This window comes from Eulemur rufifrons, chromosome 27, assembly GCF_041146395.1.
Source record: "Eulemur rufifrons isolate Redbay chromosome 27, OSU_ERuf_1, whole genome shotgun sequence".
In the NCBI taxonomy this organism is placed as follows: domain Eukaryota; kingdom Metazoa; phylum Chordata; class Mammalia; order Primates; family Lemuridae; genus Eulemur; species Eulemur rufifrons.
In genome coordinates, this window is record NC_091009.1 from 22,260,968 (window position 1) to 22,332,859 (window position 71,892).

General features: G+C 42.2%; 2 protein-coding genes across 3 annotated transcripts; one reads left to right on the forward strand and one right to left on the reverse strand.

Annotated features, from left to right (window-relative positions):
- Nucleotides 1-1,585: 1,585 nt before the first annotated feature.
- Nucleotides 1,586-53,510, reverse strand: PROX1 (prospero homeobox 1). Of its 2 annotated transcripts, XM_069459440.1 has the most exons (6): nt 53,444-53,510; nt 53,201-53,312; nt 43,655-45,446; nt 36,627-36,734; nt 30,557-30,751; nt 1,841-7,414 (listed from the first exon to the last, which is right to left on the reverse strand). In XM_069459440.1, exons 3-6 carry the CDS (start codon nt 45,377-45,379, stop codon nt 7,229-7,231), a joined length of 2,214 nt encoding a protein of 737 aa, XP_069315541.1. In that variant the 5' UTR covers nt 45,380-45,446; nt 53,201-53,312; nt 53,444-53,510; the 3' UTR covers nt 1,841-7,228. The 2 variants fall into 2 exon arrangements, with proteins under 2 accessions (XP_069315543.1, XP_069315541.1); XM_069459442.1 differs by lacking the exon at nt 53,444-53,510 and having other exon boundaries at nt 1,586-7,414; nt 53,201-53,432.
- LOC138375664 (uncharacterized) lies at nt 52,985-57,219 on the forward strand. Its single transcript, XM_069459443.1, has 4 exons — nt 52,985-53,089; nt 53,504-53,580; nt 53,918-54,282; nt 57,003-57,219. The coding sequence occupies exons 2-4, from the start codon at nt 53,554-53,556 to the stop codon at nt 57,217-57,219; spliced, it is 609 nt and encodes a 202-aa protein (XP_069315544.1). The 5' UTR covers nt 52,985-53,089; nt 53,504-53,553.
- Nucleotides 57,220-71,892: the final 14,673 nt, after the last annotated feature.

Consider the following 71,892-nt stretch of genomic DNA (forward strand, 5'->3'; position numbering starts at 1 on the left):
ATGTCCTGGGAAGCCAGGATGGGGCTGGGTGTAGTGCTTATATCACAACTGTGAACAACGTGGCAAGGTGACAAAAACTGCTGACTGGGGGAGAAGAAAGAGAACTAATAGTGATTAGGTACAAACCATGTGCTAGGCTCTGTGCTGTTTCCATGGTATAAAAATAATCTCTTTGTTAAAGGCTTGATAGAATTCACATGTATTACTATTTTAATTTGCATATTCATCCTTAATGATCTCTTACCCTACCGAATAAAAGTATTGAGTTGTGTTTAGCAGAGAATTCCTCTCTTTAAATGAAGGTTCTTCTAAATCCCCCCAGAATCGATCCTAAGAACTCACAGAAGGAGGTACACTTCTCCACTGGAGACTGGTCTCACTCTGTCACCTGGGCTGGGGTGCAAGGACATCATAATAGCTCACTGCAACCTCAAACTTCTGGGCTCAAGCGATGCTTCTTCCTCAGCCTCCCGAGTAGCTGGGACTACAGGCACATGTCACCATACCCTGCTGGTTTTTAATAAATTTTTTTTTGTAGAGATGGGGTCTTGCTACCTTCCCCAGGCTGGTCTCAAACTCCTCAGCCTCCCGAAATGCTGGGGTTGTACCCAAGAGCCACCACTTTTTTTAATGCATATATGTGTCAAGAGAAACATGTCAAGTCAGTGATGTCTTAATGTTAGCTTGAATCGATGGCTCCTCACTGGGAACAGAGGGAGGGCTGGGGCAACCCAAGAGCACTAGGTGCTCGGCAAGGAGCAGAGACACTTACTGAAGGCAAAGCAAATCAGGAACAGAGAGAGAAGGATCCAGAGTCACACTTGGCCAATTTCAGAATTTTGCCCTTGACTTGCCCTGCAATTTAAATTGGCTTTCTGATGAGAAGCACCATTTTTTTGGCATGGAGGAATCCTTTGGTGAAAGTCAACATGGTGACTAAACTGACTCTAGCAATCCCTTAGCCTTTATAATTCTTTTAATTCTCCTGGGACACTCAAAGGTTAAGTGACTTGTTTAGGTTTCTCTGGGTAGGCCTGGTAAAGACTTTTAGAATTGAATTGATTGGAGGCAGTTCTTCTGACACCCAAAGCCATGCTCTCTTAATGGCTTTTCCTATAGTTTCCAAAGCTACCCTTCATGTTTTTACCCCAGGGTAAAGCCTCCCTCCAAAAGGTTATGTTGTTGGCGAGGGGTTACAGCACCATTTATTTCTTTAATAATCTTTCATAATTTTGCTTAGTTATTGTATCAGTTTTCTAAAATTGGATCAGCTGTTTTCCTTTATGTACTCTTCTCTTGTATTTTATACTTTTTAAAAAGCAGAAGTGATCCCCAGAATTTGGCAACACATGGCAAACATTCGACGTGTTTCCATGACTTTTATCCAGGGGCATCTATATCTCACCTCAGCATGTGTTAATAAATTGTGAATAGGTGCTGATTTTTAGCTGTTAGTTTTTAAGAAAAACTTGTTAACCGTTTATGATTACTTTAATGGAGATAAAAATGAATAAAACCAGTCCTTTCTGTATTATTAGCTTGTGAAGATTATATGTTCAGCTGTAAAATGGGCACTCATACTCATCTGAGAGAAGAAGTTTCAGAGAGAAATGTAGGCAATTACTACAAGCGTCTGAAGTGTAGAGGTCATTTCTAGGAGTGCATGCATTGATGTGAGGCGCACAGAGTTAAGAACTATAATGAAAGGAAAACTCCATACTTGATAGCACATGTACAACTAGCCTACTGTCTACAACTGGACACAGGTCCAAAAATCAAATGTCACATGTTAAAAAAAATCAAGCGGCACTGAGCTTGTAATGTATATTTTATTTTGCACAAGCTTGCATATATACTGCACATACATTCAGTTTAAGAGGAGATGGAAGGCACACAAGGCAATTGGACTACTGTATCCTTTAAGTGGTACAAAGCAAAAGGTAAAAGTTTGGAGAGTATACAAAAGCTTAAAACACACAAAGTAAAACCCCTTTCCCACCCTCCCCACAACTTTTTTTTTTTCCTGTTTTGAAATTTAGTAGCTGCCAAACTAAATTTTTTACTTTTACTTTAAAATCAATTGTCTACTGCACCTTTTTATTTTCTTTTTAATATGGACAGGGAGTCTCATTGTGTTTATCATATCAATTAATATTACAGTACATCCTTGGTAATACAAAATTGTACACCTTCATCAAATAAATTAGGATAAATTAAACCAATAAATTATGCAAAGTCTTCAGAACAATAGACAACAACAAAAATCCACAATTGAAATTGCCTCTAGCTAAAAAAAAAAAAAAAAAAAATCAAAAATTGACTTTATCAGTTCAGTTATTGTCCTATATTCAAATCAAAGGGTCTTTATTACAAAAAAAAAAGAGCTTAATAATGCTATTTACAACATATTGCTAAATAATATAAAGGCAGTGTTTTGTCACGGTTTATACTATATACACATGAGAAATGGCTGGGACAGTATCGAGGGAAGCCACGACCTTTGATTCTTCTAGGTAGTGCTGAGACCAACCCCAAATACATTTTCTTCTACTTCTAAATTTGAAGTGGTAATATACAATTTTAAAATGCTTTATCCCCCTACGTGGAGGAATTAGATATTTAAAAAATACAGAATGAATACATTTTCACAAAAGAAGGCCAGCTCGTTTGCCTTTTCTGTTTCTGTGTGTGCATTTTGCGGGAGGGGGGTGTTGGATTTGAGAGAGGGCTCAGTTGAAAAGACTCAAAGTCCAGATGCTTCCAGATTCTGTTATATTCTTAGAAGGATAATTATAAGAAGATGCAAAGGTTAAATACCAGTTTTGATCCCAGCTCTGAATATGAGCATTTTAGCTTTAGTTTTATAGATGGTTTACAACTGACAGATCTACAGAAAACAAAACTGCATTTCCTTCAACATAACATTTAAGTGCAATACAGTAACTGCTTACTCATATAAACCAGTTACATTTTTAAGGGGAGCTTTTTGAAAACAATGCTTCTTGTAATTTGCAAACACAGAGTTTGTACCAGAAGGGAAACATTTGTACTATTCACACCAATGAATACGCTATTAATATACATGGCAAAGAGATTCTGCACTCTCTTCACATATACACGGTTTCTTTCAGGGGAGTCTGTAAACCACTTTTTCTTTCATGAATTTATGATTGTTTCTGGGTGACATCCTATTTTGAATGCCCCCAAATCTTTAGCTTTATGACTTACTATTAACCTGTATGATGTGTGTGCGTGTGTGTGTGTGTGTGTGTGTGTATGTGTAGTGGTGGGGGGGTATTTACTAAATGTCTTCATGTACATAGAAAAGAAATTTCATAAATGTACAGAAACTGCATTACCCTTGCCCTTGACATCTGATAAAAGAGACTGTTATCTTTTAAAAGTAGAGAGCAGGATTTCCAAGAATGCTTTCAACTGTCTATACAGTCACTGTAGTGTTCCTAATAAATTCAACAGATGTTGTGAGAATGTAGTTATTTATTAAAATCTCATGTCTTACGTAACAACAGCCATGAGGTTAAATATTTACATTGCTTTATAAAAGTTCCCCTCTTGCTTTAGTGTTTCTGTTTTGCTTTTTTTTGTTGTTTTAAATTTTTTTAAATGATATTCACCCACATCCCTAGTACAGTAACAAAGATTCTGCAAACATAAAACACTTTAATTAAATAATACTCGCGGAGGCACAAAGCAAACTTCAGGAATATGTGGGTGAACATTTACTTAAATAATTACTACATTCTAACATCTTCCACGTGTTTTACCATTTAATGTGAAACATCCTCATTAAACAGCCAGAGATACAGTAAGAATTAAATGTTTTGTTGCAAATAGAACATTCTTTTCACAAAACATAACAAATGTCTAAAATAGGTTCTTAAATCTAGATAGGAAAAGGTAAGCTTTCCACTTCACACGTATATATATATGTATATTTTTACATGTGTGTATATGTGTGTATGTGTTTTTATGTTCACACACCTGCGCACACATATATAGCACATGGTATGAAATATTGCTTCTATACTACTTTTCATTAGGCTAAGAAAACACAAGATTTGCACCACAGTTACAAAAAATTGGCTTCTACAAGAATTTTCAAAACTCGAATGCTGCTCAAACAATTGAGGAAAAAATAATTTGCGGTATCAAACTGTTCTAAAAATTCTCTTCTTCAAAAACGTATTCTCCCGCTTTGTTTTAAAAAGACACAAAATATGCATAGCTATCAACGTTATGTCAAACAGCCAGAAAAAAAATCTAGTGTTTATTGCAGCTGTAGTAATTGGAAATAAAGTCAAAAAGATGAAATCGAAAGCCACAGAAGGCACAAGAACAATTGTACTTGTGGGAAAAAACTGGTATTTTGAAGGATTTTTAAAAATCCCCCCCGCTGGTGCATTTTAGGTCTAGGCACAGACTATAACCTCAAGTGTATACGCAAAAATAATTTAGGGTTAGCAGAAGAGAAGGGGTGTGTGGTATTTCAACATGGACTTTAGACTTGTTTTTTCATATGTAAACTGTCCCTCATTCTTCACTCTCCCACCACAGAAAGTTAACTTTCTCCCAACTAGCCAATTTTCACTTGGTGAGAGTTGAGCTAAGATTTGAAAGGTGGTCATTAGAAAACAAACAAACAAACAAAAACTGTTCTATAGGAGTTTTGAGAGACAGGCTTTTGCCATTTTCCAATGCACTGGGAGGCACAAGATTTTATGATTGTAAAAGGGGAAAAAAACCTCCTGAAAGTAAAGTGATAGAGTTTTATTTTCAGAACAAAGAGGTGAGTGTATTCTCACGCTGCAATTTCTACTCTGAAATAATTTCTATGCCTCAGTGCACATTGAGAGAATATTATCAGTAGATAAACGCATCAACATTTGGTGGTGAACACATACTTTTGCTTAATTTGTCTATTTAAATTAGAAAGGCAGGAGAAAATAAGATTAAAATCCAAATAAGTCTGGAATCAGTACTGAACTTGCCCCAGATCAAAAAGATACCTAGCAATCTGTCTACGTAGGTGAATACACTACAGCTTTGCCTTTTACCTTGCAAATGGCAACACGATGTTGATAAAAATTACATGGAACAGCAAAGACCCAGTTGTGTACTGACATGAGCAACAAAAGTCATACTCTTTCCAACGCAGCAAGTCAAAAGAGTGTGACTACACGTTGAGATTGCTTCCTTACTCTGTGCTGATTGGATTTTTTCCCCACTTTATTCCAATGTAATGATTACCTGAACTTTTTTTTTAAGCAAGCCAGAAAAACAACAAATTGGATCTAATGACTGTGCATTGTGTAGGAGAGTGTGAGCTGGGAGATGTGTTTGCCCCTGGTGCAGAGAGAAGCTGTCAGTGCCCAGCCCAGGCCACTGCACACTCTGTCCACACTGAGAGGGCCTGTTAGTCTCCTGAATGATGCAGAGCATCATAGGACTGCACCATTTCATTTAAAGTCAGCAGGTTTTAAGGCTTTGTGCTGACAATAATTGCGTTCATACATTCCTGTCCATCAGCAGAATTTATAAATGACGTTAAATTACAGCAATCAGGTCAGCTAGTCAGTCACATGGGTCAAAACCTGCGCTTTCCAAAGTCAAATGTAATTTTTATAAAAATTAAGGGAAAATGGCATTTATGTTCTATATGTACTAAATACCAGATTTGTTACTGTGTCATTTTAGGAAGTGTATATCAAATTACCTAAGAGGAAGGAGGGGTCTGGAAAACACTATTAGAATGAACAATGAATTCTTACTGCATCTGCACACAAAAACCCATCTAAGAAAAGAATAAGTGTGAATGCCATATGATTTCTAAATGCAAGTATGGGACGTTGTACATCATTGAAAAACTGGAAAAAAAAAGGGAGAAAGAGGAGAACCATTGAAGAAAGCATAAAATAGCAGCTAGCTTTCTTATGTGTGCTGAAATTGTGTCTTTTGGGTTAACCCCAAACTTTCTTATGCTATACACTCTTCTCACATTTTGGTCAATACTAGCTTCTGAATTAGAAGAGGCATTATCAATTGCTTTAAAATGCTATATCTAAAATGAAGAAACGCTTAATTAGACTGTCATCACTTAGAACACCCATGAGGGTAGTGTGGAATTGTATATGAGAATAGGTTATTCTCATACGCGAAGATCAAGTCAGCCAACAGTTGTCAACAAACTTCTAGTGTAGGTAAGAATCTTATAGTCAAGTTGGGATTTCCTTTATTCCTTACTGTAGAAAGATATTCAGAAAACAGTGTTTTAGGAAAAAAAGGTGTTAATTAAACAGAAATAATAATCCTGTTAAGCATATAAACAACGTTGAGCAGAGTAGATTTGAAACTTATGTGCCTTTTACTATCTGAAGCAAAATAAACTGAAAATGAAAACAAGTTATAGGGTTTTTTTTCTATGAAGAATGATATCAGCTCCCTTATTCGGAAGAAGAACCTACTGTAAAGTTTAGAGAGGTGGCTAGATCAGGTATGAATTTCCAGTCTCATCTCGAAAGAGTCAGTTTTGTGCAAAATTGCTTTGCCTTCCATAAGAAACTGGTACTAGTGTGGGGGGTGCTTGTCATTTCTCTTAGGAAAGGCTTGATAGTTAGTGATTGTTTTTCTTTTAGGCCTTTTGGGGAACTTTTGCAAAGTGAGCTGCTCATCTGTCATCGGCATTATTTTCAAACATGTAAGAAAAAGCTACTCATCGCGTTCAAACCAAACAAGATGTTTCAGTGTATGAAGTGGTTTCATTGAGTTTTCAGACCTTAGCAGTAAAAACTAGAGACACATCACTGTCTGCAGAGTTGTGCTGTGTCATGGATTTTCCTCGGCCAACCGCCATTTGCAATAAGCCATCAATTAAGCGGACGCATCGTTTGCAAATGCCCTTCCTTGCTAATACAGACTTTACACACGCCAACATTCTTTTTCCCTGAAAATTAACCCTATTTTAAGTCTCCAAATGTTAAGGGCCTTGGGCAAAAGTAAACTAAAAGCGGAAGGAAAAATAACCATCCCCTTTCAATGGAAAACAAAAGGAAACGAAGGAAAGATGATGAGGAGGAATTACCAGCTGATTTCATAACATATCCATGCCTCCCATACACATATATAGGAAATCAAAACCTAGACACATAGAACTTGGACATCCAAAGGGGACTGCTACTATTCATACATTCAAAAAGAGTTGTTGAAATTTCTACTCATGAAGCAGCTCTTGTAGGCAGTTCGGGGATTTGAAAATCTCAGGGACTTCACTATCCAGCTTGCAGATAACCTTGTATATGGCCTTCTTCCAGGAAGGATCAACATCTTTGCCTGCGATAATGGCATTGAAAAACTCCCGTAATGTGATCTGTGCAACTTCCAGGAATCTCTCTGGAACCTGCTGGTACAAGGAGACAATGGTATTAATAAAGTTTTCAGTTTCAGGTCTACGCTTCTTCCAAGGAAACTGAGCTAAGAAAGTGGCTTACACGGCACCTGCATTTTCTAAAAATGGCCAGCCCTTATTCTCTTATGTAAAGTCGTTATATATAGCAGCATTGTGACGTGGGGTTGACAGCTTTGTAGAGTCTTAGAAACAGCCCTGTGCAAAGGCTCCATGCAGACCTGCCAAAAAACTAAGATTTCACTGTGAATATTAGGGTAGAAAAAGAGGGTGTGATTGTTCGAATTTCTCACTTCGTTAAATAGGTACATTCCAGAAGAAAGTCTCCAATTAATTTTTCAGAATTCAAATTATATTTTCTTTTGATTTTCCTTATGAAAACAAAATGTGTTCTCAAAAGAAGATAATAAATAACTGGGTTTCCATATGAACATTTACTCACACTTGACATGAAGAAAATCATCTAAAATCTCAGTTTCCTGTTTGTCTCAGAGGATTGTTGACTCAAATACTAAATTGTATATTGAAGTGACCTGAAGTATAAAGTACCCTGCATACTCTGCACACGTAAAGGAGTGAGATGATGACATTAACATGAAGTCACTAAATATAACATTTAAACTGAATCCTAAAATACCACATCAGAAACTACCTCGAGACTAGAACTGCTCCATAAGACAGTGATTTATGCAGCTGATAATGATAATAAAAACTGACATCTATTGAGTGTTTACTATGTGACAGACATTGTGTTATGTGCTGAATGTGAGTGATATTATTAATTCTCCCAATCTCTCTATGAGTGGTTATCCCAATTATACTATGAGAAACTGAGGCTCAGAGAGATCAAGGGAATTGCTCAAGATCATTATATTCCAAGAAAAACATTTCCCAAATATTCTTTTTAGAATCACTATTTGTTAAGCCTTTTCTTTCACAGAAATTAATATGTATGTGTGTTATGTGTATGTGTATGTGCACGTGTGTATATGTGTGTATTCTATTAATTGTCCATTTAATAGTCTGATCTCTTGAGGAGGGAAAACAGTAGCTATGATGTACTTATTTAGCATTCTTTGTAAATTACTCATAGCAAAGCACAGCCTATCTTTTCCCACACCAACATAACAGATTCACAGAATAATTCCATGAACTCATAATTTTCCAAGCACACACTGACACTTAGTAGATTTCTTTTAGTGGGGTACTAATGCATTAGTAATGTTTTATTTTTACATTAAGTGCAGACATATGAAGACATAAATGTATCGTAGTTGTACGTGTAGACAGATCTGTCTACACTTATATAAGAGATGAAAGATTTTCATCTCAGTTCAGACATGCCACTGCGGTAAATAAAAGGGAGGTATTATGTTAAACATGTTCCATCCTTTTCTCCTTACCTTTTCTCAACGGGTGCAATGGGCCTTTTTATGATAGTAACTGGTAAAGAAAACTAGAATAGTCACCAGACATCCCTGTTTTTCACATTTAAAACTGGACAAAGAAGTGCATTGCTCCCAAAGGGAAGTCAATCATCTTTTATAAAGAAATCTAATAGCTCCCCAGAAAAAAATAAAAGGGCTCCCCTTTGGGGGACAATCAGAGTCTTAAAAAAGTAAGAATTTTGAGCAGCTCTTCCCAAAACTTTCACTCTGGCCCATTTCTAAGGACATAGTTCCCAATGCTGCCTGGAAATTCACCCAAACGGGCTCCTCATCCCCTATGGATATGCAAACCCAGACACCCAACTGCCATTTCCTGCTGAGAATTCATGTGGATTTTCCATAGACCTTTGGTGATTTCCCCCCAAATCTCCTGGATGCATGAGTATTTGTTGGGGGAGAGCTTAGCCCTCCAACTCACCTTCTACCCATAGACAGTTACTCAGCAGTCTTTTTGACTGCTCTCCCCACCTCCCCCCTAAAATAATCCTTCACGTTCTATCAAAGGGGCACGACTGAGAGATGACCCTGGCTGCAGCGCAGCTGGGCAGGGCAACCACCCACTCTAACTACTTGGTCTGGGAGCTGGTAGCCAAATGCTACAGAAACATAATTATAGGCATTTATTAAAATAAACATTTCAAGAAGGGTGGTTTCACTGGCCATTGGCAACAGAGCCTCGACTTTCGCCTGTGTTCCCTGAACACTCAGGGAGGCAGCATGGCGTAGCAGAGGGCTCGGAGGGATGAAGGGGAGGGATGAAGGGCGTGGGCAGCTGCTCCCAGGAAGCCGGAGAAGGCCGGAAGCCCCACCCACCCCAGGAGCTGCACCGGAGGCCAAGGGAAGGGGGGCAGTGATGGAAACTGTCAGAGGAGGGAGATGCATCTAGAACAACATCAGCACCAGAGGAGGGAGGGAAGTGTAGGTGTAGAATTTTCCTGAGAACAAATCAAGGTAGCATCTTTGGGGGTTGGGTGCAGCCTCCGCCTCATTATTTTTATAGTTCATGTTTGTTAATGGTTTCTCATGGGTTCTACCCTGTTTTAAACCTTCATTTCTTGTGGTAGTAATCATAGGCTGTCCTGTATCATTTGTTTTTTCTGTTTGTGTCTTGATATTATCTTTCACCTGCTTACATCTAGTCTCAATTACCTTGTCACAAGGTGTCTTCAGATAAGGAGGCATGGTTCCCCTTCTGTGTGTCCCCCAAAATGCTCGGCGGAGTATCTTGGGCAAAGTCATTTGATAAATAGTTCATAACGAGATTTTGCCTCTGCTTCACTCCATATTGCTCTAGAGGAGCAGTTATATTCTTCCTCAATACTTAAATAAAGGAAGCTTAAAATAATGATACAATAAGATAGAATTTAAAGAGTTGGAACAGATCTCAGAAATCATCACTTTATAGATGAAGAAACGGTCAGAAATTATGAGATTCTGTGAGGCAAAGAAATTATGAAATAAAGAGACTCATGTGAAATATGGTATCTTCCCATTAAACCAGGCTGGCTCACTTTTAATGTTTTTATGTTTTTTTTTAATTTGTTTTTTAGCAATTTCAACTATTTATATAAGGCATCAAAACCTTGACAAGTTGTGGATCTGCAATCTAGAAAAACCACAGAGGAGCTAGTAACTTCAACATAAATGGGAATAGTATAAAAGATTCCCAGGAGGAGACTTTGGTTATTGGTTTATGTTGGGGAAGGGATGAATTCTTCGTAAACAAATGAAATGGCTTTCTAATTTAGTGCTTACTTGGAGGCAATGCTCATGCAATGGACTGGGGTGGATAAAAGAAAGTTATAATGAGATCCTGTAATACTGGAGCAACTAATCTTTTTTGGTGGCTCCAGAGGTCCACTGTTGGGTAGCAACTGATCTTCTGAGAGGGTGCCAGTGAATTCCATCCCCAGGTAGAAATGTCGTGCATGGAAAAAGGGACTCTCACTTCTCTGCTTGAAAACTTCCCCCAGCTCCATTTAACCGAGCAAGGGGGGGTGCTTTCTGATGTTTTTGTGGGGGCACCTTAGAATTCTGGCTTCTGAGAATGATGTTGCCCATATTTTTCTGTACTTCTTAACACCTAATGGCTTTCCAATCACCAATAAACATCTGCAGAAAATCCCTTAGTGACAAGTAATCCCTTATCTAGGTTTCTTTTAATAGAACCCAACAATCTGCAGAATGAACCCTAGAGTATCTCCTCAGCATCAGGTGGCAACAGTCAATCAAGTCACTGGAATGCAAGACAATGCAGGCTGCTGTGGGGGGGGGGGGAGGCGCGGGGTGGGGGAAGGCCAAGCCTTTGGACATGCCACAGGGAAAAAACAAAAGGCTTCCAAAGTCTTTGGCTGGAACGCTGAGGCTATTGTGGGAGCTGCTTTGCCCAGCGTTCCTTAGGAGAGGAGAGTGGAAACTTTGTTTTGATAAAAAGGCATCCCAATATAGGTGCCTCACCTCAGATGGTCTTGCCTTGATATTTGGAGGAGGCTGTAATTGTGAGGAGGCACTCGAATGCACTCACAAATTTGAAGGAGGCTGGTTATCAACATCCACCGATTTCATCGTAGTTTGTACTTGAGTCTCCTTAGAGCAAACGAGGGCCCTGTGGGCTTCAGGGAAATGGGAGGAGGTTCCCCAGTCTGCTCCGTCCACAGCTGGGGTGCACACGGACACGGTGTATTGGGTGGATGGGTGCTTTGCTGTTCTTATTTATTTATTTTTTTAAATCAGAATGAGTGGCAAAGACACATTTTCCCCCGTCTTCCTCCTCCTCTTCCCAGTTGCTTTACCTTCAAGGATGATTTGTTTTATTAAACTGACTGTCCCTAGCCTCTGCAGTACATAATAAAAGCCTGACAGAGCAGGCTGCCTGCCTTCTGTGTCCTGCAGATACTCATCATAAGTGTCAGGACATACCAAGGTTAGCGGTCACTGGAAGTGTGCTCGCTGGCCCAAACCTTGCCAAACGCTCTTGGCAGCTGAATGAATGTCACAGAGAATAGAAGGGGAATTACAAAGGTTAAAAAGAAGACAGCCTCTCCTATTTTCTGGAGACAGAGAAGCTGATTTTTCACACCTCTGAACCCTCGCAAGCTCATTCATCAGCCTCTTGTGAGGGACCTAAACCTTGCCCCTTGCAAGCTCTCCATGGACGCTTCTCCATCCTCGATCCCCTTTAAAAACTGGCCCACTGGCCTCATTTCATCAGTGAAATGATCTTTACTAAAATGGACAGAAAACAAACCGGGCATCAACCTCTCTCCCTAGCCCCTTCCCAATAACCGAAGGCTCAAATGGCCAACCGAGCTCATCAATAGATTACAAACTTATCAAGGGAGATCATCTTTACAGCTCATCTTTTAAGCTTTTTTTTTTTTTTTTAACTTGCTTCAGTGGAGAAATGGAAAAGGACCCATACGTATGGGCAGGCGTGGCTAAGGAATGGAAAAGTAAAACGCTGCTAGTATTTTGGTGAATTAGTTTGTGTGTGGGTTTTCTTTCTCCTTCCTCCTCCATTTTCTTTACTACTATAAAAGGGCAATAAAATGCTGACTGTAAGAAGACAATGTCAAGGAGAAAAGGGTACTGGTATTTTGGATACTCTTCACTGCTCGCCTTGGAGAGAGAGTTATTCTTGTCACAAACCCCTTTGTCTGCATCTGCTGACTGCTTGCCTGTAGCCAGCAGCATACTTTAACTGTTTTGTCACCTCCTAACATCACATGCATCAGCTGTTGGGCTTTTGTTACGGGTATTGTAGAACTAATCCGCTGTGGCTGTTCTACTGTGCAGTAAATAAAACAGAAACGGGCTTCTCAGACTATTCTGCATGAATATTTCAGATGGCTTTTACAACTCCGATTCACAAAATCAAATAAATAAATAACTCCCCCAGCGCCCCCAGCCTCTCCCCACGCACAGAAACAAAACCCCTCCAACTAGCCCCAGATGCCTCCAACTCAACCGCATTGAAGGCGCTGACTCGAGCCTTCAAGCAATTGTTTCGGTGAAGTTGAAAGAACAGTGCTCGCTCACTTTACCACCGTGGAATTCGTGTTTATGATGAGAGTTAAATACGTCTAATGCTGAAAACTGGGTGAGCAGCCCTGAAAATCTGGAGAGAGCTACTTTTCTTCCCTTGGGCTTTTCAAAAAATATATATCTGTAATGCCATCAAAAATATATAGTTACAGTTGCCTTGTCAAACTGTGTTTATGGTTTCCATCTGCATTTTCTTCCCTTCCACTCATCGGAAAGGGGTCAAAGGAAGATGCTTGTATATTTAGTTCATCCCAAGAGTTATTCCAAAATGTTTAACCTGTATAGGAGCACAAGAGGAAAACCAAACTTTGCTGGCTTTTCAAAACTGAACTTGCATCATCAGCTCTCGTTCGGTGTAAACAATGTACTGATCATCTATAGCGAGGGATTTTTCTAGATGACTTCTAAGTGTCTTTGGAGAAGTTAAAAAGAGAAAGGGCGTCTGCACGCGTGCGCGCACACACACACATGCACACAAAGATCTCAGGGAAGGAAACAAACAGTTGAAGTACTTTCCCAAGCATTCATTCACCCTAGTGTGCACACGATTCCTCTAAACAAACTCTCCCATCCCGGCTGTTTGTTAAGTAAATATTGATCAAGGAGAGACCTATCTCCTGACAGCAGTGGCACAAGCTGGGGACTTATACTGCAGACAGAGTGGACTTAAATGGATAAACTCAGATGCTTTAGTAACTCCTCATAGAGATTATCAGATGAAAAGGCAAGAACAGATACGTTGTTGCTGCTCCACTGTCTCACTCACGCTGAACTCTCCTGCCAGAGGCAGAAAAGAAGAATCATGGAGCTATGAAATATGGTCACAAGATGCTGTTACTAAGGGTCTCGCTTTGCAGTCATGCATGCATTTAGGCTGTGTGTACAGCCGAGGACTAAGTGGCCCTTCAGAAGGGACGAGATGGTCCAGGATGCTACACACAGTGAATCGTGGAATTGTATTCCAATGCCCTCTTATTATAGGGAAGGATTAAATGGGAAAGGAAAAATGAATGTGCTTTGGAAAGCATAAAATACCATCCAAATGTAAAGTGGTGGTTTGAACCTTTAAAAAGGAGCCCTAATTCCTGGGAAGCATTTTACTGTGATTAATAAATGTGTGCAACATATCGTTTTGAGAGATGCTTTGAGGAGGTTCGCTTGGGTGGTTTAATATTGGCTGCATGAACCAGTGCAGAAAAGTTGCTTAGTGTTTCCTAAGTTTTGTTTTTGTCATTTCTTAACTGCAACTCAAATCCCTGTTTTCTGCACTGTCAGTAGCTGAATGGACATGTGTACTTCCCTGGGAAGGCCAGTTTCAAAATCATCTTTAGAGATTAGGTTTTGTGTATTAAACACTGAGCACCATGGTCAAAGAACAAGGTGTTATATTTAGAGTTCCCCGCAAATGGCTAAATGGCGCTTGAATTTTTATTAGGATGCTCATGCTTGGAGCAACTAGCATGAGCCAGGAGCAATGGCTGCGAAGCTGCTTTCAGATGTCTGCCGATTACACCAAATGAGGCAGAGAAAGATTCTTCAGCATCTACTGGGTTTAGGACTAAAGTCTGTCTCCCTCTGATGCTCCAGGTGGCATTCACCTTTCAGGGACGTTAAAGGATTCGATTAGTCTATTGCACATGCACGCTAGGTCTCTAAGGGTGGGCCCACTTTCTAGTTACATGTTTTCCTACTTAAATATGTGAAGAGTAAATGCTTGCAGGAAGTGGCTATAGTTCAAGGTTTTCCTTAAACAAAAAACAAAACAAAAAAAACTATGTTTCCTTCGTCTAAGCAAAGGAACACATGGCAATAACAGTCTGTATCATTTTTTTTTTTTTTACAAAGCTTCGAAAGAACAATGTTCTGTTGAGCAAAATTCAGTAGCATTCTGTAAACATTAATTTAAGGAAATCAATAGACTCAGTGAGCTAAAGCCATATTGCAAGATAAACTGGCCAGAGTGCCACTTTGTCAAATAGATTTTCGTTTTCTCGGCGAGATAAAGACAGTTTCAAAACTGGGCAAACGTGTTGCAACCAAGGTTTGCAAAGTATGTGGCCTTCAGACAGTCTGCTTGTTCCTACTACAAAGCTGGATAAACAGACTTTAAAAATGATAAGATTGGTTTAGGATTGATTTGGCTTTCAAATTTTACATATCGTAGATGTCTTAGTTGTCTCATAGGAAAAGAATAAAACAACATTACCAGGCCTTCAGAACAGAAAACGTACTTAGGAGAAAGGGGTTAAATTGTCTTGAGAGACAGAGCATTGGGAGCAGTTTCAACTGATGCTCGACTTTAAAAAAGAAAGGAAGAAAGAAATCTTTATTCATGCTGACCTGATGGGCAACAGGCCTTCTTGCCAAAATCCCGAAGCCAAACTCTCTAGTGAGTTTGGGATCAGAGGTTTCAGCTGGTGGAAGCTGCTCACGTTCTGTGCTCACCAGGCAATGTCATGTTAATTTGGGGGGTGGGGGAGAGCTTGGGGGAAGCAAACCCCAGGGAAAGGCCAAGGAAGGAACAGGAGCGATGACCCACCCAACAGCACCAAGGTTTTTCTCAGCCAGACGGAAAGAGCTGCAGGAATAGTTAGAAAAAGTGGCAAAAGGAAAGCATCCCTCCCTTCCTGTGACCTTGGCAGGGACCTCCATGGAGCCTGTCACAGGACGCTTCCAAGTTAGACTGCTTGACACCCTCCAGTGCCATACTGGCCCTTTTAAATGCCGGCAGAGTAGCAACCGGCTAGGGCATGGTGGAAACAGCCCCCTGGGGGCACGTAATAAAAGGAAGAACAGTCACATGGAAACCAGCAAGGAGGGAGGTTAAGGATCTACCTTGAATGGACAGGGGAAATCCATGGAAAAGGATCACAGGAGTTGGACTTTGGTCTGCAGTGTGGAGAGTGGGGCGGTGTGGAGAATGGGGCCTGCTGTTGGCCAAACTCCTCACATGAACTTCTCTGACACCATGAACAAAGGGCAGAGACACACCCTGCGTATCTTCTTTATTTCTTCACCTGAATTTGAGTCTTTGTCTTTTAAGGGTGGATATTTAGAAAATACAGAACTGACAATAACATGTCTATACCTTTAAGATGTTGATAACGTCTACGACCTTAAAAACATCATAAAATTATCAACAGTGTGCTAGAGTTGAGCCTTTTGAGTCATTGTGACTTTTAGGTAACAGAAAAGAGTCTTAACATCTTCTATTCTACCTGTTACTAAATTGTGTATACATTTGAAATTAGGAAAGAATTCCACTGGCAACTCTGCCCATGGAAATTAAGATACATAAAACCATCTCTTACATAGCTCCAGTGAAAGATGGTACTAGTTTGCCAGGAACAGAATGACAAATGTCTAGGAGACACTGTCAGAATTAGTTAGTGGGGCTGAAATTTGCTTCACTGAATATGCTTAAAGTGGATAGTTTATTTTCTCAGTCATGGAAGTCTTGGTGTTATAAGTGTTAGGAAACACAATGATTATCAGATTATTTGTTGTAACGGAGTAAATTTTCCTTCCCTCCCAAACTTTGCATGTGTCTCAAAGAATGGTTCCAAGTTTAAAGAAACAAACATGTAAACAAGATAAAAACAAAATTAAAGAAAATGCATCAAAAACTAAAACCTAATATCTCTTCCCCTCACTTCAAGATAATACACAGATACTCTTAAGGTCTTGGAAACAGCTGGAAGCACACCGTTGGAACTGCACATCTGCTAGGCTGGTCAGGTGAGAGCTGGACCAAGACTATTCCATCATAGAATCATAGAATTTTGGAACTTCAGAACTAGAAGGAATCTCAGAGAGTTCATGTTCCACCAAAGAGAGAAACAACCTCTAGCCAGGGGTCAGCAAAGTGTCTGCAAAGGGCTGAATAAAAAATACATAGGCTTTGTGGGCCACATTTAATCTAGGTTGCATATTCTTCTTTTTTACAACTGTTTAAAAATACAAAAGCCATTCTTAGTGTGGAACCATGAAAAACAAACTAAGGGTCAGATCTGGCCCATAGGTCATAGTTTGCCAACCTCTGCTCTCAGCCAGACTTGGGGCCAACAACTTTTCTAAAGGCCTAATGTTCTTTCATTCTGCACTAATCCTGTGTGCCTCACTGATGGGGCACACCAGGTCCTCCCGCAGGGTAGCTGGGATCGACTCACCCAGATTTAACCAGAAATGTCACGAGATTCCTCATACACAGTTAAGGCTGCCCATGTCTATGGGATAGAGTTAATAAACCACACACAGAGAAGCTCAAGGACCAGGAGGACGTCAGTCTTGCCCTGCTTTGATTAAGAACTTTTTCATTAGGAGTTTTCCTGCCAATACTTATTTAAATGTGCTAACTGGAGCAATCTAGCCGTGCTTCATGACACCTCTAACCAACCAGCTAGATACGTAGATGGAAAAAATAAGCACATCGATCAGTGACCCCGTTGCTCTGCGGTGCTACCCAACATCCCTTTGAGGCAGCCCCGTGAATTATGCATCATTTGTTCCTGAGTTCAAGACAGGCTTGACAAAGTCCTTGAAGTTTAACTTTGCTGAGGTGGTGAAATGAACAGGGCCAAACTTGGTACCATTCTTGGAGGGGAGATTATCCAAAAACAACACGGCATAAACACTCCAATATTGCATGAAGGGACACTGGGGCACAGATAATCCACAGTTACTCCTGTTTCGCTGGAGAATGCATTACGTGATTGTTTTCTGCGGCAGCTTTACCTTCGTAATTAAGCTGCGCTTAGGCTAATATTAAAACTAGTCCGCGTGCCCTGCGTCCCTGTGGATGGAGCGATGTGAGTAAGGAGCCTGGGGAGGAGCTGCTAGGAAGTGGAGTTCGGGCAGGATGAGATGAGAACAGCATGGCCCATACGGATAGTGATCAACAGAGCTTCTCGTGGGGGATCCTGGCACTCTGCTAGCAGTAGCTTATGATACCCCAAATACTATCCAGGTTGTTTTGAGAAAGGATGGAAATTATTAATCTCAATCCCGTCCCTTGGTTTTGGCTGCAAGATCTTTGTTCTGCCAGAGAAATTTCAAGGGAATACTATTGGTCTCTTCTCCACAATCACCCTTTGCAAAACTAAAGATGGATGAGCTGTATTTCAAAAGCTACTTAAGAACTTGTGAAGGGCTTTAAAATCCTCTTTTCCAGACAGGTAAATAATTTGGAAAGTCACAGAAACATTCCAGAAGGAACTCAGGGGCTTCTGGAAGTCTGCTAAACCCCTGCCTACCAACACCTAAAATGGGACTTGCGGTCACGCTTGGTGGGGAGAGTCTTAGGATGCTTTCAGTACCTAGGACTGGCCCTGATGAAAGGCAATTTCAGGAGTCTATACCCAGATTATCTGACACACCTTCAGGTCACTGAAAATGCTAAACCTTTGAAAATAGGGCTGTATATTAAAATTAGCCTTGAAACCATAGATTTTACCTTCTTCTGTCTACTTCAGCTTCTGATAATTTCTTTGCCTTCACCCTGTTCAATTCCGCCCCCACCCTTGTTCTCAGTGAATATATTACCTTTTAATAAAAGTTACTTTTAGTACCAGATCTTAATTTAAAATGTTAAAGTAGCCTTAAAAACAAAATAAAACAAAACAAACAAACAAACAAAAAACCAGAAGTCGGGTGCAATAACCATAACGAATAATGAAAAATATATATCCAAATGACTTGTGTGACGATTTGATTTCTACCAACCACAAACTCTCACACATACCAAAAAAAAAAAAAAAAAAAAAAAAAAATTCCCAATGGAGAAGACTTTTATGGTCTCAATTACTATCATTTTGGGAATATTTAAAGGAAAAGATGGTGCTTCTTTTGCAAAAATTACCAAACAAGCCTAGTAGGGAAGATAGTTATATCTTCTAAAATAGCTAATTCTGTTTGAAAGAGGGAAGATGTAGATCACCTAGAGGTTAATACAGATTACAAATGCTGATTGTCTTTGTTGGGGTGTGGCCTATGTGGAACGTGTGTCAGGACAGGTGTACAGACTCTCTGTTAGTTTGTTCAGGTCTGTGCCACCTCTTAGAAAACCCAAAGGCATCAGGGCGTCACTGACAAATGTCATTGCTTGGCCACCCCACCCAAGGCAACAAATAAAGTGAGCAGCAAGTATAATGACTAGTGCTAATTCAGCCAATAAATTGTTTATGAATTTGAAAAATTAGTCCCTCTAATCCCAGTAAGGGAGTTGCCATGTCTCCTAGGGCACTGTTGAGATTTAGATCTGCAAAGAGGACCTTGGGAGAAAACGACAATGGGTACTCTGGAGATTTTGACTGAGATAATTAAGCTGCAGCAGAGTCACCAGGGTAGAAGTGGCCCCACATGGAAGCCATCTGGACTCCCAGGGCCTCCGTACTCACTGGTTAAAGCTTTGTGTCGTGACCAGGACTCAAGAGATTTTATTTAGAGAATGCAGAATGCCCTGTATTCTAGAATCACAGAATGTCAGAGCTAGAACAGAGCTCTGAGTTTCAGCTGATCACTTTGCAGGTGAACACAGTAGAGCCCAGTGAGGCAGGTATAGCCAAAGCCAGACCCTCCAGGCTGTGCTCCTTCCACCGCCCTCTGGCCTCTCATCACTGCCCTTCTCATCTGGAACAGATGATTCCAGGAGCCCGGAGCTGTTCCAGGCTAGGGTCGCCTTTACAGCCACACTTGGGGCAGGAGGAATCACTTTGCTCTTATTAAAACCAGTTTTGGATTGAGTATTTGTCCCAATTCTTACTAGAGCTCCTTGTTTACTTGTTTATTTATTTGCCTGTTTAGGGTGTGCAGAAAATGACGCAATAGTTGGGCTACCAATGTAGCCGCGATAAGGTAACATTTACTTGGCTCTGCAAAGGAATAAAAGTGAATGCTTATACAGCACTCACTTTGTGCTAATACACTCATGCAGATTCATTTAATTCTCACAACCACTCTGTGAGGTAGGCACTATTATTTCCCATATTTTACAGGTAAGGAAACTGAGGCACAAAGTGGGTAAGACACTTGCCAAGGTTTCACTGCTAGAAAGTGGCAGGGCTGGCATTTGATTCCAGGGACTATCTCTAAGCCCATGCTCTTAAATTCTATATTAGTATTGATCCAGGGCCACTGACATGGAAAGACGCCTCCCCCCCCCCCATTTTTTTTTTAAGATTTCAAGATGATGCTTGTATATAAAATAATGACAACTTGTAGGTGAACACTTTGTTTCCTGCCTGAAACCAGAGCTTTCTTGCCATAGTTGTCATTTTTATAGACTCAAGTCCAAGACTAAGGCTGGCTCCTCATGATGTCAAATACCCCAGTATTTTAGCTACAAAAACTCTGAAAACATCTAGACAGCAGAGTGGATCTGCCCATTTTTTTTTTTTTTTGCTGGGGCGGGGGCGCTGGGTATGTCCTGCAGACACAATCAGATTTGCCAGAATACTTGCCAAGAGTCTGACAAATTGGTCTCACTGGATCATTTTAACCAGTAAGTGCTACTGAGATGCTACTCAAGAAATCCAACTTCGGAGGATAAACTTTTGGGGCAATCAAAAAAAAAAAAAAAAAAAGAGTCCTATTGGGTGTGCGTGAGGCACAATTGCCAAACTGTGGCATGGCTGCCCACACCTGGAATTCTGCCCTGTGGTTTAGTGATTGTAACTGTCCCTCAGAAAAACAGTCAGGCCGGAAGCGCATTACAGAAGGGCAGCTAAAATGATCGGGGGCAGCCCACTTACTGTATGAGATTAGGCTTTTAAAAAGGATTAGAGCTCCTTAATCTGTGGAGATGAAGATTAAGAGGGAGTAATGATCAAAGTCTATAAAATCAGAAAGGAAATGGAGAATATGGCCACAGCCCTGTTCACAAATCCCAGGATATTATAACACGGGATATCCCTGCGGAGTTCTAGGGGAATCACTTTAAGAGCCATAAAAAGAAGATACCATTTTCCCAGTAGGTAATAAATTTAGAGAATGATTATCTTGAGGAATGGTATAGTCTGAGAATGGGGTTAAGTTTTTTAAAAAGTTTAAACAAACCCATGGGTGACAAAACCAGAATGATCTAACACTGGGAGGTTAGGAATATTTGAGGTACATCCTCAGTCTTTTGAAAATGATTCAATCAGTGGCAGGTTCCAGCCTCTCCCAATGTGCTCCCTGCCCAGGGCTGACAACGGGCTGGGCACCAGTGAGCTGACCCCTCTCTGCTCACCCTGTCATCCAGGTTGTTCCTAATATTCAGAACAGGACTCATGCATATTCTTGTGCCCATCTTTGGTGGGTATTTGGAAACCTCAGGAGCCTGGTACAATATGGCAACTCGTTCCTTGGAGGAAGTTTTCTTTAATCCTTAGGAGGGTCTTTGTTTTAGGATTTTGCATTAGAATTCAGGGCAATGATCTGACCATGATTCCTATAAAATACAAACTTACTCCTTTAACCCTACTTCAAAACTAAAATCTTAAGTTTTACTCAAAGTAGAGACATTTAAATCATCTTATGTTGTAGTGGTCAGGGGATAAAAACTGGTTAAACTCCACGACTCGTAATACACTAACATGGATCAGTTCATTCAACTTTAAGGGGAAATGAAACATACCGATTACGTAGTACCCATCACAGCCTAAGATATTAAGCTCTAAAATTTACCGCAGTGAATGCAGAAACCAGCGCACCTTCACAAAAGAAGTGGCTCTGTTAAGTATACAGAATCAAACTTTAGAGAGAGAAATGTTTTAGCTGTTTCCAAAACAGCCAAGTGTTAATCACTTTAAGGATCTAATAATAGGTCATTGTTGAGGGCTGGGGAGGTTGGGACAGCAGAAGGAGGGGGCAGTGGGTTTTGGGAGAGGGCAGAGTGGAGATGAAGATTCCATGTAGAGAAAAGGAACCTTCAGACAGCTACACCATGCACAGCGAGGCATGAAGAATATTTTCTGTACTCGCATTTTAAAGTGCTTTCTGAAAATTGGTAAAATGTGGCAATGTGCAGAAGCAAATAAAGGAGCCCAGGAAAGAGGGAGGGGGGCAGAGGTAGGGGACAGAGGAGAAAAGCACGCAGACAATAAGCAATATTTAATAACCCCTAATTCTAACTCTGTCTACCATCGTACACTGGAAGCAACCGCTTGGTATCTTTTCAAATTGCAAGTTTGAAAACGTTAGTCCTCACGGTGGGAAGCTATTCAAAGTCACTATTCATTTGGGGAATAAAAAAGTATACGAGGTGGTCAGGGGTGGGGAAGGGTTCAAGGGTAAAGAGTCACCTTGCTTCTCACTGTGGACTTTGGAGTGATTTGGGCAAAGAAAACGGGGACATCTGGAGTTCAGAAGTCGAGGAAAATGGGGAAGAACCAGGAAGATGAATGCATGATCATCAGCGACACAAAAGAATGGAGCAAAAAGAAGCCTGGATTTGGGCACTGGCGTCTGGCAAGGAGGCCGGCAGCAGGGCTAATGAAGCATTTGCGGCGTGGGACATTTGCCAACGCAACAAAGAAGATGTGCTTGGGCTCTGCAGATGTGCCAGGGCCCCCAGAGCAAAATAATGACATAATCACCATCAGTGTCACAGACCAGACTGTACACAAGGTGACAGGGGAGGGGAGGCCTGTAAGGCGCACACAGGGAGGCCTCGCGGCTGCCCTGAGGCCTGGGAGGCGGGCAGGGCGACCCACCTGACTATTTATATCTGTATCTTAAACCCAAAGGGGAGGCTCGTGCACATCTTTGGTGGGTGTTTTCCATCCGATCCTAGCCACTCCTGACGAGGCAACAGAAATCTGAAAATCTTCCGAGAGATTTGGACTGAATGGAAGGGACAGAATAAAGAGGAGCAAAGAAGTGGAGACAGAGAGTTCTGTAAATCAAACCCTCCCTGTCTTCTGCTCTAAGTGCTCAGACTCCCATGAACCTGACCCCAGCCGCACAGCCTAAGGCATAAATACTATCATGGATGTCAATCTTTCATACTGCCAAGAAAATGCAAGATATATTTTGGGGAAGCCGTTTTGGAGGGGGGACACAAACGAGCAACGACTGGGCCATCTCAAAGTGAGTGCGAGGCACGGGAGAGTCGCCCCTGCTCATTTTCAACACAGTCTCTCAGCAGGCCTCGTCACCTGCCCGTGGCTCTTGCTCAGTAAGGTGGGTGTGTTAGTACAGCTGTCTGGCTTTTAAGTGACTTTTGTCAGTTTGAAAGTGAAAGTCTGTTTGAGGAGCTGAAAGAACAATAGCTCAGAGCCCGGAAGAAGAGCTTGTAGCACAAAGGACTTGGCTACACTAGTGTCCTTTTCATTGCTTCTCATGAAAGATTCATAAGACTAACTTTAATTTTTTATGACCCTCTTTTGGGTATGACTATATTAGTTGTGTCAACTTCCATACACAGGTTCCCTTTAAATACCAAAAGGTCTGTTGTGAAATTGTTTTCAAAGACCAAAGAGGGCAGAATCGATTCTGGCTATCCTGTTGGTCACTTCCTCCAAAGGAAACTGCTATAGGGACACAGAGGTTTCCTTTAAATAGGGTCCCCTTCAGCCTTGAAGTCACCATGAACGCTATAATGTAGTTATTTTAAATCTTTCTAATTTGCTAGTTCAACTGCTCCTCGGAAGAACGATTATATTTGTTTTTCTTGGCTTCACCCTATTTAACAGAACAGTAGTATAATGATCATTAATAGATGGTTCCCCTTTTCCTATACTTTTCAAATAGCCATCTCCCCATTGCATCTTTACTTTGTGTCTCAGCCAAAAATTGGGGTTGGGGAGGGAGACAGATTGTTATTTGTTTTATGTCATCTTACAGAACAACACTGGAGATTGGCTTAAGGCAATCACTGAAGGTGAAACCATATTGTTGAACTAGCATAATCTACTTTCAAGCATTAAACTCCTACGTTTCACCAAAAAGAACGCTTGTAAAGAAAAAAAAATTATTGTCGGACATTTATATTGATGTCTTTAAGAGAAATGAGTGAAATGATCATTAAAATTTCTGCCCTATGACTGACAAAGAACCAAACTGTTAAAAAGTGAAATAACATCCTGGGGGGGAAAATGAGGAAATTTGATTCAAAAATGGGCTCTGCCATGTGAAAAGGGATCTCCAACTTCGAGCCAGCGTTGGTTTCCTAAATGAGTTTGTTTCATCTAGACAAAATAAACAGGCTGGCGTTCAAAAGGTTGTTAGAACTTCTTCAGACATTTAATCCAGGATGGGCTGAACACAATGATAACATCCCACTTAAAGCTCCAGCCACCACCAGCGGCTCTCAGAAGAGAACTTGCTCTCTTTCTCCTATTGATAACCCTTTGTGGGACGAAGAAAAAAAGCCAAAGCAAGGAGAACTGAATGTCGGACAATAGGCATCATTCCACACACTGTTCCTGAACTTTCCTCATCTCTGAAGGACAATTAATTATGAAGGCCTTAGGGGTAGGTCGAAGCAAAGGAAAACCCACCACTGTCCCAGCGCCACAGCCGCTACCTCTGTGTTTGCTAAATGGCTTCGCCTGTTGGGGTACAGTCACCGAGAGAGCCAATAGATCATTTGGGGGAGGGGTGGCGGGAGGTGAGGGAGGAAAAGCAAAAGATTTTTTTGTGTGTGCGCCTGCCTGCCCTTGTATAATTCTATTCTCACTGTGAACTCATCCATACACAAAACACAAGGACAATTTTTTTTTTTTTTTTTTAAAGAGAGAAAAGCCACAGGGTAGGTTACAGTCAGAAACGGCCTCTCAGTGGTGTGTTAAAAAGGATGGTCTTTTCACCAAATCATTTCACAGAGGCAAAACAGACAAACACAAAGAGTTGAGACTTTTTCTCCTACATTAAATGGAGTAACTGATAAGGTCAGACATATGATACCTAAAGACATGAATCTGTGAACTCTTGAAGTCAAAGGGCCTCTCTGTGCCGAGGAACAATCTTTCAAAGGAAATAGATCATAGAACTCCACTGAATCCCCTTTAAACTTTATGAAGCAGGAGGAGAAAAAGCTCTAAGTAGGGAAGCTTGACAGAAGAGCCTTGAACTATTTTCTGAAGGAAAGATGAGACCCTCCCTAGGCTGCCACAAAACATCTTTTTTTTTTTCTAAAGGCTCCTCTGAACTTTGATATGTGCCAAGACACTGCTATTGAAAGCTGTATAATTATGTGCTATAGCCACTGTAGAAAATGCTTTGTTCACCCCAACAAAGGACAATAAGCAAAGTAAAGCGACATTACACTGTATCTTGTTCTTTAAGAATGTTGAGAAAGGTCATGGAATGCTATAACTAATAAAGCTGTTGAGTAAGGAGGTTTTAAAGTTGATCTTACTGTGCTTGAATGTAACCCAATGACAAAAAAGACACAGGGAGCTAAAAATGCAATGACATTACCAAATAGATGATAAATCAATGGGCCCGCTTCATTATACTGATGAACACCTCGAATCCCAAAAGGACAGCGGTACAAAAATGAAGCCTCACGCACGCACACATTTCCCCCCCTCCACCCGCCCCCAACCCTCCAACCCCAGCCCCAACCTGGTGTCTCTACCGCGCTCTCCTTCAAATTTCAGGCAATCGCTCCCTAGAAGGAGTACGTTCCCAGACAGCCATGTGTATATACATATTTAGAGAACATTCATTTAGTCTCTTAAAAGATCAATTTGGCTTGTCAATGGTGGGACTGGCACGGGAAGAAATGGTAAGGGTTTCTCTTCCTCCTCGCCACCCACCAAGAGTGCGTCGTGCAATCATTTAAACGGCTCAGCGGCTTTGAGGCCAAGAGACTGCAACAGCAGTGAAAGGTTTTCACTCATGTGCCAGTTTTCCAAATGATCACTCATATTTAAGTATCTATTTGGAGCAGAGGGAAGCGCTTCCTAAATCCACCTGTCCTCATTTCTCTTTAAAGAGACGACAGTGCAAATGAAAGAAAGACTTCCAAAAACATTAAATCTTCTTAAATGTGGGTTTTGTTGGAAGTGGGAGTGGGCTGGGAAGGGGGGTTGGCGCAGCGTTGAGTATATGTCCCATAAGTGTGTGTGTGTTTGCCGGAAGTGGGGGTGCATGTGAGGGGTGCTGCTTTTTTAAATTTTCTATTTCCCAGAGGAAAGTAAGAAAATGCATAAAAGAGGTCTGCAGAAGTACCCTTCTTGCCCGTCACGTGTCACCTAGAAAGATGTCAAACCCACAGGCTGTAGGACTGAGCATCTGCCCGGTGAGATATTAGTGCCTTAGGACATGGCATTGACAAACCCGCTAACGAATGGATCAGGTTCCCCAGTCAATGGATTTCGAAGCCTTCCACACCCAAACCTGGGCTGTTAATGAGGGCAGGGGAGATTAGTCGTTTTTGTCCAGAACCTGGACTCTGCCTACAGGTAAACGACCAGCCACTGAGGGGCTCATGAAGGAATGTGGCTTCCCACGGTGGTGATGCTGGGAAAACGCTACCTCATGGTACCCCAGAATGAGAAAGAGCGTTCGATGCACCTGGATGAAGGTGTCTGTCACCTTCTCTTCTCTACTTACACTCAGCCCAACTCAAACCCTGCAACCTTTGGATCATTCTGCCTTTCTCAGCTTCACCCTGCGAAAGTGGCCAGCCTAGGTAATGCAGTCCGACCTAGGCTGACACGTCTTGGCAATCTGATTGGTAGTGCCATTAACCTGTGCGAGTTACACAAGTCAGTTGCCTTAGTCGAGTTCCTTGCAGAACAGATGAACCAGCCTCGGAAACTGACAGTGATCATTCTCTTCTTTCCCTGCCACAGTGGTAAGGGAAAGGGAAAAAAGCAATAAAATCCAACTCATACGCCCCTAAAATCACAAGTATCGGTATAATTTAAAAACTGGGAAGGAATCCCAAACATCCTTTCCCTCCCCATAAAAAATTTTTTTGGAAGCCCTTCAAAGTGAAGTGAGAATGAAGTATGGAAATATATACCATCACACCTGGAAAGACAAATTTATTGTTGCCAATCTCATTAAATGTGAGAAGCAGGAGTGGAAGACGCAGCCCGAAATCGCACACCCCTCTCCTGCACACCTTCGCAAACCCACGTTCAGAAGACAGCCGTCCTGCTCCGTGTGGTACCGCCAACTTGACTTCCTTGAGCACAAGCTAAAAGTGTAATTCATTTTTTTTCTCGCCTTCAGGGTATTCTGCCACATCCCTTGGGTCTTCTCAAGTGCTCACCACCCTAAGTCTGAATGCTGTGCCAACAATCTTGGCAATTGGGTAAACTGACACAAAAGGCAGAACAAGCACCCTCGCCACTTAGAAGGTCCTGACTCGTAAAGGCCAGGACATGCAGGGTCTAGGGGAGGAGAGAGATGCAAGCCACTCCCTCTTTGCTAGTGACAAACCTTCCCATCTGCTTTGTTTCCCTGGGGGCCAGGGGTCAGCAGCCTCTCTAGCCTTGAGAGCCAGCAGTGGAAGGGACTGGAGGGGGGTGGTGCTAAGCAATGACAGAGGTGCCACCAGCAAGCAACAGAGGAAGAGAAGGAGCAGAAAGCTGAAAAAAGACAAGGGGTAGAGAAGAAAAAGAAGGAAGAACAAAGCAACAGTGAGGGAGGGAAACCAGGAGCCTCATCCTCGAACCTCCTCCTCTCGCCCTGGGGCGCCCTGCCCTCATCCATCTAGAACAACTTTCAAAACTGTAAAGCTTCAGGCAAATTGAAATTTCCCTTGTTATTATATTGATATCAGTGTCATTATTATTGCCCACATTAAATAAGTTAATACTGGCAAAATGCTTAGAAGAATGCCTGGAACATCAGTAAATAATCAATAAATATTAGCTATTTTACGATTGCTACCAACAACTGATGGAGAAATTTAAGAATGCAATCAATAAGACATTTTATTGTTTGACCAGCTCATACTCAGTTGGGTTAATATATTCCTTTGAATTGACTGGATCTTTAGGCATTACATAGACATGACCTTAAAGTCTCTCTCCCATGCTCCATCTCTGTTTAAAAATTAAAAAAGAAACAAGGTGTACAGTTCTCCACATTGCCATTCTCTTCACTTGCTCATACTGAAACTATAGGTTCATTTTGCTTGACTTTAAGAGGAGAAACTGAAATACAGAATGTCCAGCCCTGCACACAGTATCAGTGGAGGTATTTAGCTTGAGGTGCCGGGTCCACTTTTGGCTTGCAGCCCTGGCCCACACTGGCAAAGTTACAAAGATAATAACAGTGGCTTTTTAAGCATCTCACTTAAGCAGTGACCTCCACGCACAAAGACACAGAAAAGAAGGGCTCACCTTATCTGAAGCTTTTGTTAGTAAATGTGCCAAATTGAGAGGCTAACTTAAAAACGATTTAGTGATATGAGGATCATGTGTGGTGGTGGGTGTGTGTATGTATGTATGGCGTGTATAAGCATGTCAGTGGAGGGCCCGGGGTACGATCCATGTTCCTGCTTCTTTCTTGCCTCATTTTTAGTGAAGGAGGAATCAGACCCAGAGTAGTCCAGTAACTTTCCAAAGTCACATGAGAAATGACAAAATTCCTGTCCAGGCCCCATACTCCTTGCAGTGAAGCAGTCTTAAAATAGCCTCTGCAGATAAAGGAGAGGTGGCCTGGCTGGAAGTGGGTATGATTCACAAAGAGAGAAATATCAGATGTTAATCATATTAAAGAGGATTTGATGATGCTAAATGCAGCAGCTTGTTGGGGACCTCTTGATGCCAGCCACCCCTATTTGTGTCATTTTGGCCCTTGTGTTGTGAGTAGGGGATTAAATGCCAACCAGGTAAGGTTTAAACAACCCTGCAAACCCTAATGCGCACTTTAAGGATTTGTTTCTCTTGAGTATGTTATGCAGCAAAAATGCAGAAATTATCACATGAGTCTTGGACAAGTCTTTTATGAAGGTTGATGTATGCTGCCAAGTGAATATTTGCCCCAAAATAATGTAAATACTTCACTAGCACCCAGTAGCAGTCTCTTAGCTTAAGGTTTACAGCAATAGATTTATCAGAAGGGCAGGGGAGAAATGAAGCCCTTAATGATATTTCTTTAAAATGTTTAGCCATAATCATATTCTTTAGCTTTAGAAGAAATCTGCTAGTGTACTGTCAATACAGGGAACCAGTCCTCTGTTACAACGGAGACTTTAAAAACAAGAGATTTTAAAACAGTGGAGCAGTACATGAAGAATCCCCACTTTAATGTGTTTGGCAAACGAAAAAAAATTCATTTCTAACACATTTGGCAACAAATATATTGGTCTTGGAGAACAGAGGTAAATTGGTAGCTTGCAGTATAACCACTCAAACTTTCAAAGAAAAACTACTGCTAAGCTTCCACATTCAGTTCTTTATAAGCCACCAAACTGGTCTGCACTGCCAAGAACAGTGTGGAGAAGAGCCAAAAAGGAATGGGCAAACAGGAGGCATTCGAGGGTGCTAGGGGTCGGGCCCCTTAATGGGCAAGGCCAGACCAAGGTACCCTTCTTTCCTTTGAAATTGTGAACTTCCTGGGCATTCCTGGATTCCTATCTATACCAGGAGAGCAAGATAATTAATATTAGGTCTTTGCATAAGCAGATGTGGGAAAAAAAATTCCTACCCTCAGGGTGGCACAGCATCTAGCCAAAAATCATGGAGAAATGGCCCAACTTTGTCAAGCCACAGCCTGTCTACTCTTATCATCAGGGGTTCAGCCTGCAGAACTCTTGCCATATTCCCACCTCCAACTATTGTTGCCTCAGCCAGCAGGGCTCAGCAAAATGCCTTTGTGAGGACTGGGAGATTTGCTGGTGTTGTCTCATAGAGAGTCATCATGTTGTGATGAAAACCGTTTGCTGAGACACCACATTAGCCCATAAAGAAATGCCTTACTCATAGCCACACATCTTTCATTGTTGCATGGATATTGCTTTCTGGGAATTGTCTATACTGCTTTGTGTGTATCTAGAATATGCATGCTGTCGAGATATCTACATATATAAATATATATACACTTATAGACATATGTGTATAACAGTATATGAACAAAGACTAACATGCTTGTGAAGGTCCACATAGGGTAAAGAAACACACGAATCTCTCCTCCAAAAAGAAGATAATCAAAACCAAAAAGATGCCAATGGATCTCTTATGTACTTAGTCAGTTCTCATACCAATTCCCCCATAAAGGAAATACATGTCAATTAAAGTTAGAAACCGTGGAATCACTCCCCCATCAACAGTTCTAGACTTTTTTAGAAAACAACTTTCGTAGCTACCATTGCACATAGTGCCTATCAGCTCAACTGACATCCCAGAAGCAACTGACATCCCTGTTGGAGCAGGGACCTCTTCCTTGGAAAAGAAATCACTGTGTATATGCTCCTTGCTGTCATTTTCTTTGGATTCCCCAGTCCCCTTTCCTGTGGCCAAATGGGTCTTCCATATAAACTGAAAATCCAGGGAATAGGGACAGAAATGGCAGAGGGGCTGCCCATGATTCTGGTGGGGAACATGGAATCTCTTCATTACTGCCCTCCCTATTACTCTACTGGGGGATGCTTACGTGAGAGACCAATACAAAACCAGATTTGGGTATACTTTCAAGGAAAATAAATTTAAAAAAAAAGAAAAGAGAAATGACCAAAAAAATAAAGATCAGTTCCTACCTCAAAGTCATTTGCTTTATTGTAGTGCATGTTCAGAGCCCTGTACAGCTCACAGTCTCTGGTTATAGACAGCTCTTCAGTACTGGTGACCCCATCGTTGATGGCTTGACGCGCGTACTTCTCCATCTGAATGTAGTAAAACTCACGGAAATTGCTAAACCACTTGATGAGCTGAGAGGTAATGCATCTGTTGAACTGTTAAATTTAAATGTTGAAAAAAAGGTAAGAATATTGCCATTTTTTCTTCATTTATTTTTTAAGTATCTGAAGCATTTCTAAAGTTCCCCTCCCCTCTTTCTTTGGAAAAGTATGTATTTAAATCCACCAAAATGGCGGCAAGCGAGGGGAGAGGAATAATGAATATACTTACAGGATAGTACAGAACCTGTCAATAATGAAAATCATATCACAACCCTCCACATTTCAAATGAAAAAGTCATCTTCTAAATCAGATTTTGCTTAAGCTGAATATCTTTCCTTTGAAACATTGTTTTTCATCTTCCAGTAGAGCATTGGGATGCTCTACTGTATTGGGGTGCTTCTTATGGAAATTCATTTAAGCCATAGAAACCTGGGGAGAGTTGTTACTCTCAAGTACCAGAGATGATGAGGCATATGACTTCACCACTAGTATGATATATATTTTTTTTAAAATGAGGATTTGTATCACCACATTACTGCCTCCTTCAGTGCAGGAAAATGGCTTTCACACAAAACAGGAAGACTTGGCATTTGCTTATATCTTGGTAATTGGTGATCCATGCCCAACCAGCTATGATTCCACTTAGCGTTTGCCTGCAGCGTTCATGTCCAGGGAGGTCTGGTCAGCCCCTGGTGCCTGTTCGTCTGCTCCCTACAGCCAGCACTGGATAAGACCTATGGCCCCTTCCCTCGGTGTCTATGCCATTTGGGAGGTATGGTTAAGACACAGTACACAGCCGGCATAGACAGAACCTTTATGACTTTTTTTTTAAATGCCAAGTTACTATAACATGGTTAGGCTTTAAAACTTTGTTTACCAAGGTTTTCTGATGACCTTTGAAATGAAGATGTCTTCCTGGATGCACTGCAAATGATACCATCCTTATTGACAGTCCTCTGTTCACGTAAAGGACAGATGCGTCTCAACTTGCCAAGTCAAAACCAATAAATCCATAGCTTTATATCAGGCAGGCTGACAGACAACCCCCTGCCTTTTGTCATCACAGGCATCCCCTTCCCTGGGCCCCCAGAAAAAGATGTACATTCATCAAAAATCAACAAAGAGCACTTATCAAACACTGGCCATGAGAACCTCCAGACTCCAACAAGATGACAGCTAAAGTGTGTATTGGGGCTGTAATTACTACACAGAAAGTTGTTTCTATACTAGGAAAGATAATAAATGAATGAAAATTTATGGCAGAGAATGGAAGTCACAAGGAAACAGAAGCAGGGAGACTGGTGTTTCTCCCAAAAGGCCAACTTGCATCATAATTGCCATGGAGTTGCAAGGGCCCTTACAGATAATTGACCAGAAAATGATTAAGTCATCAGCAAATCGCTTCTGCTTGCAAGAGTTCAAACATGTACTTAACCTATCCAAGAATTATATTTTCACTCTGTGTGTCTGCTCTGTCTCTATTCAGCCTCGCGGGGAACCCGATTAAAAAGACAACTGAAGGACCCCCGTTATCTGATCTTCTGGTTGCCGATTTCAATAGAACTTAAACCCATTACGATTTGCTGAACTTGGAGTTCTTTCCATTTTATCTCAGCAGTAAAATACACTGTCCAAATTTCCAGACACTGAGATAAGGACTACAGGCCCCCGTGACGGCTTACTGTTCCTTTTTAATTCTTTTAGAATAAGAAACAAAACATTACAAAATGATAGCAGGCTGTGCACTGGAGAATGAAAATTGCTTTGACATGGAGATTAGGCTTCTGCATTGTTACAAGACATTGTCTCATATGGACAAGAGTACTGTAGAGGAAAAAAATAGAAGGGTATTTTTTTTCTAGAATGGTCATGAATGACCTAATGGGGAGGACAAAAAAGTAAGTGCACTGGCCATTATTTACGAATGGGACATAAAGGGAGATTTAAAGCTTATTGTTGGAGAATGGAAATACCAGAGGGAAAGAATGGACAAAAACAACAGACTCCCCAAACATGAGACAAGCAAAATGACCAGCACAACAGCTTGAAGAACAGGGTTTCCCTCCACTGGAAGTGAACTCAAATTTGTTCAGTTTGAGTTGCTGGCTAAAAAGCAAAGGCAAAGCCCCCTTCTTTTCTAGATATTCACATCGGGGGAGGAAAAGTGTTAAACTTTAAAGAGTTAATTTCCCTCGTTCTGTAGTGGCTTACAAGAAAAGGATCAATTGTTCTATAAAGGAAAGCTCTGTAGTGTGTTAATGTGTTACTGCAAAAACTAATCGCTACAATAAAGAGGCTGTGTTTCCACAGTGTACGAGTCTCTGTGACTTTGATTAATGCTTCCCACGGGACATCTCAGCCTCAATATGGGCTGAAGAAACTTCCTAAATATTCAATGAGCATGGTCAAAAGATGTATAAAACAAATCAATCTGACACCTTAATCTGGCTAGGCAGCAGTTGACTCAAGGGGTGGAGGGAATGAGATACATCATTTAACACCGCCGGCTTGAAAAGCTGTGAGCGTCTGTTCTTCAAAGCTAAAATGACACTGAATCTGTTGTACTTAGTGGTCGAAGAGTTATTAGTTTATACATTAAAATCAGCACCCAGGAGTGAACAGGAAGACGGTGCGGCCCGTCGGTCCTTGGCATCTCTGTCACATTTGTCCACTTGCCCTTCTCAAAGGATTTGAATCCCTGATGAGCTGAGCTTTTTGTCTGGCTAAATGTCATTGTGAGGGAATTAAGTTGGTCTCTCTGTGAGAACATAGAACTTTGTTTAGATTCTTACTCTAGGAGTTAAACTGGGTCGGCCCTGGTTTCATCCTTCATATACATCGTCCAAGTAGAAGACGAACTTCTCTCACCATGCCAACAACTCTGAATTGTGTACGATTTCCTTCTACCTCTGTCTTTCCAAGGTAATGGAAAAGCATTTACCTCTCACCCACATGGAAGTCATCTAGGGAGAGTCAAGCACCGTATCCATTCCTAAAGAAAAATACAAAGGAGTGTGCACCACTCTTGTTTGCTCACACCCACTGGGGCTAGTCGGAGGACCCACTCCATCTAGCACTACCCTCCAACTGGGTCACTGACGGACAGCTAGGCCATGCCTCATTCATGAAACAAAATATTTTCTGCTTATGTTATTTTTCCTGAAAAAATAACTTCTGAGCACTATTCCAATAAAATGACTTTATGATTTGGAAAAGTATGTTTCAGTAGAATTAGGAATTTTCTGTTAGATACCGTGTGGCCACAACCAAGTATTAGCTCATGTCATTAGGAAAAGCATTACATGGCAAGTGGATATATGAATAGGTCTTTTTCAAGATAAAGGATGCAGGGTTTCATTTCTGATAAAATCCTAAGGTCCCTTCCCTGATTTCTGTAGTGATTTCTTGAATCCTGGCCAAAATAAAATTTTGGATTATATATTGATATGTAGAGAAATATCCTATCTCTTTTAGCCTTGCAAATAATTATCCACATTTATATATCTATATATAGATACTGATATGTGTGTGTGTGTGTATACAATGTCAACATTCAAGCTTGGGATTATCTTTGCTATTAAAGAAATTCTGGAATGTTCTGCCATTGTGTTCTGGAAAGTTTCTGGACTACCTTGCCTGGACTGCTTCTCCCTGTCAATGCATGACTCTTTACTATCATCAGAGTAAGCTTGGGGAATACAAATTCATTTATTACTAGCCAGAGAAAAAAACATAATTAGGAAAGTTAAAAATGTATAATTCATTCCTAAAATAAAAGAGAAATGACTTTTGGTAATTTTCTGCTTTGCATTATGTGTCCTACTGTTTCCCCTCCATTAGAGTGGATAATTGGTATTTAACCAGACTCACGTATACTTTAACAGCCTTCTCTCCCAGTATGGTTAAGGTATGGATAGAATCTATCATCTGAATATTAGTGCTCTTGAAAATAAAATATTCACCCAGGTATTTAATTGTCATTCGTGCAGTGAGTAGTTATTTGCAAAGCTGAAGTTTTAGATGCATTCTAGAGAAAGGGGAACAGTTTCTCATTGGTTTCTATTGCACAGTATTTATAAAGCAGCAGATCGATAATCTACCCTATTTTCCTCTCCCCACCACACACGTGTGCAGGCACATGCACAAAACATGAATGTGTCTAATATCAACATCTGGGTAGTGCTGCTGCCTCAGAATGGCTGCTGCTCTCCACCGCCCAGGTGGCTGCGTTTCAGTGGTGGGTTAGTGATCCCTAACCATGTATTTTGTAAAGCTCTTTGGCCTCTTTCTACATGAAAGGTGTTACATAAATATTATAGGGTATTGTCATTATTATATCCCAACATTGCAGATCATTGCCCTCAAAGGCATGAAGGGGATAGCATGGACCTCTGCACGCACACACACACACACACACACACACGTGTGTGTGTGTGCACAATAACCTTTTTCTCCCTTTCCTCCATGTGCCCCTCTTAGAACTAGAGTGTTGGGAAGATTCCTTGGAAGACAAACTTCGCCAGGTTCTACCAGGCTCTAGAAGCTGGCCAGTCCTCAACCAGTTGACAAATTCCCTTCAATTTGCCTTTTGGAGATTGTCCCCCCAACAAAGCCCAAACCCTTTTCTTGGCCTACTGCGTCACTCAGCCTTTTTTGTGTTTAATGATTCTTAACCAGCCATTCGAGTTCCTGACTTTCTCTGCGTCCCCATCTTGCCCGGTTTACTGGCACCGAATGAGGAGAAAATATGCCTTCCACTTAAGGAGCACAGCCAGCGATGGAGGAAGAGAAAAGGCTGAAGTTGATACACAATTCAAAAGCAAACAGGAGGGAAAACAGAACTTTTCTTATAAGGCCAAATAAAACATCAGTGAAGGAAACTGAAATGAGTTGGCCTGCAAAATGGGGCCACTGAAGCCACTTGGACACGGAGCACAAAACAAGCTGCGTGCAGGGAGCGGTGGAAGAGCAAGCATGTTTTGGCAGCCTGTGAGTTCTCAGTGGCAGAAATAAGAACTTGTACATATGGGGGTGGGCAGGGGAGGGGTGGGGGAAAAACACCCAACCCTAATAAACTAATCTCGGCTAATGTAGTGTTTATCAAGTTCCTTGGATAATGATACCATGTGTGTCATTATCATCATCAAAACCCAATCTATGTTTTAAAAAGTTACAGATGATTAACACAACATCAAGTTGATGCAAACAATTACTTAAAACCCACACACAGACACAGACACGCACACACACACACATACACAGAGAACCAGGAGGTCCCCATATTCTCTAGAATGAAGGAGGCTGCAGCTGTAGGCCGACAGCTTTCATATCCTCATTTGAATAATGTGTCCTGAATCTGTCACTTTATTCATTCTCCTTATGCTCAGTGTACTCCACATCAACAACAAATTAAGTTGTAAATAAGAGACAATCATCACTTTTGTTTTTAAGCAGCTACTGCATAGAGAATTTCAATGTACGCTCCTTTTCGGCAGGGGGGAAAAAGAGGTGCTAGAGTTTGCTTTCATAAGCACAAATATGGGGAAACCAACAGAAACAAAAACAGAAACAGTTTACTGTTGCTGAAGGGAGAGGGAAAAAAAAAAAAAACATTCTCTAAAGCACATCCATCCATTACAAGCCAAAATTTCTTCCAAGAAGCCACTCAAACATATAAAGACAGAGGCTAAGTTTTCCGGACTATATTAGAAACCCATGTGACTTATTAATACCAGTCCTTCAGTCTTAATACACAAGTGGCATCTTTCCTTACCACACCTTTAGACAAAAAGACAAGGGCATTAAATCAATTATAACACAGGTGTATGAATAAACTGATTCCACATTCATCTCCATTAAGTTCTGGGAGTTCAGATCACTACCACGTGCATAGAAAATGAAGAAATTAATAATAAAAAATGGCCCTACCTTGACGTCGGAGAAGTAGGTCTTCAACATATTGGAGCTGGGATAACGGGTATAAAAAAACATGAGCTTTGCTTTTTTCAAATGATTGGGTGACAATCCTTCCTGCATGTAGGATGCAATTGGTTAAGGAAAAAAAATCCTGTAAGCACAAGAACTACCACCTCCCCAATTCTGCCCCACCTCCAGAGGGTCTGGGGGCCCACAAAGCAGTTTCGGGAACAGGAGAAGGTACAGGGCACAGATTATGGAACCCACTGCTAACTTGCTGCCGTTTGCTCCAAGCGGCCATTGCCTGTCAGAAACTGCCAAATGTGATGGTGAGGAGCACAATGGAGTTGGCTACTCCGCGGTGAGGATGGCAAAACATTCCCTTTGTTTTAGGTCGGTAGGCTATGTATACGTTCACTTGTTGCTAAGGAGACAAATGCACCCAACATGTACTGTGCAACTCTTGTCATAAGAGTTTTATTTTTCTTCTTTGCAATTACAGTTCTGTTTGTTCTTCTCTGTACACTCTGCAGTTTACATCAAATTATTATACTAATGTACATGAAAATATAAAATGCATTATTTTGAACACTGTTATGCAAGTTTCACGTTTTACCTTTTAGTGCTAATCTAATGGAGCATCTTGACTCACTTTCTTCTTATCGTATTATATCCTTTTAATTGTTTCCTTTTAAATAATAGCTAAAACTTGGGAGGGGTAGTTTTGGCACAGAGAGAAGGGGGGGGGCGTCGCTTTTGTTAAAGCAACGGTCCAAAACCAAATACGATTTGCCTGTCCTGGATTTATAGTTAACTCCTTTGAGAGTGACACAGTAGTTGGGGCTAACAAATCAATAAATGTGGGTTAGCAGATCAATAAATGGCCACTTACCCCAAATAAGAAGGCCTATTTATCTGGAAACATCATTACCTTTTAGATCTGTAAACAGCAGCAACTAAAACAGTTCCCAAGAGAACGTGAAGCTAACCATAACAATCCAAGCTTCCTGATTCTCCCCCAGATTCTTGGCACTCCTCAGCAGACTCAGAGCTGGGATGGCTCTGGTCACATCTGTGCCGCAGCCTGGCCCTGCCATTTCCTCAGCAAATTAATGGCTTTATAATTTATCAGAAATGAAGATGCACGTGGAGAAAATCAATGTGGTCCCCCACAAGGTCAATTAAGGGTCCTTCCTAGAAGCTTCTCTAAGGATTTTCTCTTAAAAGAGAGTCTGGGAAAAATAAGGGGGGGGGGGAAAGAAAAGAAAACGTGCATGTGTGCACAAACACATGCACCCACATGCACACACAACCCTTCAACTACCCGACAAAAATTTCACAGCTGACCAAGAAAGGTAAAATAAACACCGACATTTAAAAAAGGTAAAGGTTTCCAAATGACCTTCATCAAGCACAGCATGACTAATCTTAAGGATGGAGGGAAACCAGAAAGTTCCCAGAGAAGCATAATCAAATTAATATTGATAAGCTCTTGATTCCTTTAATGGGGTATTTAACCAAATATTCTGCTGACAATTTGTTCAATGAACATTCCCTTTAATATCTCATTCATTTTTAAAAAGATCACCTTGGTTTGTAAATAGAAAAGTTAAGAATTGTGGTTTGGTTTTTTTTTTTTTTTTTTACTGAAAATAAACACTGAAGAAAGAAATTTTGATTTTCTATCTGTAAGCCAAAGCAGCTTAACTGAACTTGTGTTTTTGTTTGAGATCCTTAATGATTACAAAGACGATAATTTATGACTGACATACTTCTTGTGCCAAGGAAAGAGCTGAAAGGCCCTCCAGTAACCTCCATTAGACTGATAGAGAAGCCTAAAGGAGCCGGCACACTTCAGGACCATCTGTCCAAATGGATAAGTGAAATAATAGTTGCAAGCTGTCTCCTATTGCCTTGTGATAAGAGTTTTAGGCAAGTCCGAACTTCGACAAACATTCTCAGATCTGAGTTCTAATCTTTTCTTTCAGCCGGCGACATTAAAACAACTTCGCCCGTTTCATTATAAGTCCCAAATCTGTTAATATTTGGTCTCATACAAAATACAAATTGTTTTGCTGTATTTCTCAGATAAGCCTAGAGCTACCAAAACTTCCTGAAGCCTTCAATACATCTAAATTATGTTAAGATATTTTAGTGCTTCTTATTTTTAAAAAAGTAAACTCTCCATTTTATTTTAATCAGGATTTAGAGGCTTTTTATTTAATGAAAAATTATTCTAATTCATATTTCTCGAGTCCGATTTTGCTTTAAAATGTTTCCTGTTGGTAATACTTGGAATTGATCAGTTGAAATGGAACACAGAATTCATCTTTATCTCCTGCCCATTGTGTAATTAAGATAAAATTCCCATAAAATATATGTTTCTAATAAACTATTAAAAATAGCTAATGAAATATTTAAAAGCCAACAGTTAGATAATCCTTTTTTCCTCCTCAAAATAAATCTGAACTGACCAATTGGTTAATTTGCCTTTTAAGTGCTTGTGCTGAAAAGCAACTGTTCTTCCAAGAAAGCACTAGCTGTTTCCAGGATACTTACACACGCACAATGACTCATGATGGAATAGATTCAGTAAACATACAGCTGTACTGAACACGAGCTAAGCTCCATTCAAGGCCAGGAAAGAAAATGAGCACAAATAAATATTAAGGAGGTAAAGGGGGGGTGGGATGAGGGGGGATGGAACGCAAACAAGATCTGTCCCGGCAGTCCATGTGGCTTTGCCTCAATTCTCTTAGCCATAGCTTTGTGAAGACAGATGACATTCAATTCTATGTATAATGCAAAATAGACAATAACTGCTGAAACTTGAGACAGCTGCCAGGTGTAAAAAAAAAAAAAAAAAAAAAAAGCAAAAGCAAAAGAAAAAAAAGAAAAGATGATAAATCCATAAATTAATGAAAGACATCTGCTCAGGAATATAAAAGATCAGAGAAGCGGGGTACTGCAGCTGAACCTAAAGCAGTGTTCAAACAACCTGAGAATCTAAGTGTTGTCTGTTTACCAAGCATGATATACGCTTACCTAAACAGCAGCCATGGGAGGAGCCGCGGAGGCAGCAAAAAGGCAAATGGAAGAATAATAGGGGGTGAAGCCTGAGGAAGAAAATTCTTTTCTTCCAACTGAACTCTGGGTTGTGGCTAGAGATTTTACACGCTGCAGTTAAGCAAATCGAGAGACTGCTTACTTTTTCTAAGACACTTGAAACCTAAAGAGTTTTAGTTTCTTATTCTCTGATCTGCTGTATTTCAAAGAGGTTTCCCCCCTAGAAAATTACAACGGGGAGAAAAGATCTAAACTCATTCACATAATGATAGTGACAGAGTAAGCTGTCACTTCACTAAGAAGTTCAACATAATCAGAGGGACACATAGTGTATGGAAATCTTTTTTTTTTTAATTTCCTTATTTTATAATCTTTTCCCAGGTGGGAAAGGAGTTAGGAGCCCAAAATCTTTCTGTCTTTATAGGTTTCAGTATAGCTAATATAATTGCTATGGCCCTACAAGAATTCTAAAAGATCAACTTCTGTGGATTGTTTTACATTTTAGAAATGCATTTTTAATCCATGTTTTCCAGTTGGATTTTAATTTCAAATTACTAAACAATTTTCCTTTCTGAACTTCAAGTCTTTTAAACATTTCCGTACAAGTTGAGAAGGGAAAGCCGGCTGTCACAAAGAACAGGCTCAATTTCTTCACCTGCACATCTTAACAGCTTATAATACTACTGTTGTGCTTTAATTGGGTACATGCAAATATTTGAGGCCTACACAAGGCTATTTTTCTTGAGATGCAAAGAGGCTGAACGACAAGGAACATCACGAAGAAAAGCAATTGGCTGGCTGTTTCTTTGGGAATTTGAATAAAACTTAATATTTGATTAAAGAGATTCATTTGCAAAGATACTGGACACATTTTTTATATCCAAGACATGAGTGAGCCCTTGGAGCAGGTGCACTGACCTTCAGTTTGACATGCAGACATTCACTATTTCCTTTCCACTACAAGGGATAAAGTGGTAGTGTGTTCTATCCTATAGAACATATGTGTTTAATGTGCTGAACTTAGAATGGATTTATCTGATAAGCTTGTGTCCTTAATAGTTCAGTTTTTATCTTGGCTACTCTGTTCAAAAATACAGATGATACCCTTTGGAGGAGGAAAGGATTTTTCCTTAAGAATTAAATTATTTGTAACAATTTGGAAAGCCATGAACTAAAAATAAAAAAACATAATAATGGCAATCACAGTGGCACCATTTCATCCTATTTCTACTCATTTCTATTGATTGATCTTTTCAAGCAATAACTGTACATATGGTTCTGTATCCCTAAAACTAAAGTAATCACTCACTGTGATTCCCAGAGATTTCTTCCAGGAAAAAGCTTGAGACTATTGCCTGTACACCATCAGGCGAATCAAGGGAAGAACTCATTGCCATACAGAGATAGAGACAGGAGAAAAGTGGACCCAACCTCCCCACAAACACTCAGATCCTCACTGTGAGAATTACAGAAAAAGTTGTTTGCCTATCTTCTTTTCCCGAGAAATAATATATCAATGAGATAAATGGTTAAAAGTGCAACGTGTTAGAGGGGAAAGAGGTAGAACCAGAGCACAGAAGGCCAATAGGTGGAAAATGTAACCATTAATTACAAGTGGCCAAATTATTTAGCCATATGAAAGAAATAGCTTCAGGTGTAAGCAACTAATATTTCATATGAACTTGGTGTTTTTCAACTGTCACTGTTCTACAGAATCTTGCATTGGTTGACAGGAGAAAGGAGAAGTTATTGCTCTGAAGCAGCAGCAGCAGCTATATTTCCTTTAAAGCCTTTGACACATATAGAAATAAAAGAAACTTCTTTCTATTCAAATCCTCAAAATTCCTCAGGGGATTTAGAGAGGGTGAGACAATGAACATGACCAACACCTAAAGCAATCTAAAAGACCAAACTTTTTTCCTAGAAGTCCAAACTTACTTTTAAAAAAAAAGTACAGCCATAATTATAATGAACTGGTAATAATCAAAAATCTAATTAAAAAACCATAAACTGGCATCTTGAGCTGAAGAGTTTAGTATGGACTTAAAGAACTTTGAAAACTGGCCTCAAATGTTTACCAAAATGGGCATGCATGTTGCTTCACTTTGTGTGTGTGTGTGTGTGTGTGTGAGAGAGAGAGTGTGTGTGTTTGGGAAGAGGGAGAGAGAGAGAGAGAAAGAAACAATCCACTATCACTACTGCTTGTTTCAAAAAGAAGTTAAGGCATCTCCGAGGTGCAATGGTTCTTATCTCTAGACATTAGCCTGACATGAACCTCTGAACATGCTTTTGCCAAAAGGGTAAAAAAAAACCATTCAAGTCATTGTGTCTTCTTACTTTGCCTTTCTCATCAACCAACATCTATATTCCAATCCTTTTGACCAATATTTATTACTTGCTTATAATGTGTGAGACATGGAGCTGAGTGCAGCTTTGATTCATGACTGGTGGATCAAATTTTAGATCTTTGAAAGGTAAAGTTAAATCAACCACCAAGCTAGGTCTCAGTTTCTATTTACATATCTAAATCTCAAACATCCTTCTCTTCTTCCTCACTATGGCAAGAGACTCCATGTTTAATCGCCCAAGTTAGACTTCATGCTTGTGGCTCCAGTTCACCTCATCAGAAATCTTCGCTACTATCCAGAGAGCTGGCTGGAAGTACAACCTCCACTAACTGGGAAAACACATTTGTTCCATAGCTGGGACTTTTGCGCTTACGTGGCAGCCTCTGGAGTGGGCTTAGATACGAAAATGTCAATCTCTAGTCATCAAGACAATTGCTTGAAATCCTCAATTTAGTAACAACCAACTTAATTGCTAAATTTTATATCCATCTGGTAATTGATTATACAAGAAACATGCCTCCACCTGCCCCCAAATGCTACTATTCTGCTACCCCAAAAGACCAACGACTACAAGATTTTTAAAAATTTACTGAAAAAACCAATGTACAGAGAAAAAAATATCATCAGTTAAAAATAGCTGAAATTCAGAATAGGTCTAATAAAAAATATAACTGGCATCTCTACATAAAAGTCAGGTTCAGAATTTAAAGGAGTCATAAAAAGATAGCCATTTTTAAGTCGAATACAGCTGAGTTTTATGTTTAATTGTGCTCTCTTGCTTTCCAAAATAATTTGCTTTGTATATGTTAGGACAAAAGATTTCTGTGTATGGCTGAACAGAGGTTAATCATGCATAGAGGCAGCTGCACCAGGCCCAAAGAACAGACCTTGGGTGAACCAGAGAGAGACCGATGCTGTCTGAATAAATCAGTACCTGTATATTTCCTTAAAAAAAAAAAAAAAGTCTCACTTAAAGATTAAAGAGAGAATCTAACTTCCCATCCACGTCCATTTTTCTCCCACCTCAGCCTCCCATAAATAAAGTGCTCTTCGTAAGATTTCATCGGGCCTTCTTTAAATGGACCAGGAGCCTTGCAGATGGTTTAAAGTAAAAATCCTTGTCATGGGATTTTAGGGATCTGAAAACTGACTTTTCTCTTTATTCCATTATAAAACTTACCATCTTTAAAAAACATCTGAGAGAATTCAATCAATATTTCCAATGAGATTTTTTTTTTTCCATCTCTGAATCTACTCTTTAAAAAAACTGACAGAGAGAGAGAGAGAGAGAGAGACAGAGAAGGAGATAATACAGGAAGAACAGCAAAAACAAAAAACAGAAAAACACCACTGCTGAAAAAGCACATATTAAACACCAGGCCCCGTGGGGCAATGAACAACTTGTGAAAGTTGCAAAGATGCTGGTCTAGTGTTAAGCTTTTTCTGCAATCAGGAATGCCACAGGCATGCTGATAAAAGTCTATCGCATTGAATAACAGGAAAGATTGAACTCTTAAGAACATACTAATCTACGTTATTCTAGATATTGTGTAAACCTAACCTTTTGGGAAACCATTTTTTGTTTTTTTGTTTTGTTTCTTCCTTGAGGGGAAAATCAAAGGATATTGCACTTCCCGAATAAGGTGAGATTTCGGACATGTCTTGAAGATCGCCGCACTCGGACTTTATGAGCGACAAGGAGAGCCCTTCGGCGGTGCTGGGTGGGTGTGCTGGTGAACAAGGGTGGTGGCTCAGGTGGTGAGATGACATCTTGGTCCTCAGACTCGTCGTATCCCTAGTTAAGTCTAAGGATTCAGGAGAGGCTCTGTCTTTGCCAGAGAAGGAGCCGGAGGGAGCACCTAGTGGACTCTGAAAGGGGTAGGCCATCAGGGGAAGGGGGAAGGGGTGGCGGAAGGTGGACGTAGCGAAGCCTGCGGTGGCAGAGAGAGGCGACTGGTGCAGGGGCTGGTGGTGGCTGCCGGCGGCGGGGCCGGAGGCAGCCTGGTCGGAGGAGTTTTTGCGGACAACCAAGGGCAGTGCTTCCGTCTGGTCTGTGGCACTGGGCATCTGCACGTTGCCGAAGGTGTCCAGGGGGTTCGGAATGATGACGTCGCCAAAGCACTGCAGGCGCTGGTTGGCGGTGTGGAAATTGTGGTTTTCCCCATTGACTGCAAATCTGGCCTGGGGGATCTGGAGAGGCGGGAAGACCTGAGGAACCTGGCGGGAGGGTTTGGCCGCAAAGACTTTGACCACAGTGTCCACGACTTGTGACATGGCAGTGTTCAGTTCCTGTTTCAAGGTCTCGGCCAAGTGTTTGCCTTCCGGTTGCAAGGAGTTTGGCCCGTGGTCTCTTTCTTTGTTGCTGCCTTCTCGCTTCGGCTTGTTTTCAGCCATTTCCTGCTCTCGGATCAGGGCGCGGGCGCGGTCGATGAACTGGCCCGGGTCGAGCTCGCACATCTCGTTGTCCGACCTCCCGACGGAGTCCTGGGCCCTGGCATCCATGATCTCCGAGCGCATGCTGTCTTCAGACAGGTTACCATCTTCATCATTTTCCGAATCAGTGCTGTCGTAGATTTGGTAGAACTTTTCCTGCAGCTGGCGCAGCTGTTTCTGCATGTCCTCCAGCTGCTGTTTCAGCTGTCGGCGCTCCTCTCGCTTCTGTTCTTTGCGGGCTGAAACCAGCTGCTGGAAACTCTGTTGCTGCTGCTGGGGCAGCTTTTGCTTGCGTTTGTTTTCTCTGTAACTTTCTCGGGGACTCACAGACTGCGGGGCCATCTCTCTTTCATTTTCATTGCCCCTTAATGCCACACTGGGGGAATGGCTCATACCCCGAATTATATTCTCAACCCGGGCGCGCTTTGCTCTCAGGTGCTCATCACATAAGCGATCCATATCAAACTGGCTCATAGTAGGCCTGCCAAAAGGGGAAAGACACTCTGGGGGGCTGTCTCTTGAAGAGTTGCTGCATATATCCTCCTGATGTACTTCGGAGCCTGTACTAGAGAGACCGCTGGCTTGGAAACTGGGCTCCGTGCCACCATTTTTGTTCATGTTATTTTTCAACAGCTGGGAAATTATGGTTGCTCCTGGAAAAGGCATCATGGCATCTTCATACGAGTTCGCCCTCTTCAGCAGCTTGCGGAGTACATTTGACTTTTCCCCATCTGCATGCTGCACCACTGAATACTCAACATCCTGCTCAGAACCTTGGGGATTCATGGCACTAAAAAACGTTGCTCTTGCCTTAGCAAAAAATGCAGATGCTGTCCCTACCGTCCTTTTCACTCCAATGTCAACTCTTCTCCTCTTGGTTTGCCGGCTTAAGAGGGCTGTGCTGTCATGGTCAGGCATCACTGGACGGTTATTGTGCCATCTTCAAAAGCTCGTCAGCTGGGCACAGCTCAAGAATCCCGGGACCCTGGCCAACAGAACAAAAGGACTGATGAATCATTTTCTTTAAATTTCTCCAAATTTCCTGACCTCAATCCTGAATCAAATGCAAAATGCATAGGCTCTGGGATTTATGGCACATTACAATTATTGCAATTTATTATGCACTCTGCTTGAAATGAAACATTTTTAAATATTTCTGCTCCACTGGTTTAAGATGGATTAAGATTAAAAAAAAAAAAAAAAAAGCAAAAACTGCTTAAGCACCAGTAATATGATTCTCTTTCACAAATGCCTAAAATGATACTGTTTATCTTCAGAAGAAACAGTAGATTATAAGAACACAGCCTCTGACAACCAATTGATTAAATTTTGGGCATTGAGATTCACATTGTAAAAGAAGATGAAAGTGGTCTACATTTAAGAAATAAGGTTACATTTTGAGGCTGTGTGAAATTTGGATGAAAAATTCCATTTCTGCATGAAAATTATTGTGGTTTTAATGTTACTAAAGAAAAAAGACTCTAAAATAAATGTAAATTTTTAACACACACCCTTTATTGCTAAATTGTAAAATATTTTGTCATATGTAAAATGGGAAGAACACCCCAATCAGCATCTTGCAAACATAAATAGTCGATTTACCATTGAAATAGATGCCCAAATACTCATTTTACAAGTCTGCTTATTTAGCATAGTTATGTATTTTTTATTAGTGAAATCATATATGAAGATGTTATCTGTTGCTATATCTTAATATAACTATAAGAATATTTATAAATTTTCACAATGTCCTTCTGATGACTTAAATTATTATAAATTGGATTCACTGCAAAAGAAGGATGTTATCACATTTTAGAAATCAATATGTGGAATAATAAATTATTGAACTAGGCAAGGATAAATATATCTCCAGGATGAGTTTTCTTCTATTAAAATCTGCCAAAATAATACTTCAAATGCCCAAAGAAACTCTTTAAAATACACCATTTGTGAATCTTATTTCCTATGCCAAATTAAAGAAAAAAATAAAAATTAAAAGACTGAGAGAAGATACATAAATAAGAAAGAAAATAACATCAATCAAACATGTGAGAAACGGAAATACTTTCTTTGTATATGAACTTCCATTGTTTATTGGGAACACAATATAAAAAGAGAACATCCTTCCTTGCATTTTATAAAAGACACTTGACATATTGTGTGACTTATTAACTAAGTGACACTAATGCCCAATTTTGTACATATATGAGATGTCACATCTTTTTGTTTACAATTAACATTTTATGAAGAAAATAAAAATAATTTTTTCATGCCGGGTTTATCTAATATTAAACATCACGTTTGCTTAACAGAGCACATCTTCACAATAACAGGGTCTATTGCCAAAGGCAGCGTGCAGAGTGTTTGGAACAGCTCCCATCTCTTTCGGTTCACCTGTAAAAACATCTACGTGCTCCCTAGGACTGCATCTGTGGCTAGTTTTAAAGAATGACTATCCATGCAAATAGGCATAATTTCAGCATGAAATAACCTGTAAAAATCAAGAAAATGCTCAATGTTTAGATGGCGATAATATGTATTTTTTTTTTTAAGTGACAAGGATTTCATCATGCAGTCTTTTGCTCCTGGTTTTTATATGAAGATAAAACATTTTAAGAGAACCAGCTTTAGGGTATCATGAAGCAAGATGCTGCTTCCTTATAAATATACCTGTATATATATTTTGGTATGCTTGAGGTTGAAATACTTTTTGTAGGCTTCAGGATAAAATTTGCTGAACTTGGAATGGAGACAGAGACCTCAATAACTTCAATATTGGGTTCAAAATTGAATTCAGAATGATTGAGACCCCCTCACACACTGATAATAAAATTGGTTTCAGGAATACAAAAATGCAGTGATGAATATTACGCTAATACACTAGATCTGATAAATCAGGTTAGCTGTCAGGTGCGAGAAAGAACAAGGAAAGATTGAGAGGAACAAGAAAAAGGATTAATCATTCCAAAGCTCTATCAATCACAGAAATGCTTGCATATGGGAGGGCGGTTACAAGGAAGATTTTTTTGTTTGTATATCAGCTTTCCAAAAATTGAGTTCTTTGCCATTATTTTGAAATTTTACCTCTTTTCTTTTTGTGTGCAAATCCTTTTCTCTTTAATATCACCTGCAAAGCACACAGATCTCCAATTAAAATGTAGAGCAAACTTTCTGCAGCATTTTTTCTTCCCCTGTTAACCTTAACACTTAAACAGGACTTTCCTCCTGCCATCCTTGCTTGCTATGGGAAGAGCACCTCCGCAACAGAGGCTCAGAAAGGACACACTGGTGTAGTTGATGAGTACAAGGTCATCCCCAGGCATCCTTCCTTTTCCAACTGCCATTTACCTCTGCGTCAACTGCACTTCCTCTCATCTAGCCTAGGTATCAACAGCTGCATCCCTGCCTCATGCTGGAGCCAAGAGGAGGGCTGTGCTCTTCCTAAGGTGGAAAGAAATGATACTTTCATCTTCAGTGGAGAATAAGTGTTAATTAAACATGCTTGTGGGGTCTGTTAAGAACAAGATATCTTATAACTCCCTCTGTATTCACCGAACTGAATTGATTTTCCCAATTCTCTTACAATCAGTCAACATTTTTAGATTAAATGATTTGTTTTCTTTTTGGGGCTAAAATAGTTTAAATACTTTTAGGTCTTGTAAAATGTCTGGCTGAAACATAACAAAGAGGACAAGACAAGTGGGAAGAATAAGAAAAGTTACAGAATCCAGAAAAATAAGGCATTATATTAATAGGCCCAAATAAGTCAATTTCTCCATACACCTTAGACCTACATTTAGAAATAAAGGTAGAGTGTTAATACACATTGGGAGCATAACCCATGGAGACTATAGGCAAGATTAAATAATAATAACTGGTTGACACAGTACTTTATTAGCATCGTGTCTCATAAACAAGATACATATACTGCAGAAATATATATGAATATATTTACCACATAAGAAAATGCACTGCTACATGACTATAATGTAGATTAAATCACTTGAAAACATTTTCCAAGTGCTTACATGATTTCCCAATTCAGAATTTAAAGGATGCTGTGGAATGACTTTATCATCAATATTGTCCTGTCCATTAGGATTTTTAAAAACTCCTTTATTTCCCAACATAGGTATTAAGCCATAATGTTTCAGCTACAATTACTATTGATTCTTATTGTATTTTCATTTTAACGTTAATTTTGAGTCTAATCAGGCAATATGAAGCCTTTTGATCAGCATTGGTCAACATCAATATCAACAAGGAGACAGAAAAATACTGATGTAGAATTTGAACCCAAATGTATTATTATCAGATACATGTACTCTATTTCTATAAACTCCTCTTTAATTAATGTGAAAGTCTATATAGAATTTTTTATCATTAAATATTTTGTTGTACCTACTGGCATATAAACTACACAAATGCTTTAATAATTCCTATACAATGCATATCTTAATATAGCAGATTCCTCCTAGAAAAAGATATTACATGGAAAAACATCCAGGTATAATCAAATCAGATTTTAACTACTCCAAAAGATTCTTCATGAAAATATGAGTTATCTGACATTCTACTTAACATGGAAAGTCCTGAGGAAACTGATGACTTAAGGTTAGTAGAAAGGAATTTTCAGTAAAGAATTTCAAAGTAACACTTCAATATGAAGTAGAAAGTGGTTAAGCACTCCATTTTAATGAAGAAGTTATTTTGGGGAAGGGGATGAAACTTTTACTGCTTCTATCTGGAGATTCTGGACAAAGAAGTGTTTCATTATGGTAATTATACAGATAGTTCAGACAAATCTTTTATGAGACAGGGAGAGTGTAAGGTTGGCATGGTTTCCTGCTTAGATTATTTAGATGATCTATCTTTGTTGAGCTATCTTTATTCGAAGAAGTTGCTCAAGCCTACATTTGACTTATTTTAGAAAAATCTTCCTTGAATGGGCCCCGAATCTACTTGGGTCAACCTGGTTATGAGATTTCAATTAGAATATCATTAACAAAGAATATTTCAAATCAATTTGGAAATCAGCGCTCCAAAGGGGAAAAAAAATCAGATGATTTGATTTAGGTAACCCCCAAATCAGTAGGCTATATACCTCACTATATTCAACAGTTCATTTCTACTAATTATCAACTTTTCCTTCAGAGATATTTCTGCTTACTATCAGGTTAGGAAAGCCTTTGATGTTATTTTGAAGAACTCACTTGACATAAGTTAATACTTCAATTAACTAAGATTGTATTGTTTGTTAGGTTTTAAAATTTCCTGTGACAATGGAGTTCCCAAATTGTTTAAGATTTCATTTAAGATTATTCTATCCTGTGAAAAAGTTCATACATTTTTTTACCTGCAAAATGAACACAAAATATTTTCTGAGACATGCCTAAAATACCAATTTGTACTTATTTAAAAAGTAATAATTCACCAAATTGGTAAATAAAAGAGATCAAGAAATCATCTTAGGAAAATACACTTACACTTTTCTCTTTTTGCAGAAAATTGAAATACTCTCAATGTCCTTTGAGAATGCACTAGGCAATAAGGTTTGAAAAATTCCTTATGTATATATCCTTCCCAATTGATACAAGTACTTAGTTAAAATCCTATAATAATAGGTCATGCACAATCCATTTTCATATTATAACGAGTAACATTTTATCATTTCTTTTGTTAATTCTGAATCTAAAAATTCTTATGTTAATATGGCAAATTTGAGACAATCCCTGAAATGATAAAAGAAATGCATTTAAAAAGGCCTATTTGAGTTTTAAACCAAATAAAGAGGAGGTCTGGCAACTTAGAGAATAAGCTAGCTCAGGTTTTAAGATTGCATGTGTTGCTTATAGAGGAACGATGCTAGGAAATGAATAAAGTGAGAACAAAGATGTATGTTATGTGTGCATGACTTTTTTTTCCCCACAAGGTGGTGATTAAACTAAATAGAATTCTGCATAATGGACACATAAAATATCAATAAGTGCCAAGCACAGATAACCCCTATTAAAAAATAAAGCAAATGAACATAGCCATAGATGACATTTGAGTTACCAAAGAACTTCAAAAGCATCCAAGGAAAGTACTGGGGGAAATTTTGATATTAAGTGTAAGGAATAAATGACACATACTATCTCATTTTCATGGAAACAATGACAACCATCCCAACAACAAAACGAACCAACAAAAACCACTCGCCATCTAACCTATTCCTATGCAAGTCAATTTAAAGAAGTAGTCCATTTAAAGAAAATTTTCAAAGGCCAAGTTTTAAGAAGCCAGATACAGTGCTTACATTGAATTCCCAACATCTTCCCTCACACGTCCAGCCACAGTCCTTAACTTCTTCTATTTTACCATTCTAGAAACATGTCCATGCTGTAGCCCACAGACAGGTTAACAGGAATACTCTTCCTTCCTCACCACACACAGCCCATTTCGTTTTGAAAATACGCAGAAGTTCTTGCAAGAAACTCTTCGTAGAACTGACTGCCCTCATCTTGCATCAGATAGAAAAGCAGTTACCTTCTCATGTACTTGAGATTTTCTTTCTCCATCAAAGTCATATCTAGGACATTTGGCACATGTCTGGTACAATGACAGGCTCATTCTACTTTATGAAAGTATTTAACATATGACTTGAAAGAGTTTATGCACGTACCTATTCTTTCTGAGCAAGGAGAAAGCATGCTGAAAAGATAAGCTTTAACAACGGTAACACTTTCAAACTGACTTTGGTATTCTTGGCAGTTACACATCACCCGTGGCTGTCCAAAGCAACACACACACACACACACACACACACACAAAGGACAGCTCTCTCTCACTCTCTCTCTCTCCCTATCTTTGCCAAGCACAGACCTGGGAGACAGGCATAAACTGGAGGGAAGCAAAGGGAAAGTCAGTCTCCCTCCACCTGCTGCCTGAAGTGGGGGTGCTTTTGGCTGACTGGTAGACAGAAGCCTGGGACACAGCCTCAGGAGCAGTCTGCCAACATCCTTAAGAAAAATAAACAAACACATACCAACTTGCTCCCCCCACCCCCACCCAAAGAACTCACATGGCAGGGCTCAAAACACAACAACAGCCCAATTCCCATTAGCTCAGACAATCCTATTAACCAGGACAACCATAAATTCATAAACCTCTACAACCCTCGAGCAAGCATTGTGGTCTGGAACTGTACAGACACACGCAGACACAGAGGAAATTTGCACCTGTCTTTCTTGACACAACACACCTGTCAGGCCCTGCCCATGCGCACTGTAATAGACTTCTGCCTACCTAGTTTAGGAAAGGAAATGATTTTTTTTTTTTATAAGGGAAGGCATGGGTGGAAAAGAGAGACAGAGAGAGAGAGAGAGAGAGAACAAGAGGAGAGACTCTTCCAGCCTTGACTTTGAGAGGAGGCCACCCTGTGCTTGCTCTGTTTTCATAAGCTCAAGGAGACAACACAGACCTTCTTGGAAAAATAAAAACAAGCAGGTGAGTTCCCAGCCTTCCCCCAGGCGGAGTAGGGTTCTGGGTTGCCAAGAACAGCAGTTTCACACTCCAACCTGCCTCCTTGGGCTATTTAAAACTATCGCCCGACCCCTCCTCCTAGCTCTGCTCTCTGTCTGCCTGGAGGGCTCTCAACTTCCCAAGAAGCTGGGAAGGGGGCCGGAGACCTGGGAGTCTGTGGAAAGCGGCTCCCCCTTTACGACCCCCATCACTCTCTCCACCAACGTGCAGCTTTAGCAGGAGGAGAAACTGGCGGCCACATGAGAAGAACCAACAACTTGCTAAACTGGACTTTGGGTGATGTCTGCTCCCCACTCCCGCCGCGTCCCCCTCCTGGTCTGCTCAGGCAAGATAGCAGCTCTTCCCCCCTCTTCCCGCCCTCCTCACCAGCCTTCCCAGTAACAATTACTCTCACCTCTCCTCTCCTCGCCTCCCTCCTCAGTCCTTCGAACTGGGGCAAAACGGTAGGTACCACCCAGACCAGACCAAACCAAAGCTGCCCAACACCGCCAGCGATCGCTGGGAGATTCCTCGCCTCCGGTGTCCGCTGCCCAAGAACACCCCTACCCCCACCCGGAGCGCGACCCTCCGGTCCTCGCGACGCCTGGGCCCTGATCCCTGCACCACGCTAGCCCCCGAGGCTCCTGGTGCCGCCTTACCCGACTCCACTTGACCCAGCCCTGGGTCCCCGAGCTCAGGAGAGGGGCGCCGCGCTCGTTTCCCGGGACCCATCACTCCACCGCGCCAACCCCGATTTCAACATTTCAGCTTCAACAGCGTTTTGAGCGGAAAGTAATAGAGCGCCCCCCATCCTCTCCTCCCCACTCCCGGCCCTCCGCCGGGGTTAAAAAGGAGAAGTGAAAGGTATGCAAATGACAAGCAAATTGGAAGAGCCAGGAAGAAAGGCAGCTCTAATAAACAAGACAAAGAGAGAGGACGTGAGACTAGCCCCGGAGTTTTAACCCGGGGGAGAAGAGAAGGATGAGGCTCGGCGGAAAGCGGGCATCTAGAGGAACAAAAAGCGACCCGGTCCCCCTCGCGGTCCTCTCTCCCGAGAAGAGAGGGCAAGAGAAAGAAGGCAAGGAAGCAAGCGCCTCCTCACACCCCAGAAACAGTACACAAAAGGTGACAAGATCAGGGACAAGTCCAGCGACACCAGCCTTCCCCCCGTCGCCAACACCACCCCCAGCCACCAGCAGGAAAGAGAAAGAAATAAAAGCCAAGCGGATCACTTACTCTCAGGAACTGCCCGGGAGGAGCGGAGCGCTGAGTTCCACTGAGGCTCCGGCTCAGAAACTGTTTAGAGGGCTATTTTATTAGGATTCATTTAAATAACACCATTTTTCTCCTGGAAAAAAAAAAATGTTTACACGGCTATGAGTAATGGGAGGCTCTTTTCTCTGCTTCTCATTCAAGAACAAGCCAGTGCAAGTGGTTCTGGAAAAGGGGAGGGACTGGCGAGGGGGAGAAGGTACTTACGCGGAGCGGAGAGCCGTGGGACCGAGCCTCTCCTCTTTTTTTTTTTTTTTTTGCCGGCAGAGAGAGGAAAGAAAACACGCGCGCGCACACACGGTGATATCTTGCGGGTGATGACTGTGATAATTGGACAAGGGACGGTGAGTCTGTGCGAGAGCGAGCGAGCGGGGCGAGTGGGAGAGGGAGAGGGGAGCGAGAGGAGGGCGGGGAGGAGACAGCAGAGGAGAGGAGAGAAGGGGCGAGAAGGGGCGAGGAGAGGAGAGAAGAGGAGCAAAAGAAAAGAGGAGCAGAGAGCAGAAGAGGAGAGGAGAGCAGAGCAGCAAAGAGGAGAAGAGGAGCGAAGCGGAGCGGAGAGGGAGCAGGCGGACCCGGCGAGAGCTCTTTTGCGCCGCTCTGCTTTCCCCGGTTGCAATGGTGTATTATTTCAGAGCGCTCCCTCAGCTGAGGGCTCCGCTCCACAACAAGATTTACTTTAAGACACAGCTGAAGGAAACAGGAAGACTGCACGTCACAGTCCGACTGACGTACCCGGCCCCGGCACCCAATCGCAATCGAGAGGCGCCTTCGGATTCAAGGGGGGATAGCAAGGCAAGAGAACTTGGGAGGAAAAAAAATATAAAAGGGGTGGGGGTGAGGGGCTGGGAAGAGAGGAGGGGAGAGGGGCCCCCGCGCTCCCCCTCCCCGGCCTCCATCCCCGGCCCCCACCCCCACCCCAGCCCTGCCACTGCTTCGGGGCGACTGGATCGCCGCGCCGGGGCCGGAGCGAGCCATCTGCGGGCACTATGCAAAGCGGGAGACGTTGCGAGCGGCGCCCGGCTCACACTCGCTCTTCCAGGACACAGGTCCTCTCTCTCTCTCTTTTTTTTTCCTTTTTTCATTTCCCAGATACAGCTGATCGAGTTCGCCGAGTGGCCGAGCGAGCGAGCGCTTCTCGGACTTGGGTGGAGGAAGGCACGGAAAAGTATACGGGAGAAAAAGTGGGGGTTTCAGAAGTGGGGGCGGTGTAGGAGGAGGGAGTGAGGGATCTGCAGATCATTCCACTTTTAAAACGATCCTGGGTAGTATCAAGAATACATGTCACCTTTGCTTCCTTTTAAAGGGGAGGTGGACAGTAAAATACAGGTAGGTTTGGTATTAAAAATAATAGGTGCCAGAGGTTTCACGCTGGGTCCGCTGCATCTGATATCAAAAGATCAACATTGGCTGAGTCCCAGTCAATCTCCAGTCAAAATTATTAGGAAGAAGAATATTTACCCTTGGTTACCTCTAATGACATTATTTGGATTGCAGGTACATCAGCCTTTAAAAAAATATGTTACAAACATTATCTCGCGATTACCCCTCAATAATACACTCACTCCAGAATGGCCAAGGAAAGCGGTTCAATACAGGAATTACACAGTTTTGACGCCCGGGTAACAAACTTTGAAGTTTATTAGGGAAGAAATTTCAAACGCTTACATTTCAGGCTCCAACGTAAAGCCATAGAGAATTCACTTTGGTTTGACATTTCTTGGATGAAAAATAACCAGCAAGATTTCTTTAGATATTGTGGTTCTTAAAGAGCTTCCTGGGCTTTGCAAGTTACAAATGCTAAAGAGCGAGCCTCCGTCCGCAGCTAGAACGTCCCTTTCGCCGCACAGTAAACGGCTTTTAATAAAGCAGACGACGCGTTTATGACTTAAAAGATCCCATAAAAGCCAGGACCTGTAAGAGCTGCGAAGCAGAAACGTTCATACATAGTCGATTAAACACTCATTTTTTAGGTGGGACCAGGACAAATATTTTTTCGTGTGTCACTCAAATTTAATCAGATCAAAGGTTGAATCATGCTGTGTCGTGACAACAGGGTATTTATGAGATGTGTTACAAGTACACTGGCCAAACACTACCACCATCTTCTGGGAGACACACACACACACACACACACACTCTTTTCTAGGAAATTTACACTTTCAGCCTCAAATTTACCAAACTGTAAAGAGAATATTAAGTCTTCTGTTTGAGTAAGAATAGCGATGTTAGTATGTCTGAGTCTGTGCCCTGTAGGAAACTTTTGGCATGGAATTCAAACATTGAAAAGAAGAAAAAATTAGGCTGGCCAGGTTAGGTGTTGGCGATAAGAAAAGGGACTTGCGTTGAGCATTCCCCAGCCTTCTTCTCGCCCCCTTTCGCCGCCCCCAGACACTCCCCCCTCTCCATTATGAAAACAACACAGATGAGCACACTCACACATCCAACGATCTACTATTGTAGCAAGTGTTCTAGTAGAGATGTGACAATTTAGGCTGGGGACAGAGATAATCTGTCAACATGCCCATTAGATATAGGATGGAATAATGGTTCTATTGGTTGGGTCCCTTCGAGGTAAGCGGGTGCATTGAGCAGGGAAATTTGGGGTCTGAAAATGGATCAAAACTACTTCCTTTCTTCTTTTTCGTCCTAGTATTTTTCTTTAAGAATCTTAGCTTAGTACATATAAGTTAGCTCCAGCCTACAGATAAACTGGTAGGAGCAAAGGACGTACGCCCTCCACACCTTAAAACCATCTGCTCAGTTTGACATTTAAAAGAGAGGAGAGCAGAGGAGGAGAAGTAGAATGGGGGAGAAAGGAGGCAGGGACAGAGAAAAGGATTCAGACCCAGGAGAGAAATGGCTTGAACTTTAGCCCACAAGTTTGTGTCAAGTGCACTTGGCGCTCGGAGGCACGTTTTGCACACACCACGCCCGGAACTGGCGGCGGGAAAAGTTCCCTGCGAACCCCAGTAAGTCCTTTATCACGCCGGGGGAAGGCAGGCCCTAGTCGAAGTCGAGGTAACCCGCTTGGCAAACAAGGAAGCTCCCCCACCCCCAGCCTCAGTGGCGGAGGCTCGCGGCTCGCGGCGCTTTGCCGCGGCTGTTCGCCGCCCGCATTAGGGTGCAGGAGCGGCTTGTTGCAATCGGAGCGCGCGCGACGCTAGGAGAGCGAGCTCGGTTCCTAGTACAGCTCGGTGAGCTGCCTACGTGGAGCCCTGTCCTGTCCTCTACTGTCGGGGCGACGCGCAGGCCAGGCTCCTGGCAACCTCTCTTGCCAGAGCTGCGGCGCCCTCCCGGGTCTCGGGCGGCCCTGGAGCAAGGAATGAGGCCTGAGCCCCTATCTCGGGCGACTCCCGGTTTATTTTCTGATAGGGAAGAAGCGATCAGTCAGCCTGGAGACGACAAGTCGCCTAGATGTTGGCTCCATCTCTGAAATGAGCGCCCAAGCCTGGGGTCAAGGCAAACCTTCCTTCGTTCCCATTGCCAGCACAACCTCAATAACTTAAAACTTAACACAAGTTCTGACCGCTTTCCTAACCCTATCCGTGCAGGTTACATTTACTTATTTATCTGAAGGGTGATCTGTGTGTTCTTAGTCAAACTTTTGTTATCACTCATGCGTCTGGTTCTGGGATGAATACACTTCGCCTTGACATTTCCCTGGTGTATTTTCCCCCTCCTGTTCTTCCTTCCAGCCTTTAGGTGGGGGTAGGAGGGAAGACTGTGCCCACGAGTAATTTAAAACCTTACAAACAACCATTATCAGATCCCAAACAAACCAATTCTGGGAATTTCAACCAGATCCAGTTGAGAGGCAAACGTGGGCGTGGATTTTGGAGAAGGATATCCAAGAACCTTCGTGGTCACCTACCCACCCACCCACCACCACTACCACCGCCATCACCATCCTGAAGAAAGGAAGAGAGAAAAACCAACCCCAGGGTGCAGGCCGGCCTGCTGCAGGCTGTTTAGAGGCAGACTGACTGACGGCCTCTCTCTCACTCTCATCCCCTGTGCCCAGTGTGACGCCAAAGCCCAACCTGGATTTGTTCTGAATGTGGGGGAAGTGAAATGCCACAAGATCAGTAGCAAGTAGCAGCTGCAGCGCTTTCTCTCCTGGGAACCCCACTGCTTAGAAGCCTCCCGAGTGATGTTTGTTTAACCAACAGCTTTCAGAGTAAACACAAGCCAATCACTCCAAAGAAGTTGAAATATAACCGTTACAAGAATTTGGATCCAGGGGTGCTGGCAGAAAAAAAAAAAAAAAAAAAAAAAAGAACAATTTTTAAAATAATAAAGCCCCGCCCCAAATAAGAGTCTCCCACATTGCTTAAAGGAGCGCACAGAATTGTTAGAAAAATATAAATTCATCGAAAGGACTTATTACAATAAGGTGACCTCGAAGGAAATCACTCTTCGCCCACAAACACACACCCGAGGGGATGAGGGGGCTGTCCGTGACTGAAGGGGCACATTACTACTTGATTTTATGGAAGTGGGCAAAAGCAATCAAAGGAAGGTCCATTCCCTGCCCTGGAGTAGAAAAGAGTAGGCCGGGAGCTCTTCGCCGCCAACCCTGGCTTTGCCTCAGGCACCGAACTTTCCAATATCAAGATATTAACAGATGGTGGCGAGCACATGGAGGGCTGCTACTTACATAATCCAGCCACTCCGCCCGGCCGCGCAGAGCCGGCGAGGCGCCCGCCAGGCCGAGCGCGCACCTTCCGAGGGGTGCTGCTGCTCCTTGAACTAACTCGCCTTTCTCCCACCCCGCCCAGCGCTTTGAGGGCTAGGATTTGGAGAGGCATTGATTTGAGGGGGAAAAAAAGAATACACTTCGATCTGGTTGTACTTTATCTCCTTCAGTCCACAGCAGTGAAGAAGCTGGAGACCCAAAGGCAGAGAGAAGAGGCGAGGACACCTTCGGGGAGGACGTGGTGCCCCCCTTCCGTATCTGGGGGGTGCTCAGAAGTGGAATTTGAACTGTTTACACCTCCCCCACCACCACCACCACTTTGGTTCAGATCAGCATAGCTTTCGCTGTCACTAAAGTACAAAAGCAGTGTTGGGCCGCAGCCCAAGGGGAGTAGGGTGGGGTGAGGGTGAGTGTGAGGGGACGCCTTTGCACGCGGGGGCGCAGTGGGCAAAGTTACGCAAAGCCTCTGGGCACCGCTACTCTCCCGAGCCGTTGCAGGTTTTTAAGCGCTCATTCCCGCTTGCGAGTAGTCCCTCTCGGCTGCGTGGTCGCCTGCTGCCTTCCCGCCCTCGCCCACCTCTCGGGAGCCCGGGTTCCCCCTAGCGTGCCCGGGTGCCTCCGCGTGTGCCGGGGCATGTGTGTTTGCTGAGCCTCCTGCCTGGCTGCCGCTCGGTTTCGGAGCCGCCGAAACCTGCGAGGAGTACGCCCGCGCGTGTTGGAAAAGTTTCGGGTTGGGCAGGAAGGCTGGGAGTCTCCTCTCTGGGCACTTGGCAGGAGCGGGGCTTCCTCGCCCGCGGCTTCCTCCGGGGGTCCTCCTCCCTCCCCTGCCCGCCCTTCCTCGCCTCTGCCCCGAGCGAGGTGTCGCGGCCTCTCAGCCCGGAGAGAGCGAGTGCGAGATGCTGCGGCGGTGGCGGCGGCGCCGCGCTCGGCGGAGGGCGCGCCCCTTCTGCCAGCGCAGCCCGTGGGGGTCCAGGACGCCCGGCCTGCTCGCCCTGTCCTTCTCCGCCCGGGTCCCGCGTCCCTTGCCTCTTCCCGGGCCTCCGCAGGGGCTGCAGCCCTGCTCCGCTAGCCTGGGCTCAGCGTACGCCCGGGCGCAGAGGGCAACCACCTGCTCCCGGCGCACCGCGGTGCGGAGAAACGTGGGATGCGGCTGGGGGATGTCGGCTGCCACCAGGCCCGTGCTGTCCCCGCGGCGTCCCCTCCCCCGCCGCCCGCCTGTTGCTGCAGCGGACAGCCAGTGGACCTGGCAGGGAGCGGTGTGGGGGGGGGGGGTCTCTCCCGGGACCGCAGGAGGGGCGGCACGTTTGAAGGGATAGAGATCTCCCCTTCTGCCCACCCCCTTTCTTTTGTCAATTAATCTAAGGATATTTGGCCGTTAGTCTCAGCTGCCCTTTGTTTGCTCTTTCACATCAAGGGTGTGAATTAGGAAGAGGTGCTCTAGTTTCAGGGGCTTTGGTGATAGGACTTAAGTTATCCACTGTCTACCTTACAAGGCTTGCAGGTTAGAAATAAATAGGTGTAGGCCGGACACAGGGGAAAGAGAAGAAAACTCCCAGTTTGGATTTATTGGGGTAGAGAGTAACTCTGCAAAGTTTAAATTAGAGCAAGACAAAGTTGAAAGCCAGATTTCTATAATTTTTCTGGTAATATTTCTTTTATGAAGTATCTAAGTGTCTGTTTGTCATCATTTTGAGATCAAAAGGAAAATCCATATGCTGCGTAGTTTTCTGAAATTGCTATTTAAATATGTTTTAAATGTTTCATCCAACGTGGAGTAGGCTGCTTGGGAGGCAAGACTGGTGACAGGAAGAGCGGGATGGTTTCATGGGGAGCATCAAACCTGGGCGATCCTCGGAATCACCCAAGAAGCTTTAAAAAAATAAAGATTTCCGGGCCCACCCCAGCTAGGCAACCAGTGGGAGGACCTGGGAATCTGGGGGTCACACTGTGTCTCCAACTACTGCTCAGCCAGTTGGTTACTGACTCTGTGACCTTGGGTGTGTTAATCTGTTTGGGTCTCAGTTTTTTGTCTGTAAAGTGGGGATAATATCCAAATCAGAGAGTTATCGAGAGACTTAGACATAAGTAAAATTGTTCAGCACATGATTGGTGCTCAATACTTAGAAAGTATTATATTGTCCACAGATGTGTGCTGTACACCCTTGCGCTGACAGGTGCTCTTATACAAGGCCACCCTCCACCCCCAATTTTGGTGAATTGAACTGGTGTGTATGTGTATGCGCAGTTTAGCTCATACAGAGTTGCATTTTATATGCTTACGCTCCCCCACCTTTTAAGCCATAATAGAATAAATTAGAATCGGTGCACCTTTGGAAGCTAGGCCCTGTGCTCCTGGACCTAGAACTATCCATCAGGCCCACTGGCAAACAGGGGCATTTACCAGTCTGAAGTCTGCTCCTCCCCTTTTTTGGCCCTTTCACCTCCCCTGCTTTATAGAAACCGCCGACCCATGAAAACACAGGACAAAAAGTTCTATTCAAGAAGGAACAACAAGAAGGAAAAAAAAAAGTCAACATTCCTAGGTAAAACCAAAACAAATGTATATCATACGTGATATGTTTTCACATGTTTGAATGAACAACTCCCCCAAACCCATATCAAGTAAAATATAACCCTTCATACAATTACCTTAGAACCAATGAATTACAAGCACAGCCCAAAGTAATTACGGAAGAACACAGCCAAAGACAGCTGTGAGAAGGGAAAGGAAGACAGGCAGGAAGGTGCCATGCCTAGGTGTGACTCTGCAGTGGAACAGGCTGAACCAGCAGACAACCGATCAAGAGGGCTGACAATTCTAGAACTGGAGGTGGCTAAGAGTGGTTAATTAAACAGCCCAAGAAAGGTGTTTTGTCAGAGGCTTGAGATAAAGTAATCACATATTGGGGGTGGGGGTGGGGAGTAAGGAGGGGATTGTCAGCTTGGGGCCTCTGTGGGCCCAGCCCCTAGAGAATGGACCCCCCAGGGGTTGGGAATGCAGCTGCTCTACTCCCTGAATAAGAGTGGAAACATCCTCCTAAGATGCCTGTCCCCTGAGTGCTTGTAGGTATCTTTGGGCAAGTGCTGAAGGAAGGTTCCTGCTGGCTAGCTACTCTCTGAACCCAGGTGGGAAATGTCTGTGACCCTAGGGGACTAAAACAAAGGACACCCCAAGACAACCTGAGAGAAACATTTGGGGCCAAACTGGCCTCTCCTCCCAAGCACCCTCCTGCTGGAAGGAGGCTTCTCCCTATACTTGCAGAATTCAGGGGCAGAGGCCAAGTGGAGGAGTGTGGGTGGGTTTGGGGGTAAATAGGGGTGAGAGGGGAGTGTGCGGGGGATCCCTGGGGTGGGCGGAGGAGGGGAGAGAGTACGGGTGGGGGCGGGGCGGGGGAGTATGGTTGCAGAGTGACAGCAGGGTAGGGGTGGCGTGCAGCTAAGAAGGTAGGGACTGGAATTAGGACAGAGTGTGGGGTGGGGTCCGATTGCGGGAGCATGGAACTGGGGGCGCAGCGGGGTGGGGGACAGGAGATTGGGGGTGGGCGAGGAGCGCCGGTGTTCCCGCAGGAGGCCCCCCGCGGGGCGGGTGGCGTGTGTTAGCGTCCTTTGAGGGGCAGAGGGGCCGGCTGGAGAAAAGGCGAGGCGGGAGGCTAGATTTGGCAGCTGCTCCAGCCCGGGTGAAGGGCGACGCGTCTCGGCTTCCTCTTGCCCAGACTTTTGAAGCCGCTAGCTCGCTAATCCCGGGTTGGCGGAAGGACTTGGACCCGCCGCCTCCTCGCGGGGACAACATCCCGGACTCTCTCCCGGGGGGCGTCGGGTGGCGGGGGAGGGGGAGCTGGCCTGACCTCCTCAGTTCTGCGGGTCCCGGCCCCCTCTCCGCGGCAGGGGGCCGGCTCCGTGCGGTGGCGAGTCCTTCCCCCCTGTGGCGCCTCCACAGCGCCCCGCATGCCAGCTTCCTCCTGCTCCAGCTGCATCTTCCTCCTTGGCCGCCCGAGGCCTAGTGTTGCTCCCCTGATTGCTCCAGGTCCCACTGTGCCCCGTCCTTTTCCCTCCGCGACCAGGTGAATTCAACCCCTCCTCTCCCCAGTGCTAATCTTCTGGTGGTGGTGTTGGCAAGAGCCGGCGTGTAGAACCCAAAGTGGACTGAAAAAAAAAATTGAGGAATAATTCAATTCACCAGATAATTAGTGTTCGCAAGACGCTGCTGAGTGTGGCAGTTGGTGATCGCATTGAGAGAGCAGAGTGGGCTGAACGAGTTTGGTTCCGACCCAACACTGGCAGTTGTTGTGTGTGTTTGATTTAGGCGGGTTTCTGAGACCTCCATTAAGAACTTCAGTCTAGAAGAATCTGGATGAGAGGAGAAAGTGACACTTTCTCCTCTTATGTTCCAGAGTGATCCTTTGGTGGGTGAGAATACAGCAAGGAGGCAGCAGGCACAGTGACAATGGGCAGTGGTAGGTACTGCTAACGTTTGTTGAGCACTTCTTATGTGTCAGAATTGTGACCCATGCTTTACACCCGCACTTCAAGTTTCTTGACTCTAAAACGCCATAGGTTATAAGACCCATCATTCCTTTAAAGATGGCCTTTAGGAGAAAAGGAAAACCCAACCACCTAAAATGCACAATTGATTGTAAGACATTGATTTGAGCAACGTGATATGAGAAAAAGTGAATCTTAGAAGTGAGGAAATAAAATGTATTATTAGAAGAATTATCCCCACTGTACGAATGAGTGAACGGAGACTGGGAAAGTTTTCACCACTTGCTCAAGGCCACAAGGCCAGTGAGTGGCAGGGCCGGAATTGGAACCCAGGTCTGCCTGGAGTCAGAGCCAGAGCAATGGCTCTCAGGGGACAGAACCTCTGCAGGGATTGGACTTTGTCAGCCCTTTTTCATAGCTGGGTTTCTCTTGCCCTTTTTATCATCCACACCCCCGCCCCACCCCTCAAGCTATGGACATTTCCATGAGGAGAAAGTCATTCACTGGGGGGAAAAAGTACAAGATAGTCAAATTACATTTTTCAGATTCAAATAAAGTCTTTAAAGGGTAAAAAAACATGCATGCCAGGTTTTGCCGTGCACCACAGGAAGTCGATGAATTCAAGGATCCCTGTATTGCTGAAAATAGAATTGTAAAAAATAAAAGGAGTGGGGGGAGAATGTGAAGGAAACTAATCCTATTAAACGTGGTAGCATGTTTTTGTGGCACGCAGGGAGAGATTAAGCACAGGAAAGGGGATAAGTACTGCTTCAGTTTCACTAAACTAATGTGACAACTTGTCATTGGAGATCTTTACAGCTTGTTAGTAGATGACTAGCTGATTCAGAAGTGTTTTCTATCATCCCCTTTGTGTCCCCATGAGTTTTTTTTTTTAATTTTCTTTCTTTTCCTGTTTCTTTCTTACTCATGCTGCTCTATTTTGCTTTATAATCCTTAGTGTCTCCTTCAAGTCAAAACATTTAGCTGGCTCTAATCAAGATTTGGTTTTGAAGATGCCCCTTGACCTTGGGTTGCCCAGAGAAGCCCCTGAGGGGGCAGCTCTCCATCCTCAACCCGGGAACTGTCCTGGGGTTTGAGAAAATGAGCTTCTGGGGAAAAACTCTCCTTTCGGATTTCATTTTTCTGCAGTCTTTTCCTTTTCCCCTTCTTCCTTTCCTTTTTATGTTTTATTCTACTCTTTTATTCTCTCCTTTTTGTCTTTCCTTTCTATACTTTTTCTTCTCTTTCCCCTTCTCTGTTTTCCTCTCCAATTTTCCTCTTCTCACTATTTTCTTCCCATCTTCTAGAATTAATCCCTTTCCCTTCTCTAATGCATTGTATTAACTCTCTTCTTTTTTCCTTTCCTTTAGCTAAGACAGTTAAATTCCTAGAGAAAAGTTAGGAGCCTTTGATGATTCCCACATTGGAGTCGTAGACAAGCAGGGAACAAAAGGCTGATCTAAAATCAAGAGGAAGTGAGAATTTTAGGCTTGGCTACTGGCTTTCCAAAGCAGGTGTCTTGCTTGTTGACTGTCCCTCTCTCTTGTGCTTTGGCTTCAGTGTCTCCCACTTTCCCCCTCCCCCGCTCCAACTTTCCCCACTGGCTTACCAGCAGAGGCGAGATGTTGAGTCAATGGAAAAACAACATTCGCCAACATTAAAGGGAGACTGTTTAGAAAAGGAAGGCCCTGCTGAGGTGCAGAGGAAGCCTGTGCATTAACACGGGCCACCTCTTATCTGGGGCAGCTGGGCCTGAGCTGCCTGTGCTGATTCTCTGGCTTTGCCAAGAGGCCATCAGCAGACAGGCCGCCTTGGGGAGCGAGGAGCTGACTCTCACCCACAGACATCGCCACAACTTTTAGAGACAAAAAGCCATTGCTTTTCTTTCCCCAGAGACTTAACTGGAAAACCTAAAAAGCGAAGTTTTGCAGAAGGCACACTTCTCTAGGCCCCTGCCTCTAGACACTCTTCACTGTGGACCTAACCCCTCTCATTTCCAGTGCTTTCGGGGACGCCCAAGTATTTTAAGGACTGGCCATTCTGGCCTGAATGTGAATTATAGGCAAGGACAAGCTAAAGTGACCCAAAAGCAAAGAAGAAAAAGGCATGTGGGTAGGTTCACCCTGGCTCGAAATTGCTTACCGTTAAGTCTTGGGCCAGCTCCTGATGGAAAGATAAGGTAAATCCCTAATCAGTCAATAATTAACTGTAGCTCCATTAATGGTCTAGTCAGCCGAATCCTGCTGACACCTTCAGAACTCTGCTTTGGTGGGAAGGATTAGGTGGAACCTTTAGAGAGAAAGTCCTGTCTGTTCAGCCTCCCGCAGACCCCACTGGTGTCTCATCACAGAAAGAATGAAGTTATGCCTGTGTCTACCAGTGAAATCTTTTCTTGGGTTCACTCCTTAGGATAAGCTCTAGAAATTTCGTTTTTGGAAATCTCAGCTCTGTACGTGTGTATGTGAATGTGTGTGTATATGTACACAGAACAGCTTGGAGATCCATTCTGGTTCCAGTTCAGTTTGAATCAAATTCCAGATGTGCTCTGATTGTTACTACATTATTCTTCTTAGAGGACTGTATTTTTCTCTCCCCTGCCCTGCCCATCTTTGTTTGTGGTTTATTCCCAGTTCCTATAAATATTCCTATTCCTTGTTTCTCAATGTTAGCTCTTCTCCAATTTGTGATAAAAGCAGAAATGCTTTTAAAATGATAAACAACAGCCCTATCAAAACACAAAAACTATTTTTGAATTTTAAATAAGTAGGAAATTAAGAAACTAATCGGTATTTGATTTTGGTACTTCTTGTGGATCGAGTTTTTTTTTTTTTTTTTACTTCTTACAGAAGCAAATTTTTAGGAAGGTAGGCTTTGTTCTTTTTTTTTTAATTTAAATTTTTGTGTTTGTTTTGTTTGGCTTGGTTGTTTTGTATAGCATGTAGTATGTTACCGTATACATCTAGTTATGTGTACTATAGATGAGAAAAATCTGTATAATCAGTGTGGTTTCAATTTTTCCTAAAGTCAAGTTGTAGTCCATGACCATACACCAATGAATGAACTTCACTCCTACTTTTGTATGTTCTAGCCACTTGAAAAATATGTTCTTTTAGACATGAGAGAAATAGGATACAAGAGTGTGGCATGATATAAATCCATTTCCATCACAAGAAAAAAATATCAGAAATTACATGTTAGGCTGCTGGGGTGTTATTTCTGCATGTAGAAGGTGGTTCATTCAGCTATACTTCCGTTGGTTCTACCTCTCAGCCTCTGTAATCACCAACATACCATTATTCTCTTCTCCCCAAAGAACCCAGTAGTCTGGGTACTCAGTTAATCTTTGGCTGCTTCTGGAAGTTGCCAATGAGTGGAAATTCTGCCAATGATCTGTGACACCCTTTTCAGCAAACATTAATTGAGTGACATTTCTTTTTCCCCCAAATCATCCATCTGTCCTTTCGTATACAACTTTTGAGTTTCAAAAGGGTAGAAGGCAAGCTTTCTTTTGGTCACACGTGTGGCCTAAGAAGACAATCTCTGAATTGGACAATATAATCTACTGTAACCATGTAAGTCAGTCTAAATGTTCACCAGACTGAATTAACATGCTAAATATAAAATGAATTAAATTTAGCCTTCTTTTGCCTTTGCCATTAAAACCTCTTGCATGTGTGAAGGCAATCAGTAAATGTAAGGTTCAGTGCTTCTATACACTTTTTAATTATTTAGGTATAAAAGCAGGGGTAGGAAAGGTGAGGGAAAAACAGTGAGAAAGTTTTCAAAATTTGTCATCATGAAATCTGGAGGTAAAAAAGAAATAGAATCTTTTTTTAGTTTATATACTAATTTTTGATTGTTTTAAAATACCAAAATGTATCTTATTTATAATAGTGCTGTTTAGTAAAGCAGAGAACATACATCAAGTTGTCTTTGAAGTCCTGTTGCTTGGATATCAAAATGAGATTTTAAAAAATGGAACTGGTATCTATTTTTCCATGGGTCAAAAGGCATTCATAATTATACTAATAATTTTTTAGTATCATGCTAATGAGGATAGGAAAATGTAGACCTTGACATTGCCTTGTTTAGTTACATTCATTGTAGGAAAAAATGTTGTTTACCCCTCGGGAATTTCTTAAGGAAAAGAAAAATCAATCGCCATCAATGAGCAATATTTTTCTCCCCAAGGGATATTGATTTGAACATTGACTTCACAATGGGTGAGTTATTTCCCTCAGACCCCCTGCTATGAATTGTTAGGTGACATGTCTTTTAGGAGCCAATAAACATGTTGTTTCTAGTACAGTAATCTCATCGGGGAGACGCCAACTTCTGAACAGTGGTTGGTTTGGAATATTTCACCCTTTGTACATCTGTGTTAAGTAGTCCTGAGAAATACATTCCGACTTTTAAAAAGCATCTCTCTCATCACTCTGCCTTTTTAAGTGAAGTCTAGTCTTTGGGATGCTTCTGAGGGAGGAGCAGGTGGCTACAAGCAATTGCCTGTTCTGCTCACTCCTTAGCTACAAGTCCTCTCGGCTGGTGCGTAGACCCATGACTCACATGTAGTCATAGGAATGCCTCTGTGATTCCCTATTCTCCCTTTATGTAATGGTACAATATTGGCATTTTGAATTTTGAAAATAAACCAATTTTCAATCTGCCAGGGAAGCCATTATGTAAAGGAATGCTGTGGTGGGTGGGGATGGGGAAAAGAATAGGGCACGGAACATTCTTGTTGACGTGAAGGATCATTCTCTAACTTATCTGTTATCTGTTGGATTTGTGGGTAATGTGTTTCCTTAATGAGTTTTCTTAAAGGGCACATTTAGAGTTTATATTAGATTGCCTTGGGCTTATTCATTTATCCACTTATTCTTCAAAAAATATTAATTTACACCCCTACCATGTGCCAAACACTGTACTCAACATTGGTGATACCAAGATAAATAAGCCCACCTGAGTCCCTGACGGTGTCAGGAAGAAATTAGGTAGGATAGCTACGAACACACGTTGGCACAAAATACTTTAGGAGTTCTGAGGCTTATTTTCACGGTACTTTGGAGTATCAAGGAAGCCTTCAAGGAAGAGGTGAGCATGAGCAATAATTAGTCACACTGTGGGCTTAGCAGAAGAACAGAAGTGAGTTTGTGTCCCTGTTGAGCGGTGAGAGAAATCTCAAGCAAGTCATTACACCTCTTTGAGCCTTAGTTTGCCTACTTGTCTGTAAAGTGAGGATAGTAACAACACCTGCCTTATGAAATTGTTGTAAAGATTAAATGTGAATGCATGAAAGCGCCTCAACACTGTGCCTGGCACAAAGTAGGCATTCAGTCAGTGTGCACTAGAAAGGTAGAGTAAGGGTGACATTTTAGCTCAATCTCTCACATTAATCCAACAGATATTTATTAGGCACCTAGCATGTGTCATGTCTTAGTGCTGGGTCCTGGGCGGGAGGCCAGCCATGAGTGTGAAGAGGTAGAATGACAGGCAGCTCCGGCAAAGGCATGAAGGCAACACATCTGTCCTGTGCTCAGGGAGCCCGAGGTGGCCTCTGACTGCTGGGTTTCAGAGCACCAGGGGAGGCCGGGCGGATGCAGAGGCAGCAAAGCTTTGTCCTGCGACACCAGGAAGGACCTTATGTGGCAGTCATGGCCTGTAAGCAGACAGGAAAGAGACGGTGATACAAGTTCATCTGTAGCTCCTCAGTTTCCTCTAATTTTTCCCTGGGTGCACATTGCCTTTCTACAGCTCGCCAGCTCGGCTGCATTCTCTTCCCATGTTTTTGTGGGTACCACCCTCCCCAGGATGCCCATGATAATGTGCTGCCTGTGGTTGGTGCTCAGTAAATACAGTTAAGTTTTTATACTTCTCTCTTCTCTACCTGCTGAAATATTCCACCCATTTCTTATGCCCAGTCAATTGCAGAATGCTCACATTAAAATGTTTCTTTTTATGCTTATCAGAGAGATTCATGAATTGGGAATTGTGATCATGTCACTGCTTAAAATTCTTTATATTGCTCATAGAATAAAGTCCAATATTTTGAATGTGGCCTACATGAGTTTGGATAACCTGGCTCCTGTCCATGGCTCCTGCTTCATCTCTTAAAATTTGTCACTTTTCTTACCATGTTTCCATGTCACTGGCCTTTTCCTCTTTATTTCAACACCACAAACACCAAGGGGCTCTCAACCCCTTCTCCGGACAAACTCTTCCTCATCATTCAGGGTCCAGCTTAAAAGTCATTTGCTCAGGAAAAGCCTCTCCCATTTCAAAGGTTAGAAACTCCAATTATACATGCTCGTAACACCTGTAGTTTTATCCTGCTTTTCATAACGGAAATGAATAGATTATCTGGACATAAGCTTTATTTATTCAACAATATTCTTTGAGCCCTTACTGTGGCCTACATGTTGGAGATACCACACAGTAAGTCAGCCGAAGTCCCTGCTTCATGTAACTGGTATTTTAGTAAGTGATGCAATGAACAAGAAACAAATATAGATGTGATATGATGTCAGGGATTGATAAATACTCTGGAAAAAAGTTAAGCTGGGTAAGGGCATGGGGTTGAGGGAATGAAGACGAGTTGAGGATGCTAAGGAGGAAGATTGTTCAGTGTAGTGTCCAGAATCTAGAAAGTGCGTGGCAAATATTTCCTGAATGAGAGTCATATTGGTCCAAGGAGACCCGAAGGACTAAAAGGGCAGTGAATAGGGCTAACTGGGTTATATACTCGTGCAGCTTTGTCACCAAGTTCCCTGACTGCACCTGGGACAATGTAGTATGTGTGTGAATTCTCCACCCAATACGAATTCTCATCAACCCTGATCCTCACTTAAAGTTGGTGATGTTCACACCTGTCCAGTGGTGGTAATGCATAGTTTCTTCTTAATTGCCATGGCAAAATTGCAGCTGGCTGGTGAATGCAATATTTATGCTTTGAAGAATTGGTGTTCTGATCTGTTTCTATTTATACCAATGATCAACTATTTCTCAGTGAGGAGGAGGATAATTTTTTCTGTGATCTACACTCTTCTAAATGACTAATGAAGTCAATCTGGGCCTGGCAGATTTTGCCACCACTTGGACAGACGTAGCATACTCGTGGACGTTGTGTTACTTTTCAGCTTGCTGGTTCCCTGTTCCCTCTGCGATGATCTCATCACTGGCATTTTGTTTTCCAAGTGTTATCTTTCCCATTTTTGCATTATGCCTCCATCCGGCTTGGTCTTAAGGCACTGCGTACCACTTTTCTTTCAACCACGCTTATCTTCTTAAAGAATACTCTGAAGAATAAACATCTTTGATTAGCAAAGTTATTTTGTTTTAATTTCGGTGGAATTGGGAGAGGGGAATTTATGCTGTCATAAATATCTTCTTTAGTTGGAATAAGAACTGGACTTCGGGGCCAATTGGAGTGGAGAGTGAGCCAAATGGAGTTCATTCTCTAGACTTTGTTAAAAGACTGAACAGCATGGAGGGAACAAGGGACAGAGATGGTTCTTTTCCTCTCCTCTGGACCCTAGCACATCTCTGTTGTGCTGTTACCTGCCTTTACTTTCTCCCTGAGATAGTTTCGTCTCTTTTTCTACCCCAGGGGCCTTTTCTGGTTCTGCACTTCTGCGGCAGTCAGTCCACTGCTCTGTACTATTCTTTGGACAAGGCATGCCAGTAGAAGTTCATACTCTTAAGTTCCTTTTGGCTCTTCTCCGTGCTCTTTTGGATGGCCCGACTTCCCTCTCTGTGAATTTCCCTGTTGTATCTCTACGACCAGATGCCAAACTCAACTCCCCAACAGAAAATCACGTATTTTGTATCTGCCATTAACCAGCATCCTCAACCACCCCGTGCACATGTGATGAAGCCTTCCTATTGCTGCTCAGGGGATTGGTTAAGAAAAAGATGGGAAAGAAATGGAATCCTTCTCCATCTCTACACCATTTCTTTCAATGTTATCACTTTGTAACTATATATTTATTTGGTTTTTTGTAACTTATTGGCTGCTCTGCCCTCTCTCAAACTATGATCCTCATAAAGTCTGGGAAGCGTGTCTGCTTTTGTGCCCATGATATGCCCAGTGCTGGCGAGAGTAAACAGGCTTGATGGCTCTCCGGGGCATTATAGGAGTGACCGTAGAGGAGAAGGAATTTATTAAGGGGGATTTTCACTTACCCTGAAGAAGTGAAATGAAAGCAAACTTTGGTGTTTTTTGTCTAACTGAGGGCAGTGGTATGGACTGAGAAATTCAATTAACTTATGTTCATCCATTTTTGTCTCTGGAGTAGAGTCATGATACTAAGACTTGGGATTCTTGGTCCACCCTTTCTGTGGCATTAAAAAAAAAAATAAAAACAAAACCAAACAAAACTTGGCATATTACACCAACCAGATTTTTTTCTTTGTCTCAAGAAGGCTTAGCCGAACACTAGATCCTTCACCCAGTACAACAATCAAAACCTCGGAAAACCTCAGCTGCCTCCCATGATGTCACAAGACCTTTAAGAATGCTCACTGCTGAGTTGGGCACAGGTCCAGCAAACACAGTTCTTTCTGCCAGTTATTCAGGGTCTTTGACGGATTAGGTGGTCTTTATTCTTCTTCTTCTCCTGCTCCTTCTTTTTTCCATCCTCCTAAAAGGCAGTTCAGTTTACCTCTAAGCAAGACATTAGCTCTGGCTGCCCCAAATAACATTTTAATTGAAGTCTCAGTCCAGACAAATGCCCGGCCTCTTTATTAACCCCAACAGTGTAATTTTTCAACCTAAGGCTGATTCAGGGGGAAACTGTCTCACTTAAACTGCCGTGCAACGGAACATGGCAGTTTTCCTCAATCAGTCTCTTTTCTGACCTTAATTTGAACCTTAATCTCTTTTAACCATGTTCTCTTTATTAGCTGCTCATAGCCGTGGCACAATACTAATTTTCCTGTTTTTAGACTATCAGTTGACAGAGGTATTTCACACACACCCCATTCACCCCCAGATGTAACCATCAAGGTTTCACGGATCTTTTTGGGAAAAGAAAGTTAATACTTATTCTTAACATTTTTTTTTTTTTTGGTTTAGTAATTTAAATAGCTGCTTTCCAAAATGTTCTGCAGAATTTTAGATTGCTTATTTCGGACGTATGTAATATTTATATACCCCTCCAAATATACTTATCATAAAAACCTAAAGAACTGTTTAAAAGAATTACAAAGGATTTTTCGTAAATAGACAGGCCCATGCTTATATAATAAAGTGGAAAACTAAAGCTATTACCTTAATAATTCAGGCAAAAACAATATATTTTTATTTGAAATCTCTAACCTTTTAGTGGAGACCTGAATTATCCAGATAATTGCTTTAATTCTTTCCTTTATTTTTATGCTTAAATATAATCAATGAGCAATGACAGAGAAAATAATTTTTTTTCTTAATTATACCTTCCCATTTTTTGACATTGGTAAAATGAATCAGATTGAAAAGAAA

Coding starts and splice junctions, on each gene's coding strand:
- PROX1 (XM_069459442.1), bottom strand. CDS start 45,379: ATGCCTGACCATGACAGCACAGCCCTCTTAAGCCGGCAAACCAAGAGG. Junction 36,735..43,654: donor CACCTTATTCGGGAAGTGCA/ATATCCTTTGAT, acceptor ATTGCATCCTAC/ATGCAGGAAGGATTGTCACC. Junction 7,415..30,556: donor ATAAAGCAAATGACTTTGAG/GTAGGAACTGAT, acceptor TTGTACCAGCAG/GTTCCAGAGAGATTCCTGGA.
- LOC138375664 (XM_069459443.1), top strand. CDS start 53,554: ATGACTGTGATAATTGGACAAGGGACG. Junction 53,581..53,917: donor TGATAATTGGACAAGGGACG/GTGAGTCTGTGC, acceptor ATTTACTTTAAG/ACACAGCTGAAGGAAACAGG. Junction 54,283..57,002: donor CTCGCTCTTCCAGGACACAG/GTCCTCTCTCTC, acceptor AACCATTATCAG/ATCCCAAACAAACCAATTCT.